Source organism: Mesoplodon mirus (assembly GCF_964341445.2).
Source record: "Mesoplodon mirus genome assembly, chromosome: X".
Taxonomy (NCBI): Eukaryota; Metazoa; Chordata; class Mammalia; order Artiodactyla; family Ziphiidae; genus Mesoplodon; species Mesoplodon mirus.
In genome coordinates this window covers 91,580,418-91,652,506 of record NC_138981.1, presented here as the reverse complement: position 1 = coordinate 91,652,506, position 72,089 = coordinate 91,580,418, and the positions used below count along the sequence as shown (strand labels likewise).

Here is a 72,089-nt window from a genome sequence, read left to right as displayed (position 1 = left end):
AGTTTTGCTCTTGCAGTGGTGGAATGAAAAGGAAGGGATTCCTGTGCACTCACAGAGGCTGAGGGTGAGCTGGGCCTTTAAGGCCTCCAGGGAAACTGAAGACCTTGATCACTCATTGGACGGTGGTGCTGTCAATCCTTGGCTGCTGGCAAATGAGCTTAGAGTCGGCGCTGGAGGAAGTGGCCCCTCGTTGGCCCTTCTAAGTTTCGTGTCCCGTCACCAGCCAATCAAGCTCTTTCCCGCCCTGTGCGCAGCGGCCTCGGCCCAGTCTCGCCGGGGCACTCAGCGGGCAGGCCGTCTGCTCTTCCCGTAGCGGGGCTCCCAGAGGCATTTTCTCTGACTCTGGTGCCCTGGGCAGGCGGCTTCTCTGCAGCCCCCACCCCGTCCCGGAGACCCCGCTGCCAACAGCGTCCCCTCCCTCAGCGACACCCAGCCCGGTGGCCGCCATCTTCCCCGCGGTGGTCACTGCAGCCCGATCCGTGTCTGGCGTGTCCCTCCTGCCATGTCTGCCACCGAGGAGCGTGGGCCGATCCCAGGTGGCCAGGATGGAGATGGAGGCGGGGCGGGTGGCAACCCCAGTCCCCTCGGGGTCCGTGCCTCCCCTTCGGGAGGGATGGATGGAGTCGAGGGGGACGCGGCCCTTCTGGCGTCCCTGGGGCTCTCCAGAGCCCTTCACGGGGAGGATGGTGGGCAGGAGGCCGCCCAGGCCGCAGTGGAAGAAGACTGGGATGCAGAGCTGGTGGAGGAGGAGGAGGAGGAGGAAGAGCTTGAATTAGACATCGAGGACCAGGAGGAGGCTGAGTACCAGTCAGAAGAGGGGCAGGAAACTGAGGAAGAGGTCGAGGAGGAGGAAGAGACAGAAGAGGAGGACGAGCATGGGCAGGGAGGCGCGGGAGTGGTCGCGGGCCATGGGGCACCCGCGGCGCAGTTTCAGTCCCTGTGCCGGGATGTGGCCCATTGCCTTGTGCCCCAGGACCACTACCACGTCCGTGTCGTGGCCGGGCCCCACGGCGAATTCGTGATGGTCAGTCACTGCTCGCGACGGCCCTCAGACCCTGCAGAGGATGCCGCACCTCCTCAGGGTCAGGAAGCCCTGGGAGAGACAGGTGAGATCTGGGGGGGCGAGTACCAGGCAGAGGGCCCCCCGCCCTGGGAGCTGCGGGAACCTGCAGAGGGGGCGGCATCCCAGAAAGCAGAGGAACCTGCGACGGCGGTATTGGGGGCCGAGTTCTGGGCGTGCGAGGTCCTGGCTGATGCCTCCGAGTCCTGGGAGGCTGGGGCGTGTGGACCCGACGACGGGGCCGAGGCTGGCGAGGGGCGGCCCAGTCCCCTGTCCCTTGCAGCCCCTGACTGGGCATCGGCCTCAAAGGCAGGGTGCACTCAGCGCTGGCCTCTGGCGGTTAAGCAGCGGGTCAAAGCTCTCAGAAACCTTACAGGCACGATATGCACACGTAGAAGCCCAATTCTCTAAAGAACTTTAGGATCTTGAGAAAAAGTATGCTGCCTTCTACGAACTGAAGGGCAAACGAATGGCATACCTCACTTTTGGTTGACGGGCTTCTAAAAATGTTAAGATTCTTAGTAGGATGACCTGAGAAAATGATGAAATGGCACAGGGGCACTTTTCAGTGGTTGAGGAATCAGTGAGGTTCGCGGTAGAATTTGTCTTGAAATGGGGTGAACATTTTCCAGTGACGTTCTGGCAGAAACATACAAAATTGCTCTCAGGATCAAATGATTTCGATCCCTTCTCCAAAGGGCCAGAAATAATCAGCAGCACAGTGTGTGTGAGATCTCCTGGAAAGAGGGGGAAAATGTTGTGAAAACTGTCAAGCAGCAGAAGTGTGAGGGCCAAGGAAGTGCTGTATCAACCAGTGGGAACATGACCAGCTAGTCTTCTTATTTATTTATTTATTTTCTGACATATTTCTCTTCTCCAGATCCTCCTGAGAGCAGAGAACTAGATTCTGCTGCTGATTTTAAATCGGGAAATGTTTCCCACCACCTTGGGATGCCAAAGTCCGTATCATTCGACACTAAAGAAGAGAGTGACTATCATTATGAAAATGCTGAGGAAGAGAAAGAGGATGGAAATGAAAAAGCAGAAGAAGGACCGAAGCTGGATATGGTCTCAGCAGAGGGCAGCTCTGGAGAATACAAGGTATTATGGTATAGTGCAACCGGTCCTGACATATACCTGTTACTGACAGCTTTATGTTTTGTTTTGTTTACATCCTTAATCTATGTTTTGTTTATCTTTTTAACATCTTTATGGGAGTATAATTGCTTTACAGGGGTGTGTTAGTTTCTGCTTTATAACAAAGTGAATGACCTATAGTATACCTATATCCCCATTTCTCTTCCCACTTGCGTCTCCCTCCCACCCTCCCTATCCCACCCGTCTAGGTGGTCACAGAGCTCCGAGCTTATCTCCCTGTGCTACGCAGTTGCTTCCCACTAGCTATCTATCATGTTTTTAATTTTTTTTGTAAAGTAAATAAGAAAAAATTGTTGAAATTTAGTTTTGGAAAAACAGTTTAATGTTAATAATGTGCTTGTATTCTAGATGGTATGGAAAGAAGTGTGTTCTGAAATGTATTTCATTTACAGCCACAAGTCCATTGTCCTGGAGCTTTAAGTCTACTGAAGATGGGAAATTTATCAGACCTGGAAATAGAGACCTATATTTTTTAGAGGTCTAAAATATAGAGACCTATATTTTTTTAGAGGTCTAAAATATAGAGACCTATATTTTTAGAGACTGGTCACCAGGAGAAGCAGCTAAAGCGACTAAGCTGTGCACTAGCTATACCTTCATCACCTGGCCACAGAAATGAAGTCTCTTGGAATAGCAATGCCTTTGAGACGGTGACTCCTTACAAAGTAGTAAAAAGTTAAGGATTTCAAATAAGACTGCATTTCATGAGTAATTCACAAATATTAGTTCAATTTAGATGTTTTATTCAAAAGGAAAGAAAATTAGCCACAGTATTATTATTGGCTCTCACTGAGTTGGTAATTCAATCCTAGTTTCTCTTCCCGCTACCCATTCATCTTTTCCTTTCTCTCTCTCATCTCTCTCTCTCTCTCTCAGTATCACACTCTTTCTTTCTCCCTTTCTTAATTTTCACACCTGTGGATGTTTGATAACAGCCTCCTTCTCATTATACAGATACGGAAACTGAAGGTCTGGGATTATAAGGGATTTATGATTTGGTAAGGAGCATAGGCTCTTAAGGTGGAAAGACATTTAAATCACAGAGTGGCCTTTCAAGAAAAAAAACTAACATATATAGTGGTTGGCAAGAGAGAGATGTGGTTGGTGTGATGAAATGATGTGCACCCTGACAACCAAGGGTCTGGGTTACAAGAAGAAAACATTTTGTTTTCTCCTTGGAGAGCCAGGAGATGTACATAGTATTGACTCATATTTAGAAAGTCCCTGGTGCATGTTATTGGTGTACAATTGTTAATTGACTCTTATCCCATCCTACAGTTGGAAGACATAAAAAGAAGTGGACAGCGAAAGAAAAGAAGAATGTGTCCTTCACGGAGATTCTAGTTTTCATTAGCCCACAACACAGATTTTGTTTCAAAGTTCAACATCCCAAAATGATATTAACTGCTATCTGACTTTATTCTTACCTTTTACATATAAATTTGACAGTATTGTTCACATTGAAAATAAAAGCTTGTTTGACACGAATAAGCTGCAGATTTTTTTTTAACATAAATAACACTGACTCCAATGTATCTTTGTTCTATTTATTTCGGCCCACCTTACTGTCATTGAAAGGGATTTCTTTCAAGTATTTGGTAAGCCTGTTTGACATCCTTTTATAGCAGCCTCAAATAAATTAAAATATTAGATTATAAACAACTTGTGTGATGATAGAGATGGTGGCCCAGCCTCTAGTATATGTTATTGAAAGAAACTGATGGATGACCTAGCTTGACTGGGGACCAGATGGTGCTATTGGCCTGCCATGGAGCAGCAGCATCAGCATCAGCATCAGCATCAGCTGGGAACTTGTTTGAAATGCAAATTCTCAGACCCTGCCCCAGACCTACTGGATTGGATATTCTGAAGGTAGGCTGCTAGCCATCAGGTTTTTACAAGTCCTCCAAGTGCTACTGAAGCACACTAAAGTTTGAGAACCACTGCTTTAGAGCAGTGGGGGAAACGTTTAACTACACCTACAGTAGAACCAGCCTTAATTCACTGACTTGGTACTATTGCAGGTAAACTGAACAGGATGGTAAGATCTGGACTGAGGAAGGTACTAGAATTCTCAGGGGCCTGAGACACAAAGACCTCCCGGAGGGAGGTGTTAGTTTCCTAGGTTGACCGTAACAAATTACCACAAAGCAGGTGGCTTAAAACAACCGAAATTTATTCTCTCACAGTTCTGGAGGCTAGGAAGCCCAAAGTCAGGGTGCCAGCATGGTGGAGTTCTTGGTGAGGGCCCTCGTTTTGGCTTGAAGATAGCCGCCTTCTTCCTGTGGCTTCACGTTGGGGTGGTGGGAGGAGAGTACCAGCTATGGTCTCTTCCTGTGAGGGCAATAATCCCAATGTGTGGACCCCAGCCTCCTGACCTTACCAAAACTGAATGACCTACCAAAGACCCAGTCTCCAAATACCATCTCCTGGGGGTGGGGTGGGGCTGAAAACGGGCTTCTCGTATGAATTTGGGAGGCAAGGGGTGTGCACAATCCAGTGCAGAGCAGGTGCTCAGCCCAGTCTTTAAAAGAAATTCTCTCTCTCTCTCTCTCTCTCTCTCTCTCTCTCTCTCTCACTCTGTGTGTTTGTGTGTGTGTGTGTGTGTGTGTCTCTTCCCTCTCTCTCTCTGTCTTCATTTCTTGGAGGCTGCAACGGAATTGGGGAGCCCTGATGAAACACTCTCCAGCTCCTGTCTTTACTGCTTCTTCCACTCTCCATTCTCACTGCATCCATATCGACTCTGTATGTCCTTTTCTAAGGAGCCTTAACAGCATTAAAACCTCCAAATTCTCTTGCTGTCTCCTGTGGGAGGTTTTAAGCGTTGCTGAGATTTGATCTATACACCTTCTCTCTCTCTCTCGTTTTTGAACTAAGTGTGTCTGTATCAGCGTGAGCTGCCCCAGGGTGGCAATTGGGGAACACATGCAGGTTCCCATACCCCAGGGCGCCGCCCTTTAGGCGCACTGTAGTTTTGCTCTTGTAGTGGTGGAATGAAAAGGAAGGGATTCCTGTGCACTCACAGAGGCTGAGGGTGAGCTGGGCCTTTAAGGCCTCCAGGGAAACTGAAGACCTTGATCACTCATTGGACGGTGGTGCTGTCAATCCTTGGCTGCTGGCAAATGAGCTTAGAGTCGGCGCTGGAGGAAGTGGCCCCTCACTGGCCCTTCTAAGTTTCGCCTCCCGTCACCAGCCAATGAAGCTCTTTCCCGCCCTGTGCGCAGCGGCCTCGGCCCAGTCTCGCCGGGGCGCTCGGTGGGCAGGCCGTCTGCTCTTCCCGTAGCGGGGCTCCCCGAGGCATTTTCTCCGACTCTGGTGCCCTGGGCAGGCGGCTTCTCTGCAGCCCCCACCCCGTCCCGGAGGCCCCGCTGCCAACAGCGTCCCCTCCCTCAGCGACACCCAGCCCGGTGGCCGCCATCTTCCCCGCGGTCATCACTGCAGCCCGATCCGTGTTTGGCGTGTCCCTCCTGCCATGTCTGCCACCGAGGAGCGTGGGCCGATCCCAGGTGGCCAGGACGGAGCTGGAGGCGGGGCGGGTGGCGACCCCAGTCCCCTCGGGGTCCGTGCCTCCCCTTCGGGAGGGATGGATGGAGTCGAGGGGGACGCGGCCCTTCTGGCTTCCCTGGGGCTCTCCAGAGCCCTTCACGGGGAGGATGGTGGGCAGGAGGCCGCCCAGGCCGCAGTGGAAGAAGACTGGGATGCAGAGCTGGTGGAGGAGGAGGAGGAGGAGGAGGAGGAAGAGCTTGAATTAGACATCGAGGACCAGGAGGAGGCTGAGTACCAGTCAGAAGAGGGGGAGGAAACTGAGGAAGAGGTCGAAGAGGAGGAAGAGACAGAAGAGGAGGACGAGCATGGGCAGGGAGGCGCGGGAGTGGTCGCGGGCCATGGGGCGCCCGCGGCGCAGTTTCAGTCCCTGCGCCGGGATGTGGCCCATTGCCTTGTGCCCCACGGCCACTACCGCGTCCGTGTCGTGGCCAGGCCCCACGGCGAATTTGTGATGGTCAGCCGCTGCTCACGACGGCCCTCGGACCCTGCAGAGGATGCCGCGCCTCCTCAGGGTCAGGAAGCCCTGGGAGAGACAGGTGAGGTCTGGGGGGGGCGAGTACCAGGCAGAGGGGCCCCCGCCCTGGGAGCTGCGGGAACCTGCAGAGGGGGCGGCATCCCAGAAGGCAGAGGAACCTGCGGCGGTGGTAGTGGAGGCCGAGATCTGGGCGTGCGAGATCCTGGCTGATGCCTCCGTGTCCTGGGAGGCTGGGACGTGTGGACCCGACGACGGGGCCGAGGCTGATGAGGGGCGGCCCAGTCCCCTGTCCCTTGCAGCCCCTGACTGGGCATCGGCCTCAAAGGCAGGGTGCACTCAGCGCTGGCCTCTGGCGGTTAAGCAGCGGGTCAAAGCTCTCAAAAACCTTCAGGCACGATATGCACAAGTAGAAGCCCAATTCTCTAAAGAACTTTAGGATCTTGAGAAAAAGTATGCTGCCTTCTACGAACTGAAGGGCAAACGAATGGCATACCTCACTTTTGGTTGACGGGCTTCTAGAAATGTTAAGATTCTTAGTAGGATGACCTGAGAAGATGATGAAATGGCACAGGGGCACTCTTCAGTGGTTGAGGAATCAATGAGGCTCACGGTAGAATTTGTCTTGAAATGGGGTGAACATTTTCCAGTGACGTTCTGGCAGAAACATACAAAATTGCTCTCAGGATCAAATGATTTCGATCCCTTCTCCAAAGGGCCAGAAATAATCAGCAGCACAGTGTGTGTGCGATCTCCTGGAAAGAGGGGGAAGATGTTGTGAAAACTGTCAAGCAGCAGAAGTGTGAGGGCCAAGGAAGTGCTGTATCAACCAGTAGGAACATGGCCAGCTAGTCTTCTTATTTATTTATTTATTTTCTGACATATTTCTCTTCTCCAGATCCTCCTGAGAGCAGAGAACTAGATTCTGCTGCTGATTTTAAATCGGGAAATGTTTCCCACCACCTTGGGATGCCAAAGTCCGTATCATTCGACACTAAAGAAGAGAGTGACTATCATTATGAAAATGCTGAGAAAGAGAAAGAGGATGGAAATGAAAAAGCAGAAGAAGGACCGAAGCTGGATATGGTCTCAGCAGAGGGCAGCTCTGGAGAATACAAGGTATTATGGTATAGTGCAACCGGTCCTGACATATACCTGTTACTGACAGCTTTATGTTTTGTTTTGTTTACATCCTTAATCTATTTTATGTTTATCTTTTTAACATCTTTATGGGAGTATAATTGCTTTACAGGGGTGTGTTAGTTTCTGCTTTATAACAAAGTGAATCACCTATAGTATACCAATATCCCCATTTCTCTTCCCACTTGCGTCTCCCTCCCACCCTCCCCATCCCACCCGTCTAGGTGGTCACAGAGCTCCGAGCTGATCTCCCTGTGCTACGCAGCTGCTTCCCACTAGCTATCTATCATGTTTTTAATGTTGTTTGTAAAGTAAATAAGAAAAAATTGTTGAAATTTAGTTTTGGAAGAACAGTTTAATGTTAATAATGCACTTGTATTCTAGATGGTATGGAAAGAAGTGTGTTCTGAAATGTATTTCATTTACAGCCACAAGTCCATTGTCCTGGAGCTTTAAGTCTACTGCAGATGGGAAATTTATCAGACCTGGAAATAGAGACCTATATTTTTTTAGAGGTCTAAAATATAGAGACCTATAGTGTTAGAGACTGGTCACCAGGAGAAGCAGCTAAAGCGACTAAGCTGTGCACTAGCTGTACCTTCATCACCTGGCCACAGAAATGAAGTCTCTTGGAATAGCAATGCCTTTGAGACGGTGACTCCTTACAAAGTAGTAAAAAGTTAAGGATTTCAAATAAGACTGCATTTCATGAGTAATTCACAAATATTAGTTCAATTTAGATGTTTTATTCAAAAGGAAAGAAAATTAGCCACAGTATTATTATTGGCTCTCACTGAGTTGGTAATTCAATCCTAGTTTCTCTTCCCGCTACCCATTCATCTTTTCCTTTCTCTCTCTCATCTCTCTCTCTCTCTCAGTATCACACTCTTTCTTTCTCCCTTTCTTAATTTTCACACCTGTGGATGTTTGATAACAGCCTCCTTCTCATTATACAGATACGGAAACTGAAGGTCTGGGATTATAAGGGATTTATGATTTGGTAAGGAGCATAGGCTCTTAAGGTGGAAAGACATTTAAATCACAGAGTGGCCTTTCAAGAAAAAAAACTAACATATATAGTGGTTGGCAAGAGAGAGATGTGGTTGGTGTGATGAAATGATGTGCACCCTGACAACCAAGGGTCTGGGTTACAAGAAGAAAACATTTTGTTTTCTCCTTGGAGAGCCAGGAGATGTACATAGTATTGACTCATATTTAGAAAGTCCCTGGTGCATGTTATTGGTGTACAATTGTTAATTGACTCTTATCCCATCCTACAGTTGGAAGACATAAAAAGAAGTGGAAAGCGAAAGAAAAGAAGAATGTGTCCTTCACGGAGATTCTAGTTTTCATTAGCCCACAACACAGATTTTGTTTCAAAGTTCAACATCCCAAAATGATATTAACTGCTATCTGACTTTATTCTTACCTTTTACATATAAATTTGACAGTATTGTTCACATTGAAAATAAAAGCTTGTTTGACATGAGTAAGCTGCAGAGGGTTTTATTTTTAACATAAATAACACTGACTCCAATGTATCTTTGTTCTATTTATTTTGGCCCACCTTACTGTCATTGAAAGGGATTTCTTTCAAGTATTTGGTAAGCCTGTTTGACATCCTTTTATAGCAGCCTCAAATAAATTAAAATATTAGATTATAAACAACTTGTGTGATGATAGAGATGGTGGCCCAGCCTCTAGTATATGTTATTGAAAGAAACTGATGGATGACCTAGCTTGCCTGGGGACCAGATGGTGCTATTGGCCTGCCATGGAGCAGCAGCATCAGCATCAGCATCAGCATCAGCTGGGAACTTGTTTGAAATGCAAATTCTCAGACCCTGCCCTAGACCTACTGGATTGGATATTCCGAAGGTAGGCTGCTAGCCATCAGGTTTTTACAAGTCCTCCAAGTGCTACTGAAGCACACTAAAGTTTGAGAACCACTGCTTTAGAGCAGTGGGGGAAACGTTTAAGTACACCTACAGTAGAACCAGCCTTAATTCACTGACTTGGTACTATTGCAGGTAAACTGAACAGTATGGTAAGATCTGGACTGAGGAAGGTACTAGAATTCTCAGGGGCCTGAGACACAAAGACCTCCCGGAGGGAGGTGTTAGTTTCCTAGGTTGACCGTAACAAATTACCACAAAGCAGGTGGCTTAAAACAACCGAAATTTATTCTCTCACAGTTCTGGAGACCAGAAGTCTGAAGTTAAAGTGTCGGCAGGACTGGTTCCTTCTGGAGGCTTAGAGGAAGCATCCGTTCCATGCCTCTCTCCTAGTTTCTGGTGGTTGCTGTGAATCCTTGGCATCACTCGGCTTGTACATGCAGATTTCCAGTGTCGTTCTTCATCTTTACATAGTGTTTTCCCCTGTCTCTGTTTCTGTGTTCTTTTTCTTCTTATAAGGACACCAGTCATATTGGATGAAGGGCCCACCCTAATCCAGTATGACCTCATCTGATCTTTATTACACCTGCAAATACCCTATTTCCAAATAAGGTCACATTTACAGGTTCCGGGGGTCAAGGCTTCACCATATCTTTTGCGGGTATACAATTCAGCTTATAACAAGGGGCAAAGATTCAGTAGTGGAAGGGACAAATAGATAAAGGAAGAACCTAGTTCCAACACGATAAAAGCATTATGATACCATGCACATATGAAGTTTAAAGGCATTCAAAATTATTAGATTGATTATACATACATCTATTTGTAGTAAAAGGCATACATAGGAGTAATGCATGCATATTTAGAATGCAGAAAGGTGTGTATGAGAACAATAAACTTATTTAAGACAGTGGTTAAATGTATGGAAAGAGAGGGAGAATTCAGTTGGGGAGGGGAATAGTGGGTTTCAATTTTATTTGTAAGCTTACGTTTCTTAAGACGGCTGATGGTTGCATGGGTGTAGCATTCTCTGTACCTTTGTCGAGGTCTGAAATATGTCCTAATTTAAAGAAAATTAAAAGAGGAAACGGGCGTAGTATCTGGAACTTATTTAAGGGAAAAGAGTGAAGTGGTCCTTGAGCAGAGCAGACGATCAGAGAAGGGGAGGACCAGGGGTTTGAGGGTACAAAGCCTTATTTCTACATTTAGTTAAGGCTGCTTGACAGCTTCCTGGTTAGCATCAATACATTTTCTGTTTTCCATGCTAGTTCCTCTCGTATCCTAGAGTAGATTAACATTATTTATGTGTGTATCGCCCCAGCTCCCTAAAATGTGAGCTTCTGACTTGTTCAGAACGTAAAGGCTTTTATTGATTTCTCTCTTCTAAAGCACTGTGTTTTCTTCTTCATAGATGCTTGATAAAGTTCTGTTAAAGTGAAGTGAGTGTAATGTATCCACAACCCTTTCCCCTGTCAGTGGGGTTGACATTTAAAAATGCATTGTCATGTAGTAACACAGAGTATTCCTCATGGCTAGAACAACAACAACAAAAGGCACGAGGCCTTTTGTCACCATTGTTTAATGAAAGAACAGTCCAAGTAGAAATTTATCCATGTACGGTCCCTCGAAAGACCTCAAATTGGTTTGGTTCCATATGGTTCATGCCATGCCAGCAGGGTGTGTGTGTGTGTGTGTATTTCTGTGTTATATAGTTAGTGTATTAACTATCGTTAATATTAAAGGCCTTTACCTGCGCTTAAAAATTTTCGGAGGTTCACTTTATTTATATATTTATTGGTTTATTTGTTTATTTATTTATATTTTTGGCCATGTCATGTGGCATGCAGGATATCAGATCACCGACCAGGTTTCGAACCCGTGCCCCCTGCATTGGGAGCACAGAGTCTTAACCACTGGACTGCCAGGGAAGTCCCGGGAGTTTCAGTTTAAACAAACGCATGCATACCTCTTTTTGAGATAAGCCTTTTTTGGTGCATGCTCGGAGTCCTTATCCCTGCCCCTTACCGAGCTCCAGTTACCTAGGGCCCTGAATTTACTCCCCAGGTGGCCCCATGTCCCAAGCCCCAAGGGGCATGTGTGTTCCTCTTCACTGGGTCTGTGCTTCTGTGGGGTGAGTTGCACTGTCAGTGTTATACTCTCAGGACTGAGAGGTATCTACGAGGTGATGGCCACGTATACAGGTAACAGGAAAAGTGGGCTACGTTATCCACATGTATGCACCTGAAGCCTCTCATGTTGAGGGAGGAAGCTCAGGCTTGCTGCTCTGAGGGTTTGCTGTAGGTCTAACATATCAGGCTTCTCTGAGTCTCTGAGAGACGGTCCCTAAATCAGGTCAGGGACAAATCCTGTGTTTCCTATCTCTCTGGGTGTTTGTGGATTTGTCTGTATCCACATGTATAAAATGTGTTTTCAGTGAGTCCTTCAGCCTTGAAAACTCTGTGCTTTTTCTAGGAAGAGACCTGTCTTGTCCCTCCCTGCCTGGTCCAGGAAAGGTTAGGATGTTCTGATATTTTCCTTGGTTATGGCTCCGTCTTCTGAAAGGATTTGATCCAAAAGTTCTCCTGTTATTCCACTACCTGAGAGGTGACCATTGGGAGAAAAGCAGAGGGGTAGGGTGGGTGCCGAAGTTGGAAACAGTTTTCTGTACCAGTTAGGTGTATGCTAATGACACTAAAGTTAGTGATGAAGAATCACTTTTACTCTTAAGCCACCTATTTTCAGATGCTTATAACTCCAAGGAATACAAATGGGTACAGGTTTACAAGTCTAACAGGGCAGGATTCTCAGACAATGGTGTTTTGTGAAATGTAGTATTATCCAGTCCTGTGAATCACGTCATATAGTAGGATCCGTGTTGAGGCATAAAATGTACATTTCGTAGAAGTCTGAGCAATGAATTATGTGTGTTTATAGATAAGGAATTGATTTCATCCCCAATTCTATGAAGAAAATGAATTTAAAATGATTCAAAGAGGCACCTAAAGGTTGGCTCCTCCCTCTCTCTCTCTGTCTGTCTCTGTCTCTCATCCAATTAGTTATTTACACTGTTGCCTTTCTCTCCGTTTTCCTGCATTATTTTAGACCGCGTCACTTCCTGACAAATTTTATGAACTGTTTCATGTATACAGAAGATAATACAGAATATATGTAAGGTATATCTTAATAATATGTAAACCTGTGTACTCACCACCAAGCTTGAGAACTAGAACACGGCTAATGCCTTGGAAGCCCCCGCTGTGCCCTTCCTGATTCACCCCCTCATTCCTTCCCAGAGGTAACCATGATCCTGAACTGGGATAATAATTCACATTTTTATACATTCACTGCAGAGGAATGTTCCCTTAAATAATGTTATTTCTTTTCCATTTTGGAGTTTATGTAAATCTAACTATACTAGATGTATTACTTGTCTTGCTCTTTCTCTACCCCCGCAATTTTGTGTTTGTGGTATTTATCCATGCTGATGTGTGCAACTGTAGTCATCATTATTCACTGCTCTATAGTTATCCATCATATGAAAATTCCACAATATGTCTATTTCCTGTTGATGGACATGTGGCTTGTTTCCAGCTTTAGGCTTTTGCAAATTATTTTGCGATGAACTTTCTCATTCATATCCCACTGTGCCCTTATACAACAGCTTCTTTAGTTTCTCAGTTGAGAGCAATTCTCCGCACTTCCCCATCCGCCCCAGCCAGGGTGATATTTGATAACGTCTGGAAGCATTTTGGGTGACATAATTGAGGGTGTGCTACTGGCATCTAGTGGGTGGAGGCCAAGGATACTGCTAAACGTCCTACAATGCACAGGACAGTCCTCTACAACCCAGAATTATCTTTCCAACATGTCAGCAGTTGAGAAATCCTGATCTACAGTATAGGCCTAGACATGAAATTTCTGGGTCTTAGGTTCTGTCCAAGTTCAGTTTACTAGGTAACACCAATTATCTTTCAAAACGGTTGTACTAGTTCATATTCCCAAGAGCAGAGGATGAGATTTCTATTTGCTCCACATTCTTGCCAACTCTTAGTATCATTACCTTCATTACTTCTTGCCTGAACTTTGCCCTAGACTCCTAACCTTCTCCTACCTCCCTGTCTTTCCCCACAGATACATGCTTCATATACTTGCTAAGTTAACCTTCCTAAAACCCAACTCTGGCCATGCCAAATTCCTGTAAGAAAAATTTGATGACTCTACTGCATACACAATAAACTTGGCATTTAAGACGCACACAAAAGGGCCCACTAGCTCTGTAGTGCTAGTAATACCAACTTATTAGGTGGTTTTCAAATAAGCCCTGCCCTTTCTCTTCCCTCTGCAGCATGTGTGTTGTTGAAGACTTACCCTTTCTTAAGTCTGTTCTACCTTCATTTCTATGTCCGTTAATTCAGCCAGTTATTAATTCTTTTTAATTTACTGAGTATTTGTCTTTCTCTGTCTCACTCATTTCTCTTAACATAATACCCTCCAAGTCCATCCATGTTGCTGCCAATGGCAAAATTCTTTTTTTATGGCTGATTAGTATTTCTTTGTATATATACCTGACATCTTCTTTGTCCATTCATCTGTTGAAAGACACAGATTGCTTCCATACACTGGCAATTGTAAATGACACTGCTATGAACATTGGGATGCATGCATCTTTTTGAATTCGTGTTTTTGTGTTTTACAGATGGATGCCCAGCAGTGGAATTGTTGGGTCGTATGGTAGTTCTATTTTTAGTTTTCTGAGAAATATCCATACTGTTTTCCACAGTGGCTGCAACAGTTTACACTCCCGCGAAACTGTGTAGGATGGTTCCCTTTTCTCCACATCCTCGCCAAAATTTGTTACGTGTGTCCTTTTGTGAGGTGGTGTCTCATTGTGGTTTTGGTTTGCATTTCCCTGATGATTAGTGATGTTGAACATGTATGCATGTGCCTGTTGGCCATCTGCATTTCCCCAGAGACAGCAGTGGAGACTTCATTCTTAAGGCTACAAGAAGCCATCAAGGGGCTCTACTTTGGGAAATAATTTGTGTTTTAGAAATGTCACTCTGAAAGCAATGTGAAGAAAGGATCAGAGAGGAGCAAGAATGGAGTGCTCATTGTAGCAGTGATTTATGTGAGAGATGCTGAAGTCCTAGACTAAGGTAGGGGTATTGAAAGCACATGAAGAAGTGTATAGAACTGAAAGTCAACAGTGATTGGCTATGGGTGATAACTGGATGTGGAGATACAGAAGGTGTTATAAGCGTAGAAGAATAAGTGGTGGTAGATGTATTGAGAACTTAGTATACCTGAGTGGGAGCAGGAAAAGAAGGAAAAGAGGAGAAACGCCAGGGAATCGCTGGCGGTCCAGTGGTTCGGACTCGGCAGTGGCTGGGGACCAGGGTTCGATCCTGGGTCGGGGAACTAAGATCCCAGCAAGCTGCGCGGCACGGCCAGAAAAAAAAATAGGGAGAACCCCAAACCAAATCAATAGTGACTGGAGGGAGAGACAGAAGAGGGAGAGTGCAGATGGGCAGAAAATAGAGAGGCCAAGGAATAGGAGGGCTCAGTGAGATAAAAGAACACGTGTAGATAGAGTGGAAGAATGAGAGAGCAGCATGGCCAGGGGCTTGCGGTCCAACACTGGGATATTTTCCTTTTAGATGTGAGAGGTAGAGTAGTTTAGGGTGAAGAATAAACCAGAGTGTCTCTGTGAGAGGGGTTGGCTAGTATGTTGTAAAGATGTTCATTGGAAATGAGAGCGTCAAATTGTTGAGTGATTGATGTGGAAGTTGGAGTCATGTAGAAAGTGGTAGGATGGGGCAGAGAGCAGTGGATGGCTAGGGTCAGTGGATGATAGCGTGAGGGAGTTATAGAAGGTGGCATAGCAGGATAGCTTAAACCTCAATGATAAATTTTAGGACTGTAGGGACTGATAGATACGTTAACAATGAGAGCTGGAGATTTTAACCCACCACTCTTAGAACATGAACGTCCAAGCAAACAGAAATAAGCAGTGATATCAAAGGCCTAAGCAATAATACATTTGAGCTATTAGATACTATAAAACTTTATACCCAACAAGCAGAGAACATAAATTCTGTTGAGCATATTGACCGTTTACAGAAATAGACCTTACTAAGAAAAAGGAAGCCTCAATAAACTGCAAAGGATCACTGGCATGAAATCTAGGCTCTCTGAAGATAATGCTTAACGCAGTGGGTAATAACACAGAGATAGCTTTAAAACACCCAAATGTTTGGAAACAAAATAGCATACTACTAACTAATCCTTGGATTGGAGGAAATCAAGAAATATGCAGAACTGAATAACGGGAATATTCAGTATCCCTCAAAGTTTAAGATATATTTACCCTGGACCCACTAATACTACCACTAGGCGCTTCGCCTAGAGAACCCCATGCCCATGCAAAGCAGATGACAAGGCCAAGGATGCACAGAGCTGCATTGTTTGTAATTGTCCAGAACTGGACACAACCCAAATTCAAATACTAGTTGGGTAGGTATATGAAGTGATATATGCATCAGTGGAATGTCATACAGCAAAGAAAATGAACAATCTTGGCTACATACAAGTTAGATGAATCTTATGAATCAAGATATCAAGCCAGAAAAAGAAAAAGAACACACACACACACAAGAAAACATTCTATAGGAGGCCATTTTTACAAAGTACTAAAACAGGCATGCATAAATAAATCACAAGAGCCTACAAAATACCTGGGTGTATGAGGGAAAAGCACAAGAGACTTTTGCACGGGGGCGGTGGTGGTCATGTTTGTTTTAACTCAAGTAGTAGTTATAATTTCCAGAATTGTTTTCTTGAATAATACCCCAGAACTGGGACAATCAGGAGGGTGGAAAGTGAAGAAGACATTGGACCACTCTGTTTCTGCTGAGAGCATCACAAATTTTGGCTTTGAGACCACATTGCCTCCTCCTCCATCTATACAAAGTTGATGTCCCATGCCTTGCCTTTTGATACCCACAAAACTAGGAACTGTACCCTGGGACCTCTATTATTACTGCTGCAGGAGAAGCAACAGTTTCTGAGCCCATGCTCACTAAGAGAAATCAGAAACCACAGAAGAAGCAGCATAGACTCCACCTTCCTGCTCCCACCAAGTCTCATGGGGGTTTATTATCTGCTTGGCAGAGGCTAAGCTATGTGTGGAATCCAGGCCATAAGGGCGGGAGTTCAGGAAATGTAGACTTGGTCTGCAACCTCGACCAAGCCTTACCTGCTGTGATTGGGATTGTAATGGAGTCAAGTGAGCTAACCTACGATATTTGCCACAGGATACAAAACTGGAAGTGGGGAAGCCAATTAGGAGGCTATTGGAGTAGTCCACCTGAGAGACGATGGGAGCTTGGACCAGAGTGACAAAAGCAAGGCGTTAGAAAGTGGTTGGATTTATATTTTACTCAGAAAATAGGACTTGTCTATAAATTATGGCAGGGTTGAGGGAAAGACATAAAAGTGTGAAGATTAATACTTCCTTTCACTCCTGCCCCAGACATCCAGTTTTCTCTGCAAACCCTCAAGCCTGGTTCAGGAGCCCCTCTTATGTATATCACTGCACCATGTGTTTTGAAATTCCTTGGCTCATCATCTATATTTCTACTAAAGAGTTGTTTCCCTGGGGGCAGACCGTGTGTGTGGCTGTGCATGGCACAAGACCTGGCATATGGCTCTCTCTCAGTAAATACTGCTATCATGAGGAATGGAGGAATACCACATGACCTTGAGTTCACCAACTCAGTGACCTGGGGAATTCCTCTGTATTAAGGGGCCCTATGACTCCTTGCTTATTTCCAGTGTTGCCAGATGGGGCTACATCTTCTAGTGTGCATTGTGAACACATTTGGGTAGTCAGAAACTGGAATCCAGCCCCAAGGGAGGGGCACGGGACTGAGGCTTACTCAAGTCAACACACATTATGTTCCACTAAATTTCCCCTTTGCTCTCCATGGGAGTGATTGCCCTAAGCACACTTATCCCTCATTATAGTAAGTCAGAAACACAAAAACATTCTGCATTTTGCCCTGGGCTCCATTGTGAACAAGGCTGTATCCACATGAATATCTGAGACAAAGCTGCTGACAGAAAGGTATAAATGCTGAAGCTGCTCTAGGAACTACTTGAGAGTCTTAACTGAAAAGTAAAGGGGAAGGTAGTTTGATATGGACTAAGGGCTTTGAACAAAGTAATAGTTGAAACCATTTACCTTCTGTGATGACAACGGAACACGAAATCCAGCCATTAGAAATTATAAGGTAAGGTGATAAGGTGGTTGCGTGTCACTCAGGGGTTTGACATCCGTACTGGGTAAGCCAGAAACTGCTTCAGGTCTCCCAAAGAAAAACTATGATGAACAATCAGTTGCTTCATACATTGCCACTTGTAAATTAAGAAGGTAAACTAGTACTTTTAAAGTGAATTTATTGTGATTCATTGAGCTTAGTAATTTGTATATTCCTTGGGGTTCTAAACGCTTCCTGGAGCCTGTGGGGGAAAGGGCCTTCTCTCATCTCCGGGATTCCAGGAGCTTCTGGCTGGGCAGACACATTTGGGACATATCTTAGGCACTGGCTCCCCATGGAGTGCCTTCTCCAACCCTTGTAGACACCTCCCACTGCCCCCAGTCAGGGTCACACAGCTCATTTCAGGAACTATGGATAATAAGGCCAGGCTGCTCCCATGACCCATGTTTCTTCTTCTAGTCGGCTTCAGTGATGCATATTTTTGCTTCTCATTCGTGCTATTAAGTGGCCACAAAAAAATGGCCTCGTAACTCTAGAACAAGTAGATTTTCCATATTTTGAGCACTGATTGTATGATTGGCCATAATAATTTAGGTGCCTTCCATGAATTAACTCATTGCAGCCTCTAAAGAAGCCCTATTATTATCTTACTCTAGAGATGAGGAAACTGAGGCACAGAGAAGCTATGTAACTTGCTTAAGATTCCACGGCTAGTGGGTAGCACAGGTGAAATTGCAACCCAGGCAGTCTGGCTTCAGAGTCTAACCTCTGACATCTACTATATCATCTCCCCTCCTGGCTGGAAAATGGGAAGAATAATACCTACCTTACAGAGCTGAAGTGCGGATTAAATGATTATTATTCGTCCTCTGGAGCAGGGTGGCCATTTTCTGATCAGTGGGATGGGGTAGAGAGTACATTTTGTCAATTAAGGTCCACACATAATCCTCAAGGTGAAATAAGCGTTTCCATTTATTTTTAATAAATTCAAAGTGAAGTTCTGTATAAGCAAGTTGCCATAATAATGCATTTCAGTGTAAAGATGCTCTCTTAATATGTTTGCCTTAAATGGAACACAAGAAAGGTCACTCTGACTTCATTTCCATAGCTCACTCCTAAATAGGATCTGCAGATCCACACAGAAGCTTTTCCAGACCTAATAGCTCCTGGAATAGGTTTATGCACTTGAAATTCTTCCTTAGCCCAATCAAGGTGACACATAAAATTAACCGTCATAATTCCTATGGAGAATACTCACCCCTTTCATAGCCCGTGAGATGACATACTTATAAGATGACGACCTTTCATGTATGACTAAGAAAATTTGAACAGCTCCTAGGTGTCAGGTTGCTCTAACAAATAGATTTGTTAGCAAATGTATTTTATTAATGAAGAATGAAATGGAGAATGTTTATAAAATAGTCGTTCATGGTAAGTCTGAGCAAAAGGTATTCTAAAGGCAAGCGTGTAGAGGCCCATCCCCTTGTCTTTATTTCTTCTGCTCCTGCCCAAGGTCAAGATTCATTATCTCTAACTTGGATCATTAATATAGCCTTCATTCTTTCTGATTTCCTGCACTTTCATTATGATGTGTCTAGGAGTGAATATCTGTTTTTTATCCTGCTGAGAATTCACTGGGCTTCTAGAATCTGTGGATTGGTGCATTTCATCTGCTCTGGAAAATTTCTGGCCATCATCTTCTTTCCCATTTCTCACTTCTGTCCTTCCAGGATTTAAATTAAATGTATATTAGACTTCTTCACTCTATTCATTGTGTCTCTTATCCTACATTTTTTTCATATAATTCATTTCTCCAGGCAAAATTCTGGATGATTTCTTTGGTCTATCTTCGAATTCAGTAATTCTCTCTTAGGTTTATTTCTCTTCATTGCATTTATCATCATCTAATGATTATGTATAGCCTTCTGTTAAACTCATCCATTAAACCCTCAATCGTTATATTGTTTAGTCCTAGATGTCCTGTTTGATTCTTTTTCAAATTGGCTATGCCACATTTTAGGATTTTCTGTTCCCTGAAAATATTTTAAAGCATTTTTAAAAATTTTTTGAACTATAGTAGGCCATAGTGACTATCGTCTGTGTCTCATAATTCGGATATCTGAAATATTTGTGAATTTGTTTTCATTGCCTAGTTTTTCTTTCAGCTGTCACTTACAATGTGTTTTGTTGCTTATGTGTCCACTTATCTTTGACTATGTGCCAATATATTATTGAAAAATTATTTATCAGACTGATTTCAGGCATAGGAAGACAGAACCTTCCTGCAGAGAGCATTTTTACTTGCTGCTGCGAAATGCCTGGGGTCACTACCTGTCCAAGACCACTTTAATCCAAGTTCAGGGCTTGAAGTTCCTTGGGTCACTCTGGTGATGGATATCTAGACTCCAGTTCCATGCCAGGGCTTGTTGCTTCTGGTTCACCACTAACCCAAAGGGGTAGTCACTTATTTTAGAGTGGCTGGAGGGCTTATCAGATCTACTCACTTGGGATGAGAACTTCAACTTTTCATCTCTTTTCCATGAGGCCACCAAAACCACAGCTCAGTGTCACAATTCTTTCTTCTGGATTTGCTAATGCCCTCAGGCAAAAGTGGCTTTGAGTGCTGGGCTTTCCTATTTGGGTTTTTGCTTTCTTCTAGATTTTAGCCTCAGAGTTTCTTAGCGCTTAATGAAGATAATTTCTTTTTCACATTTCACCCAGTATTTTTTAGTTGTCCTCATTGGGATGGTGAGTACAAATGACTTAGCCTGCCATGACTGGAAGCAGAGGTGTGCACCACCCTCCTAACTTCTCTCCTTGTCCCCAGTCTCTCTTTCTTCTAGTTCTTCCTCCAGAAAGTAACTGGTAGTTTCTTCCTGATGATGCCATTTTCCTGCACAAATCCTCCAAAAGCTTACTGTTGAATGTAAGATGAAATTCAAATTCCTTTGTTTGGACAATCAGATCTAAAACTCTCTTTCTGAGAAACTAGTATATAGCACAGGGAACTCTACTCAGTACTCTGTGGTGACCTAAATGCTAAGGAAATCTGAAAAAGAGGTGATATACATATACATAAAAGTGATTCACTTTGCTTTAAAGCAGAAACTAAAACAACATTGTAAAGCAACTATACTTCAATAAAAATTAACTTAAAGGAAAAATAGAGGGCTTCCCTGGTGGCGCAGTGTTTGAGAGTCCGCCTGCCGATGCAGGGGACTCGGGTCCGTGCCCCGGTCCGGGAAGATCCCACATGCCGTGGAGCAGCTATGCCCCTTAGCCATGGCCGCTGAGCCTGCGCATCCGGAGCCTGTGCTCTGCAGCGGGAGAGGCCACAACAGTGAGAGGCCTGCGTACCACAAAAAAAAAAAGAAAGAAAGAAAGAAAGCAAACAAAAAACAAAAATAGAATAGATGCAGATGAAAAATGCAGTACGTGGAATAGGTTATGGAGAGAAAGGTTGAAGAAGAAAAGTTCTCTGCCAGTCAATCAGAAGACTTTGGACTTTTTAAAGCAAGAAAATGATGTGATTTTATTTGGGTTTCGACATGGCACTTTGTGGGCAGTGTGGAAATTGGGTAGGTATCCTAAATAGAATGTTTGCATTTCCCCCAAATCTATGTGTTGAAATCCTAAACCCCAAAATAACGGTATTAGAAGGTGGTGTCTCTGGGAGGTGGCTAGGTCATAAGGGTGGAGCCCTCATGAATGAGATTAGGGCCTTATTTAAGGGGGTCCAGAGAGATACTTTGACCCTTCCACCAGTGAGTACATAGTGAAAAGTTGCCACCTATGATCCAGGAAGTGGCCTTCACCAGACACCAAAGCTGCTGGTACCTTGATCTTGGACTAACCAGCTTCTAGGACTGTGGAAAATAACTGTTAGCTGTTTATAAGTAAAAAAATAAAATAAAATAAAATTCTCTTTCTTAGCTTCACATATTCACTGAGTAGTTATTTTCTGTGCACTGAATGTGCGGCCCTCACTAGGCCAGGTACTACCTATTCTTTTTCTTCTTACGTGTTTTACCTCTTGCCTTACCTCCCAACCCACCTCATACTCTAGACAAAGTGGAATACTCGCAGTCATGGGTCAGAGCTGGGTCAGAACACAGATGGGCTAACTCCTAGGTCAGTGCTATGTCCTCTACACCATGATCCCATATTCAGGTTTAAGTGCATTCAATCTGGATATTGATGTACATTCTAATAAATGAACTAGACAAAAACTCAACAAGTATAAATTATACTGGCTTTTTCATATTCCTTGCTGCCTTCTCAGCTCTTTGTCATGTGAGTGTGGGACGTAAGCTCTGGAAGTAAATTCATCCTTGCCATCAAGTTTTTGGCCGTATCCATAGTCACAAGGATGCCTAGGAGAAAACCTTGAGGCTTGCTTTTCCTGTCGGTTGAGACACTGATTGAAGAATTTGATTCCAGGAATAGGAATAACCTGCTTCCAAACAAAACAATTCCCACATGCCTGTGGCTGCCTGAAATAGCAGTCAAAGCTGAGTTTCACTGGAAAAACACACTTTTCTAGAAGTAGGCCAACCTGGAAATAGGGTTCTAGTTTCGCTCTTTGCCACTGTGTAACCTTGGGCCCATCGACCCTCCTTCTCTAGGCAGTCCCCACACCTCCTCGCCCATATACAATTCAGATGCTCGGACAAACTGATCTGAAATGACCTTTTCATTTTTAACCAGCAAGCATTGTCTGTTCGAGGATGCCTGGGTGACCAGAGACAAGGGGTGCAGGATTAAGAGCAGTAGGGCTGGGCTCAACTGACCCACTGCTGTTGTGATGGTTCGTCATAGAGGGATCCCCCACCTAAGTAAGTGGGTTAGTTCTATGCGGACCTGCCCCGTAAGTGAGAAGAGAGCACTTACTGCAATAGAAGGAAAAAGAGGGGGAAAGGAGAGGGAAAACGAATGTGTGAAGATGCTCTGCTGGTGAAGAGAAGGAAGGAAATTAAGAGACACATTTTAAACATGTGTGATTCTAAAATCGTTTAAAAAAAAGACAGAAGAAGAAAGAGGGTGCTTGAGAAGAGGTCGAGGTGGGGTAAAGAGTTAAATTTTTAGCTGTACAAAACACTCAGCCACCCCAGAGAGTTCCATGCAAATAAAGCTGTGCAATATGCTGGGCACAAGCAGTCCCAACTATTTTCACCAAATACTGAAGGAAAGGGGAAGGGGGGGGAATGTTTGTTTTGAATATTCTAGTTGAACAAGAGTGAACCTGAAATCCATTTTGATTTCAACACTTTTACATGGCATGCCTCACGAGGTCCAGCGCTGGTGAATATGACTGAGGTCTATCTGTTCATTGCCCATGTGGCTTATGTGCTCGGAAGAAGCCTCTTTCTGACCTTGCTTCATCAAGGTACCTGAGATGGGAAGGATGAAGGGTAGTGAATGAGTGGAAGCATTTCCTCTTTCTCTGAGATATTTCTACTCTATGTGGCAATGTTCAGGGTAGCGGAAAGAAGAGAAGCCCTCTAGCAAAAATGTAAGGCTTTTTTTTCCCCACATGCGGGGCCAGAATGCTGGAGCATTAGAGTGGCCTGCTCTCCGGGGGCTCACTGCCTTGAAGATCCGATACACTGACCGTTGCCTTCTTTTCCCCTTCCATGCTGTCAGCCAAGAACCCTCACTTCAACTGTGCATCCCTTAGCTATGGGAGGGGGGCTCCTGGAGCCCAATTTCGGTCCTGATGATGGGCCAGAACCGTGTCACAAAACGCACTGGTTGAACCTCCTCTATGCCTTCCAGAGGACAGGCAGTCTGGTTCACTGGAGGCCCGAGGGTCAGGGAATGACCACCAGTCAACTAGGTCCTGATTCCTCAAAGGTGTCCAGTATTTTCAAAACGCAGATTGAGCCTGGGTGGTCAAATTACTACTTTCACCACAAAAAGCAAACTCTTGGGCATACGCTGTTCCAAGTGAAAAGCACATTTTGCGTTTTTGCAGAGGGGAGGTGCAGGGCGGGGTGCCCTACGCCGCTGACCCCCGGCCCAGCTCTCCAGCTGCCAGGGAGCTGGAACTGCGGCTGACCCGGGAATGACTGCAGACGCCAGAAGGAGCAGAGGGCTGGGCGGCACACAGGCTGCGGTAGGAGGCGGGACCATGCATCTCGTTGAAAGGCTCCCGGCGCCTGCCTGATTGGCGAAGCTCGCTTGCCATCGGGGTGGGCGGAGCCAGTTGTGCGCCGGGCCTCAGGCCCGCCCAGCGGCTGCCAGAAGTGCGTCAGACCCCGCGCTGTGTGCAGCGGCTGGGTTCGTGGTCGGGGTGCTGCGTGGAGTGAAGTTGCTGGGCTGCTGCTCTTCTTGCCGCTCCCTGGCTCAGGGCCGCTGGTCGACCCGCACCCTCCGCGCTCCCCTTGGCCTCGATGTTGTCACCTTACAGGCGGCTCTTTGCAGAAGCACGACCTCCTCGCCCCGCTCCTCTTGGTTATCCCGCGCCCCCCCCTCGTCTATCGGCCTCCCGCTCTGCAGCGGTCTCCAGGGTTCTCGGATGTTCGGAGCTATGGCGTCCCGACATGCGGCGGGCCCCTGTGCGCCTACTCCTCATCAGGACCCGGCCCTTGGCGGGCGACGACCCCAATCCCAGGTGGAAATTGCACTTTGGCTTCTGACCTCTCCTCGCCTGATGTTCCTGACGTCGTTCTAGACTTCTTTGATTGGTGAGCGGGGTCGCCAGGCTGCCATGAGCTGGGCGGGCAGAGGGTGAGTGGGCGACCTCTTAGAAGGAGACGGCTGGAGCAGACGTGGGTCTGGGCTTTTGAACCACTGCCCACGCGCGCTGCCTGCTGGCCAGTCCGTAGAGGAGTTGGTGGTGGGGCTGGGCACGTGCAGCTGCGATGGAGCCCCCTTGTTTCAGCCCCTGTGTTGCTGTGGTACCTAATAGCGCTGAAATGGCGGGGGTCGGGGAGCTACCGCCCCAGGGTCCACCCCTCCATCTCCAGGGACTGAGTTCTCCTCAGCCAGGTATACTGGCCCCTGTGTGTGTGTGTGCGCGGGGGGAGGGGGTGATGGTGCGGTGAGGGCTAAAGTTAGTATTCCGTGCTGAGTTGACGGCTGGTAAAACTGGGAGGGCCTCGAACGGCCTAATCCCAGATTCCGCTCCCCACTCTGCTCCGCCAGATAGGGTCCTCTAGCAACAACCCTTCTTATTAAATGCACCGGATGCTTTCCTGCTTCTTACCCCTGAATAGACCAGGGTTCAAACCCGTGTCCCCTCCATTGGCAGGCGGATTCTTTTTTTTTTTTTTTTTCGGATCGCGGGCCTCTCACTATTGTGGCCTCTCCCGTTGCGGAGCACAGGCTCCGGACGTGCAGGCTCAGCGGCCATGGCTCACGGACCCAGCCGCTCTGTGGCATGTGGGATCTTCCCGGACTTGGGCACAAAGCTGTGTCCCCTGCATCGGCAGGCGGACTCTCAACCACTGGGCCACCAGGGAAGCCCAGGACATTCTTGCAGGTTGCCATTGCCACAGTGCTGTCACAACATACTCATTACATTTATATGCAAACAATCACACATTCACTTACCCATATTGTCACAAACAGGAATGAACTCACGTAGGCACGTCAAAACAAACATGCTCACACCTCCCAAGAAGCTCACAAGTTATCTCAAACTCAGAAAAAAGTACACTCACACACATACTTCCATACATTCCCTTATACATGTATACTTACATTCACATATCACACAAAAACACACGTACACAATCATTACATAGGAATATGCTGACATGCACTCAGATGCTCACCAATTCACTCATACAGATGAGTACACACAAAATATTCACTTAAACATACAGACTCCTTCACAATAAGGCACTCTCAGCCGTGGAAAGGCTTGCATATACCCAGTAACGTACACTCACCTAGTAACAAGACGCTTTCACACATGAACTCCTAAGAACATGCTGATGAATTCCCTCATACGTAAACACTCTCAGATGCACACATACACACATTCACTGCACATAAACCTACTCAAGCAGAACTGACACATTCACTGCACATAAACCTACTCAAGCAGTCATTCAACCACATGAGCATGCTGACAGTTTCATGCACATAGAGACCTATATTCATTTCCCAACACACTCATTCACTTTTCATGCACCTGAACATGCTCACAATCAGGAACCTACATATACACTTGCACATAAACATGATCACATTCGTCACGAAGCCCCAGCATTCACTCACATAAACTCACAAACATACTCCCATGCTCACATTCCACTCATACAGTGTACTCACACTTTAACAAGCTCACATAAATAAACACAATAAACCCTCACACCTACATGAATATGCTATCATTCATGAACATGCTCACAAATTCACATGCACACACAAATGCTTTTTCAATAAATTCAAACATTTCAAATATAATCACACTTGAAGACGTGTAAAAGTTCATATACTCATGCTCACAATGTGCATGCTCACCTATAGACACACAATTGCGTTAACACACGTAGTGTTGACTCATCCAAATGTACATACTGACTAAAAACTCAATACTACTCATTCACATTCGCACCATATGCTCGCACGTTTACTCAGGTATGCTCACAACTTCACTCATTTCCATGAGTGTGGTCAGACATTGACTCCCTCACTTGAACATGCTCACAATTTCACTGATGTACATACTCAGAGCTGCTCATACAAACACACTGATACATTCACTCCATAAAAATGAGCTGACACCTTCACTCAGTCGCATACCATGATTACCGTTTCTCTCACAGGGATACCCAAAAATATACTCTCCAGTGCTCCCATTTAGCTACCCACATTAACATGCTCACCATCAGGAACATGCTCACGTACGCCCTTGCACACAAATATGCTCGTGCTCACCACAAAGCTCACGCATTCATTAATCCATACGCTCACATGAACTCAAGTCGTGCGCTCACATTTCACCCACACAGTATACATGCATGAATATGAGCATAAAATACATTCATACACGCCCGTGAACATGCTTTCATCCAAGCATACAGTCACAAGGTAATGCATACACATGAACACCAAGAAACCTTTACTTGACCACTCAAATATTCTTCCGTGAGCATACTCCAAGACACGTACAAATTCACATAATCACTTTCAAAAATGTGCATCCTCACATATACGCACAGGATCACACACTGACTGACCAACATTAAGATGAGTATAGTTCACTTCTTGCAGTGAACATCCTGACGAGTTCCTCACATATGTAAACATGCATACATTCGCACTCACACACACAATTCCCTTCACTCACACAATCATGCCGACAACTCAGTGAGTCACAGAAGTATTACCACACATTCACACAGATGAATATGATGAAAAATTCATTCATACGCCATACATATTAGGTTTAGAGTTCCACAATCACACATTCACTTTCAATTTTATGCAAATTCTCATTGTCTCAAACGGAAACATGCTTATACATTCACTTGCACAGAAATCTTCTTACAGTCACCAAGAATCTCACAAATTCTTACAACACGTAAAACACTTTCCCTTACAACACACTTTCACACATGACCTTACTCAGATGTACTCCCACATAAACAAGATAAAAAAGAAACCCACCATATAGTCACTACACAGAAACATGCTAATGTGTCTGTACATGCTCACCATCCATACATACAATGAGTGCAATGAAACATCACTTGAAAAATGCTTGCTCACAATGAAGGGGCATGAGCAGGCTCACACATACACTTACACAGAGACATACATATATACACACACTCACACATTCATCACTCAGCAAAAAGTTTAAGCATTCAAGCATCGAAATATGCCCACAGAGTCACTCATATTTAAAGACATGCATTCACACACGCGGACTGACACATTCAGTCACACAACGTGGTGACATTCACTCAGCCACATGACCATGCCCACATTCATTCACACAGAGGCTCCCACTGAGACATTCACTTACACATGCAGATTAACATTGAGAAGATCAGGATCATGCTTGTAAGAACCCTCACACAAAAACATGCTCACATCCACTATGAAACATACAGTTTAAAACACACATATGTCAAATTTCCAATGCCATCCTAACACACTGTCACATGTATAAGTTTACACATTCATTCTCACGAGTGTACATGCTTACATATGTTCACACGCTCAAACATTCCCTCAGTCCTGTTAACATGCTTATAGTTCACTCACTCAAATGCACATACAAACTGGCTCACACACATACCCATACTAACATATGCACACTCAGATCCTCAAACATTCCCACAAAGTAGCTCGTACCACACTCGCATAAGCATAATCACATACTCACTTATACACACGAAAGTGATTACAAATTCCCTCACATTCTAGACACATTCATTGCATGTATATGCACACACTCACACATTCACTTTTCCACGCAAATTATCATTGTCACAAACACAGCATGCTTACAGACTCACTTGCTCAAGAACATACACTAAGAATCTCACCCATTCGCTCAGTTACATAAAATCACATTCACTCACACATGCTCTCAGAGTAGGTTATTCAAATATAGTTGTACGTTATCAAGATCACATGAGAACCACCTGCTCATACCTGCTAATATGCTAATAGGATTGCACATGCTAACAAATGGACGCGTAGAGATGGGAACACAAATATTCACTTTGTAAACACAAATTTACACTTAAGAACACAATCACCCATGAGCAGGCTCTCACTTAAACCGTCATAGAAGACATGCTTGCGTACATAAACATGCTCACACAGTCACTCACAAAACACACTCAAATACTCATTCAAATATGCCCACAAAGTTGCTCACATTCAAAGACATAGAAACATTCATGCATACCGACACATTCACTCCTTCGCACAAACCTACTCAAACGGTCACTCAATCACATGAGCGTACCCACAAATTCATTCACACGGGGACTCAAAGATACATACTAAGATGCTCCCACTAACACATTCACTTATACATGCTCATTAATATTGTGAAAATCAGGAACATGCTCCCATGGACACTTACACATAAGTGTGCTCACTTCTAGGTGAAGGTCCAGTAGTCACTCACAGAAGAAAATACACTCACATGCACTTACACTCATGTTTGTATTTCACTCGCAGAAATACACTGAACGATTCAAGTCACGGTAATAAACTATACATATTCACTAACTCAGAGAAACATGATAACAGCTGTACACATGGTCACAAATTTAAACATACAGTTGAACACACAAACATGTCAGCATACACAGATGTACAGGTTCACATATTCACTCTAAAGAAGATAAATGCTCGCATAGAAGCACGTGGTTACACATTCACTCACATTACCTCATGCATTCACTATGCAAATGCATATAGTGACAACTTGCCCACATCCATACACATGGTAACTAACGTGCATTCACACCCAAATGTTCATACTTTCACACACTCACAAAAAGTATCCCACACCTCACTCACTTTCATGAGCTGAATTACGTATTCATTCACTCATGAAAGTGATTACAAATTAACTCACTTGCAGATATGCTCATTGCAGTTATAAACACCCATTCACGCATGCACATTATTATTGTCACTAAGAGTAACAAGCTCATATATTCACTTGCACACAAATATGGTCACACCAAGCTCACAAATTCACTCAATTACACTACTTAAGAATAGTTGCATTCACCCACTCACATGCTCACAAATTACTTTATTCAAATATATTCACTCATTTATGAGATCACTTGAAAAACAAACTCACTGACTGAGAACTCAGCATTACACTAACCTACATTCACATGCTTATAAATTTATTTATACAGATGAGCACACATACATGTTCACTGTAAGTGTGCAGATTTACAGCCAGGAAATTACTCTTGCCCCTAAACCGTCTCACACATAGACTGTTGCACACAGATATCCTGACTTACATAGAGGTACACATTCACTCAGAAAGCACACCAAATATTCTCAAACTCAAACTCAAAAATAGACTCACATTCAAAAACACATGCATTTACACTCACACACTGACACATTCACTCTTTCACACAAACATGCTCCAACGTGCATTCAATCAAACGACCATGCTCACACATTCTCTCGAACTGGGATACGAATATATATAGTCAGATGCTCCCACTCACACCTTCACTTACACATGTCATTCACAGTCTTAACCTCCAAAATATGCTCACATGGATGCACGAACACAAACATGCTCACATCCACCTTGGAGCTCAAACATTTGCTCACAGAAGAAAATACACTCACATGTCCTTCCATGTACACACCCATAATTTACACGAATGCTCACACTACCTTAACTAGCTGAAAACAGTGAATCTGATACTTATTCCCTAACGTGCTAACATCCATACACATGGTCACAAATTAAAAGATGCACTTTAACACGCACAAACATGTACATCAACACAAATATTGTCTCAGATCTACATGTTCATATATTCAGTGTTGTGAGTGGACCAGCTCAGATATACGCATACTTTCAAACATTCATTCACTAATATTATCATGCTTAAAATTCACTACTCAGACACGTGAAGTGACAAATTTACTTACACATATACACATATACACATATATACCCCTTCAGACACTCAGGCATTCATATACCTACCCAAAATTTCCCACATCACCCTTGTGAGCAAATGCACACATTCACTTATACACACAAGAGTGATTACAAATTCACACACATTCCAGACATGCTCATTGTGTGTATATGCACAGTCCTACACATTCATTTACTCATGCAAATTTTTGGTCATAAATATTAACATAGTCACAAATATAATTGCACACAAACATGCTCACACTGACTTAGAAGCTCACAAATTCACTCATTTATATAAAAACGCTTACATTGACTCACACATATGGGCATGAATGACCTCATTCGAATATACAGCTGACCCTTGAACAACAAGAGTGTCACCTGTGTGGGTCCACTTATATGCGGATTTTTTTCAATAAATATACGGCTAGCCCTCTGTGTCAATGGGTTTTGCTTTCACAGATTTAACCAGCTGCATATCACATGCTATGTTTATGATCCACAGTCGGTTGAGTCCGCGAATGCAGACTACGGGGATAGAGAGGGCTGACTATGGGACTTGGACACTCTCAGATTTTGGTATCCTTGGTGGGTGCTGGAATGAGTCCCCCGTGAATAGTCTGCAACTACTGTAGTCACATATTAACAAGGTCACAAGAAAACATACTTGCTCATCCACTATACGTGAATATGCTTACATGATTCGCAGGCTTACAAGTTCATTTATACAGATGAGCATACAAAAGTGTTCACTTTAAGCGTGCCAATGTAGATGCAAGAGATCACTCTCACCCACGAACAGGCTCACCTACACACTGTCACAGACAGATGGGCTCACATACATACACTCACACATTCACTCACTGACAAAACACTTAAACACTCAGACATTCTCAAACTTGCCCACCAATTCACTCCCACTCACAGACACACATACATTTACACGTACATACTGACATTCACTCCTTCAGACGAACGTGCTCAAACACTCAATCACATGACCATGCCAAGAGATTCATTCACACAGGGACACAAATGCATACATCCAGGAGCTCCCACTCACACATTCACTTACACACGCACATGTTCACTCTTAAAATCAGGAACATGTTCACATAGGTATTCACATACAAACACGCTCACATCCTCCATGAAGCTCAGAATATCCACTCAGAGAAGCAAATACACTCACATGCACTTCCACTCATGTTTATTCAGGTTTCACTTACACAAATATACTCACCTGTGAACTAGCTCACCACAGTGAACCTGACACACGTTCACTTACTCATACAAACATGCTAACCCCCATGCATATGGCTGCAAAGTCAAGGGTACGCTTGAACATACATTTACAGCAGTCCTCAGAGACTGAAATACTAGCACACTTTGAGATTACAAGGCCGCACATTTACTCTCACAAATGCACAAGCTCATGTACATGCTCATTTGTTCACTCACATTATCATGCTTACAGATCACTCACTCAAACACATATACTGGCACATGTACTCACACATACTAACATACATTCACACTTGGTGTCTCACAGTTCACACTCACACAGTAGCCCCACCTCATTCAGATTATCATCATCAATCATGCACTTAAAACATAAACTTGGTTACAAGTTCACTCACACTCCAGGTACACTCATTTCATTTACACATGCACACACCCATTCCCTTACCCATATAAAATATCCTTGTCACCAACAGTAACATGCTTACATATTGAGTTGCACAGGAACACGCTCACAGTCAGCAAGAAGCTCATGATTTCATTCATTCACTTAAAAAAACATTACATGCATTCCCATATACATGCTCCCTTTTTCAAATATATTCACACATAAACAAGAACACACAAAAAACACATTTACCCCCAACGACTCAGAATTATGCTAATCTGCCTTCACGTGCTTACAAATTCATTCGTACAAGTGAACACACTTAAATACTAATTTTAAACACAAATTTGCACCTACGAAAACACTCACCCATGGACATGTTCACACTTATGTCACACAGAGATATGCTTACATACAGTCACATGTTTGCACACTCCCTAAACATGCTCAGAATTGCCTACAAATTGAAATTTAAAAACACGTACATTCACATGCATCCACTTACGCTTTCACGGCTTCACATAAACATGCTGATATATTCAGTTAATTTCATGACCATACTCATAAGTTTACTCACATGGGGACCCGAGTATAAACACTCAGGTGCTTCCCAATGCTGTTACTCACACTTTCACTTGCACATGCACATTCTTGAAATCAGGAACATGCTTACGTATAGATGTACACACAGATATGCTCACATCCACCGTATAGCTCCAACATAAGCTCACAGAAGAAATGCGCTCATATGGACTCACATTCTCACATTCTCTCACATGAATATGCAGACACAGTACCTAGCTCAGCAATGATCCGGACACATTCTCTCACTCACAGGAACATAGTAACATCAGCATTGTCAATAAAAAAGTATGCCATATGGAGTTTAAGGCATGGAAGGCTTTTTTCAGGACCATTGTAATAGGGGCCAGGGACTATTGCCATAGGGAAAATAAACTCAACTCCACATACAAGACAGACAGATGACAGTTTATGGCCAACAGGGAGGGTGAGGGAGTTAGTGAACGGCAGATTACTGAGGGGAACTTAGGTATTGTGTTGGTTAATTTTAGGGGTCTATTTGATTTGAGTAAAAGATGCCCAGATTGTTGGTGAAACATTTCTTGGTGTGTCTGTGAGCAGGATTCCGGAAGAGATTAGCATGTGAACTGGCAGACTTAGTAAAGAAAATTGCCTTCATCAATGCAAGTGGGCATTATCACAATCTCTTGAGGGCCTGAATAGAACTAAAAGGCAGTGGAAGGATGAGTTTTCTCTTTGCTTGAGCTGGGACATCCATATTATTCTGCTCTTAGACATCACTACTCCTAGTCTGGGACCTTTGGACTTGGACCAGGATTTGCAGCATCAGTCCCCTGATTTTTGGGCCTTCAGTCTTGATCTGGGACTTTCCTGTTTGTCAGGCCTTCAGACTTAGAGTGGTTTATACCACTGGCTTTCTTGGTTTCCCAGCTTACAGACAGCAGATTGTAGGACTTCTCAGCCTCCATAATCTCATGAGCCAATTACTATAATAAATCTCCTCATCTATATCTATATCTATATCAACATCTATATCTCTATACAACAGAGAAATAGCATTAATATAAAGATATATCTATAAATATACAGATATTAGATATCTGACATAGCTATCTAGATATATATACCTACCATTGATATTGATCTGTAGATATAGATAGATAAGCTATCTATATGCCTATCTGTTTCTTACTGGTCCTGTTTCTATGGAGAACCCTGACTAACACAAGGATGAAGGGAGGCTGGGGGGGTGGAACTTGATTAGACCTCAAGAGGAGGGATGAAGAACTTAGATACAAAGGAGGGGGGGATTCTTGCTAAACTGGCCTAGGAGGATTTTTGCTAAAACTGGGCTTGGCAGGCCAAAGATAGGATCAAGCTTGAGGCCTAGTGAAGAAGAGGACTCAGAATGGCCTCAAGTTTGGTTAAGAAGGGAGTTACTTTGAGTTCCCCTTCTTGTGCAAGGCAAGAAGAGGCATTCTTTTTTCCTGTGAACAATATAAGTCCATTTCTCATTCAGTCACCTTTTGTTCATTAAGGAACAACTGAGCCATCTGCTGATGTTTGGTAGTAGAGGATATTTGCTGGATCATGCCAGGAATGAGGCATTTAATGAGGAGGATTTCTAAGAAAAGGAAAAGAAAGATTAATGTTTGTAGTGGACTATTTGAAGCCAGCTTCTGAGTCCAGAAGGACAGCCCATTGAAGATGCTGGGCTTGAAGCATGTTTAGATGGTGGAGTGAGGATGGCAGTGGCAATCTGATGGATTTCCTAGTTTGCAGTGGATGTTTTCTGATGGCCTAGACATCAGTTAGGTTTGGGTAAGATCATCCACAGTCATGATTATTTCGTGGAGCAGAGCATGGGAGATAAAGTGAATTTCCCGAGTGGCCCACACGGCAGCAGTTCCAGGCATGAGGATCATACATGATCTGCTGCAGGGAAGAGTCCTTTGAAGTTTACATCAAGTTGTCCAACTTCAGCTCACAGGGCTTCTTTAGATCCTGTGAAACAAAGCCAGTTAGAAGAAAACCTAAGGATCCAGTAAGAATCTGGGTGGTCAGCTTTGAGTTCTCTGCGATGTCAAATCAGGAGGGTTGGAGAAAAATTGGAAACATTAGTTTGAAGAGTTGTAGCCAGATGTTGAAGGAAATTGGAAGAATTGAGAATTTGGTAAGGACTGACAAAATGTGTGAGATAGCAGGAGCTAGTCCAATTTACATGTAGGTAACACAACCACGTAGTTTACAAAGAAGTGCAAATTAGCTGAAAGATAATGAACGGGACCAGAATCTCATCCCTCACGAGGGTGTGTTTTGTATTGAAATATAAAATTTCACTCAACCGTCACTTCCTTTTTTTTTTTTTTTTCTTTTGCGGTACGTGGGCCTCTCACTGTTGTGGCCTCTGCTGTTGCGGAGCACAGGCTCCGGGCCACTCCGCGGCATGTGGGTTCCTCCCGGACCAGGGCACGAACCCGTGTCCCCTGCATCAGCAGGCAGACTCTCAATCACTGCACCACCAGGGAAGCCCCGTCACCTCCCTTTTGATCAAAGATAATCAAAGTAAGATTATTCTTGCTTATAGAGTGTCTGGTCTTATTAGATTTGGCTTGCTTATTTGCACAATTGCAGCAAGAATGATAATTGACCACATAGGCCATTTTTAGTTTACTCTGCTGGAACTTTTCATAAGGAGTCTCACTCCGATTGGACTTTTAAAAGCCTCTCAAAGCTAGGAATCCAAGCCCAAATCTCACCACCACAATTCCCCTGCAGTACCTATAGATCTGGGTAAATTAATCTCTTCTTGAAGGCCCCCAAAATATCCTAAGTTTCCTAGGCCTGCCATGAGGTGACCTCTCCCACTCACCTATAAGGCTGAGAAAGCTGTGAACCAGGTGCCAGGCCCATTTTCCCAAGAAGACTTCGTAAGCATTGGCTCCATAAAGTCACCTTTAGTTCCTTAAAACTATCTGGTCATATCTGATTATATATATTGTTCTCAACTATGAGAGTCTGGGACTTCCCTGGTGGTCCAGTGGCTAAGACTGTGTGCTCTGAATGCAGGGGGCCCGGGTTTGATCCCTGGTCAGGGAACTAGATCCCACATGCCACAACTACGAGTTTGCATGCCACAACTAAGGATCCCACATGCCGCGACTAAAAGACCCCACATGCCACAGCTGAAGTTCCCGCATGCCGCAACGAAGATCCCTCGTGCCGCACCTAAGACCTGGTGCAGCCAAGTCAATCAATCCATCACTATTTTTAAAAATACTGTATTCTTTCAAAACATGATAGTCCACTCAGAGCTTTGGTCATATTGTCAAATCAATTATGTTCTGTTCCCAGGAGGAAGGATTCTTATTGAACCTAAGCAGTTCATTGTATTACTGTGAAAATAAGAATACTTAGTAAGAATATTCAAATTCTAGAGTGATCAGGCAGGCAAAAAAAGATAAATACTTCATTTCTGCTTACAGAAGTATGATCTACTAAACTGTTATGAATTGTAGATAGCTGAAGTTAGAAAAGTAGGCAGTTCTTTATATCCAGAAAACAGAACATTAAAGCATCAGCAGTAGTCCAAGCAAAAGCCATAATCGTCCTTGACCAATTCATTCAGCCCTATGTAATTCTTGTTCTGCTTGATCTTGGGTTAGCCATCTCATGAACTTATCAGCTTCTCCAGGAGAATTGTGGAAATCCTGACTCAGGCCGGTGGTACGGTCTCAAAGTTATTTAAGCAATGCCATTAGGAGTTTTGTGCCTCACGACTACCTGGCATAGTCCTTTCTGTGGGACTCTCATTATGTTGAAGATATTTACTGTGGCCTGTAGCTGATTGCAAGAGCTTTCAGGGAGGTATCAAACTAAAACAAGTGTGGATGACAAAAGAGTGAAAATGGCCATGGTAAAAGACGTGATGAAAGTTCATTATAAAAATGATGCAATTGCCAAGGACATTTGGTTGTTTCTGTGGCATACAACATTTTAAGACACTAACTGGCATGACAGCTGATAACATTATGCTGATGTTGTCTAATTCTAAGGCAAAGCAGCACCAAGATACGTCATGGACAGCAAGGGCACTGACATTTATAGGAATTAATACCATTTCTGAAGTATTTGTATTAATAACATTTTACACATAGAAATATAAACTAGAGAAGGTTAAGCATCCCTTCATATTTGGCAGTGTTTCCTGTGCAACTCAACTTATCAAATAAACCTACTTATTGTAACATCTCTCATTTACAAGGTGAAAGAACAAACTCTGGATTTTCCGCAGGCCCTCTGGGAAATATCAGTGTCAGTATGAGATCAAGCAGATTTCATTTAGGATTTGAATTTGGAAAGACCAAATATCACTAGTTGTGAGAAATGGCAAAAGATTTGTACACTTGGCTAAATAGAATCATGGGTCACTAAGAAACTATTTGGCCACCTATTTAACCAGAGTACTAATATAAGATTTCAAAAGTAGATATTGGAAGTAATGTGATTAAAAAGAGCCTTCTCTCTTTTAGAAGTAAGAAGACTCATTTATCTTACAAATAAAGGACATGATAAATCAACAAGAAGCACAGGAAATTATTCTGATAAGACACAGAATCTCTGCTTTCTATGGAGATTACTTAGAAGGTAAGGAAAAACCTATTATCATCTCTTATTAAGAGCAAACCTAAGAGGGTTTTGTCTTAGCAACTTTCAAATATACAATATAGTAGTATTAACTGTAGTCATCACGCTGTACATTACATCCCCATGACATTTATTTTATAACTAAGAGTTTGTACCTTTTTTATGGCTTCATAGCTGCGTTTCATTTTTTAATATATTTTTATTGAAGTGCAGTTGATTTACAATGTTATGTTAGTTTCTGGTGTACAGCAAAGGGATTCAGTTATATATATAAATATATATACACATATATACATATATATATGTACACAAAGACACACATTCTTTTGCATATTCTTTTCCATTGTGGTTAACAACAGGATATTGAATATAGCTTCCTGTGCTATGCAGTAGGACCTTGTTGTTTACATATTTTATGTATAGTAGTTTATATCTGCAAATCCCAAACTCCTAATTTATCCCTTCCCCACCCCCTTTCCCCTTTGGTAACCATATGTTTGTTTTCTATGTCTGTGAGTCTGTTTCTGTTTTGTAAATATCAATAAGTTCATTTGTATCATTTTGTATTAGATTCCACATGTAAGTGATATCATATGATACTTGTCTTTCTCTGTCTGACATACTTCACTTAGTATAATAATCTCTAGGTCCAACGATGTTGCTGCAAATGGCATTATTTCATTATTCTTTATGGCTGAGTGGTATTCCATTGTATATATGTACCACGTTTTCTTTATCCATTCATCTGTCGATAGACATTTAGGTTTCTTCCGTGTCTTGGCTGTCGTAAATAGTGCTGCTGTGAACATTGCAGTGCATTTATCTTTTTGAATTAGAGTTTTCTCTGGATATATGCCCAGGAGTGGAATTGCTGGATCATATGGCAACTCTAGTTTTAGGTTTTGAAGGAACCTCCACACTGTTTTCCATAGTGGCTGCACCAATTTAATTTCCCACCAACAGCGTAGAAGGGTTCCTTTTGCTCCTCACTTTCTCCAGCATTTAGTGTTCATAAACGTTTTTTTAAATTTTATTTTATTTTCTTTCTTTATTTGGCTGTGCTGGTTCTTAGTTGGGGCACGTGGGATCTTTGTTGCCCCGTGCAGGATCTTCATTGCACGTGGGATCTTTTAGTTGTTGCATGCAGGATCTTTAGTCGTGGCATGTGGGATCTTTGGTTGTGACATGTGGGATCTTTTAGTTGTGGCATGTGGGCTCTAACTTGTGGCATGCGGGGTCCTTTAGTTGTGGCATGTGGGATCTAGTTCCTCGATGAGGGTTTGAACCTGGGCTCCCTGCATTGGGAGTGTGGAGTCTAAACCATTGGACCACCAAGGGAAGTCCCTGTTTGTAAACTTTTTGATGATGGCCATTCTGACCGGTGTGAGGTGAGACCTCATTATAGTTTTGATTTGCATTTCTCTAATAATTAGTGATGTTGAGCATTGAAGAAGATGTCTTCTAATCCTAGTTTTTTTGAGAGCTTTTATCATGGAAGTTTCTTGAATTATGCTAAAGGCTTTATAAATGTCTCTTAAGATGATCATGAGGATTTTTCTGGTATTCTGTTAGATGTAGTACACTTTGAGTACTTTTTTTAATATAAATTTATTTATTTTTATTTTTCTCTGCGTTGGGTCTTCATTGCTGTGCGTGGGCTTTCTCTAGTTGCGCTGAGCGGGGGCTATTCTTCATTGCAGTACGCGGGCTTCTCCTTGCAGTGGCTTCTCTTGTTGCAGAGCACAGGCTCTAGGCGTGCCGGCTTCAGTAGTTGTGGCACGTTGGCTCAGTATTTGTGGCTCAAGGACTCTAGAGCGCAGGCTCAGTAGTTGTGACACACGGGCTTAGTTGCTCCGGGGCATGTGGGATCTTCCCGGACCAGGGCTCGGACCCGTGTACCCTGCATTGGCGGGTGGATTGTTAACCACTTCTCCAGCAGGGAAGGCCCTACACTGTGATTTCTTTTCTTTCTTTCTTTCTTTCTTTCTTTCTTTCTTTATTTATTTATTTATTTATTTTTTGCTGCTGTTGCATCTTCGTTGCTGCATGCGGGCTTTCTCTAGTTGCAGTGACTGCAGGGTACTCTTCGTTGTGGTGTGCGGTCTTCTCATTGCGGTGGCCTCTCTTGTTGCGAAGCATGGGCTCTAGGCACGCAGGCTTCAGTAGTTGTGGCACATGGGCTCTAGAGCGCAGGCTCAGTATTTGTGGCACATGGGCTTAGTTGCTCCGTGGCATGTGGGATCTTCCCAGACCAGGGCTCGAACCTGTGCCCCCTTCATTTTTGGGTGGATTCTTAACCACTGCTCCACCAGGGAAGTCCCTACACTGTGATTTCTTAATGTTAAATCAACATTATATTCCTGGGATACAAATCCAAATCAACATTATATTCCTGGGATAAAAATCCTTTGGTCAGGGCATACAATCTTTGTGTATGTTCTTGGACTGCTACAGGCATTATACCCAAGGAGTCTAGGTCGTTTACAGGGAGAGTCCAAAACGGGTTCCAAACAGGCAAGTACAAACAGGCAAGAAACTCATACAATATGGAAGATTCTCTTCTATCATTATACACAATCATGCATGAAGTGAATCTTTTTTTAGAATGAGAAAAAGTTCATAATGAAAAAAGATAATAACTACCATGAACAAAAATTACAAAATATCACACACACACACACACACAAACACACAATGCCACATATGGCATGATTCCATTTCTATGAAATGTCCAGATTAGGCAAATCCATAGTGGCAGAAAGGAGATTAGTGGTTGCCAGTGTTTGAGGATAGGAGGGAATGGGGTATGACCGCTTCCTGGGTATAGGGTTTCTTTTTGAGTTGATGAAGATGCTCTGAAACTAGATAGGGGTGATGGTTGCACAGCATCGTGAATGTACTAAAAGAACTGATTTGTACATTTTATTTTTAAAACTTTTTATTTGATTTGTCCATTTTACAGTGACTAAAATCATTAATTTTATGTTATTTTATTTTCACTTTAGTTTAAAAATAATAAAGGAAGAAATGTGCAACCCCGTCTTAACAGAGAAGAGGCTTCTTGTAAAAAAAAAAAAAAAAAAAAGCCTGAGTTGGGACGTTAAGGATGATTAGGGCTTAGAAAGTCAGTTTGGGCCAAAGCTATGCATAAGGTCTAGTTAGAGGAATGAAGATGGGCAAAGATCCATTAGAAGAAAGAGAACATAGTATATTTGAAGGAGTAAAAGATGATCTGTGCAGCTACAGCAGTGAGCATGGAATGTGTTCATTTTGTGATGTATGCAGACATTAATTTGCACTTACTCTGTGCCAAGCTCGACATCAAGTAGGCCCTTGTAAAGTATTAGCTCATTAAATCTGTACAGCAATCCGGTGAGGTTGGGACTATTTTTCACCTCATTTACTGATGGAGAAATTGAGAATTATTATAGAAGACAGGATTTGAGATATTAACTCCTGAGCCCAAGATCTCACAGCCTGTAAGTGAACTGGAACTTTTATCCAGGCAGTCTGGTTTGAGAGCTCACACCCTTTAAGTGCCACAGCTGCCCAAAGACACCAGGTCCTGCCTCTGCAGGGCAGCTCATCTCATGAGTTTAAAGACACAGGGGATTGGAAAGTGTTTCTGTGTAGAGTTTATGTTTACAGTTTGCCTAAAGTTCAACTGAAATAATCTTTACCCATACACTCACACACACCCACTCAACCCTCCCGATACATTTCTGAGTCATACAAGGTTTTTGCTTTTACATAGTGTTTGCACAGATTTTACCTTTAGACCTCCCAATTCTTCCCAAATCTTAAGGGTATTTTGAAATCCTTCAGGTAGAAACACTGCCTCACCTGAGAGTGGTGTTCCATCAGGGGCGCAGGCAGAGGTGTTGAGTATATCTGAGGCTAGGATATTAAACCAACATATGGGGAAGGAAGCTTTTTTCCTAATCTCTGAGTTTCCTAGGTGGCCATGGGAGAAAGAAGAGAAGTCATTATGTGAAATTTTCTACATCAAAATTAATGATATATGTAAATTTCATTAAAATCTGTCAGTGGTTCCCTATTTACTATCTAAACATGAGTACACTTCCTAACAAAGGTCTTAAATTTTGTTTTTGTGTTTTTGGAAGTGGGTGTTACTGATGTTATAGTCACTTCTGTGTTTATTTTGTGTCAGAAGGCACACTGTTTGCATTCTTTGTCAGGATGTATAAGAGGAAGTAGATGCGAGGTAAGTAAAATTTGTTTAATATCTGAGCTCAAAATTCTATAACCTGTTCTAAGTTTCTGGGTCTCTGTCAACCCTATTTTGCCTTTCCAGCTGGCTCACTATTAAGCTGTGCCTGTAGAGATTTCCTGAGAGAGACAAGACTTCTGAAGGAAGGAGAATCTACCATGTCTTGTCTCTGTTCCTGTTCCTCTCTGTATCACCCCCAAAGACAAGAATAGTCTTGCAAATGAACTTTTATTACTTTATTTATTTTGTTTTTATTTATTTATTATTTTTGGCCGTGTCAGGTCTTCGTTGCTGCGCATGGGCTTTCTCTAGGTGCGGCGAGCGGGGACTACTCTTCGTTGTGATGTGCGGGCTTCTCATTACGGTGGCTTCTCTTGTGCAGCACGGCCTCTAGACTTGTGGGCTTCAGTAGTTGTAGCACGCGGGCTCAGAAGTTGCAGCTCACAGGCTCTAGAGCACAGGCTCAGTAGTTGTGGCTCACAGGCTAAGTTGCTCCGCAGCGTGTGGGATCTTCGCGGACCAGGGCTTGAACCCATGTTCACTGCGTTGGCAGGTGGATTCTTAATCACTGTGCCACAGGGAGGCCCTCTGATGAATTTTTAAGAAGAATTCTTTGATATGTCTTTTATATAATTGTGATATGTTCTTTATCCTTTCATCTGCCCAGAACACTTAGCTTGTCTCCATTCCTTGGCTCTTGTGAATAATGCTGCAGTGAGCATAAGGGAGCAGAGCAGAAATCACCTCCTTTGGATCTGTTTTCAGGAGTGGGATTGCTGGCTGATCTGATAGTTCTACTTTCAGTCTTTTGAGGAACCTCCATGCAGTTGTCCACAGTGGCTGCACCATTTTACTTTCCCACCAACAGGGCACGAGGGTTCCCTTTTTACCACACTCTTGCCAACACATGCTGTCTCTTGTCCTTTTGATAATAGCCATCCTAATAGGTGTGATGTCTTAATTGCAGCTTTGATTTGCATTTCCCTGATGGTTAGTGATGTTGAACACCTCTTCATATACCTATTTGCCAGGTGTATGTCTTCTTTGAGAAAATGTTTATTCGAACCGTGTGCCCTTTTATTAATTATTGGTTGATGGGTTTTTTTTATTTTTTATTTTTTTTGCTGTTGAGTTGATTGAATTCCTTTTATATTTTGCATATTATCCCCTCAACAGATAACATGATTTGCAAATATTTTCTTCTGCTTCATAGGTCAGTTGCCTTTTCTTTTTGTTGATTGTTTCCTTTGCTGTGCAGAAGCTTTTGAGTTTGATGTAGTCCACTTGTTTATTTTTGATTTTGTTGCCTTTGTTTTGGTGTCATTTCAAAAAAATATCATTGCCATAACCTATGTCAGGGAGCTTACCCCTGTGTCTTCCTCTAGGAGTTTCACAGATTCAGGCCTTACGTTTAAGTCTTTAATCCATTTTGAGTTCATTTTGGGGTATGGTGTAAGATAAGGCTCCAGTATAGTATCTTTGCACGTGGATATGCAGTGTTCCCAGCAGCATTTATTGAAGAGACTATCCTGTCCTCATTGTGTGTTCTTGGAGTTCTTGTCAAATAGTTGAACATATATGTGTGGGTTTATTTCTGGGCTCTATATTTTGATCCATTGGTCTATATATATATATATATATATATCTGTTCTTATGCCACTACCATACTGTTTTCATTACTATACCTTTGTCATATAATGAAATCAGGAACCATGATGCCTCCAGGTTTGTTATTTGTGGGGTGGTTCATCAAAGGGTACAAATGATCAGTTATAAGATGAATACATTCTAGGGATCTAATGCACAGCATGCAGATTTAATTTAAGATATTGTATGGTATGCTGGAGACTTGCTGAGAGAGTAGATCTTAGTTTTATCCCACGCACCACCCCAAAAAACCTTTAGCTATGTGAGGTTATAGATGCATAAATTAGTTTGACTGTGGTAATCATTTAACAATGTGTACGTACATCAAGCATCACATTGTTCCCCTTCAATATACAAATTTTATTTGTAAATTATACTTCCATATAGTTGGAGGGGATGGGAGGAATGTGTATCCTGTTCACATGGAAACAATTAATTACTATAAACTGTCAGAGGTGAAGCACAGTATTTGGGTTACTAGAAAAATACACTTTTAGTCAGCTGTCTTCAATAAACTCAATGAGCGAAAGGAAACAGTGATCAAAGAACTAGGAAACAATGAGAAAGATGTATCCCAAAGAGATAGAAATTATAAATAGGGACAAAGTAAAAGCTCTTCAGCTGAAAAGCACAGTAAGTGAAATGAAAAATTAATAAAAGATGTCCAACAGCAAATTTGAACAGGAGAAAAAGAATCAGCAAAGTTTAAAAGGTTAGTTGAAATATCCAGTCTCTGGAAAGGAAAAGAGGAGCAGAAAAAGCAAAGAATGAAGAATAATGAGCAAATCCTATGAGACTTATATGCATCAGCAAGCTTATCAATGTACACATAATGACAGTGGCAGAGGCAGAGGAGAGAGAGAAAGGGGCAGGAAATCTTTAAAGAAATGATGCCTGAAAACCTCCAAACTCGGAGGAAAGACATGAATCTACACACCCAGTAAGTTCTACAAACTCCAAGCAGGATAAAATCAGAGATCCCCACCTAGGCACATCATGATCAAATTATCAAAAGTCAAAGACAAAGAGTGAACCTTGAAAACAGCAATAGAAACAACTCCTCATATACAAGTAATCGTCGGTAAGATTTGTGCCCATTCCTCTACAGAAACCACAGAGGACAGGTGGCATTGGAATGGCATATTAAAAGCGTAGAACAAATGAACAAAAATACCCTTTCAACCAAGAATTCTATATGTGGGGGAAATGAAGGGGAGTTAAAGACATTCCAAGACCAACAATAACTGAGAGAGTACATAGCTAGTAAGCTTGCCCTATGGAAAGTACTGAAAGGAGTCCTTCAGGCTGAATTGAAACAATGCTGGGCACGTATTGGAAGCAATATGAAGAAATAAACCACAAAGGCCAAGGTAACTACACAGGTAAACGCAGAAGCCAGTATTGCTGCACTTTTGGTTTATGTCTCCTCTTTTTGTTCTCATATATGATTTAAAATACAAATGTATAAAGCATTAACTATAAATCTCTGTTTATGGGCACCAAATATACAAACATGCCGTGTGTCACCATAATTAAATAAAGAAATGTGGCAGAGCTAGGGAAAAGCAGAGGTTTTGAATACTATGGCAACTATCTCCGTATTAATACAAACTTGATTATTATAAAGCTAAGATACTAATTGTAACTCCCAGTGTAACCACCGACACTACCCCACAAAAAGCTCCAGCACTAAAAAAAAACTTAAAAAGTACAGCAAAAGGAGTGATAAAGGATCACTTTGTACACTATAAAAAGTAATTAATAACAGAAAGTAGAGTAATTGAGGAGTGAAGGAACAAAAAAGACTGACATGTGGAAAATAAATAGGAAAATGTCAGGAAAACTCTTTCCTTGTCAGTAATCAATACAATAACCATAGATAAAACTGTTCAACGAAAAGACAGCACCAGTGAGTGAACTTCAGGCAGTCACCTTAGCGCTGGATGCTCTGGCCAACAGTTAGCACCATCTGCACATTTTCATAGACAATCAGGCCGTTGTCGTCGGTCTGGCTGTCTGGTCCGGCCCATGGCGGCAGCGATGTTTCCTTGTGTAAAACTGTCCCCTTTGGGGTAAAGAGCCTTGGGAATCTCTTGGCCCACAGACTCCCAAATTATAAATCCAGGTCACACGTGTCTCTACATATACTAAAACCACTACGCAGGGCTTCGCCAAGACCCTCCTTATGGGATTTGGTGTTCCGGGCCTTATTGATGGTGACCGAGGCATGCATTTTACTTCACAGGATACACCACGCTGGGCTCTTGAACAGCCTTCAGTGGACCTTATGCCTCCCTACCTGGCCTTAGGCTGCAGGACTCAAGAGTTCCAGAGTGGCTTACTTCCACAAGTTCAGATTCCATTACACGAAAATGGCACGTTTCTGTCGCTTGCAACACGCCAGAGGTGAATTATAGTATAGGGTCTGACTGCATCCTTTGGTGTTTGACTGCTGAGGGCTTTTAAACGTCAACCCTCCCTCTTCCTCATTGCCCCACCCTCCACTCTCTCCTTTGGCACGGTTGTAGGGTGGAGGGCAGGAGGAGTGGGCATCAAACGACACTAGCTACTGCCAGCACAAGGGAACTGTCATGCTGGCCCCATCCACTAATCACAGTAGAACTCCCAAAGCAATTTCTTCCATTCCTGACTCTCTGAAGTCTATTTTGGAGCAGCTTGAAAAGGCTGCCCTGCTCTCCCCCCAGAAGCCTCCTCACGTAAGGAATACACTTTGCATCGCGTCTCGGTTGTGTGTGTGTGTGTGTGTGTGTGTGTGTGTGTGTGTGTGGTGTCACCAGTCTTGACTGACCGTTGAACCCAACTTGGGATAGGAGGAGTCCATAGTGACTCAGGGTGGCAACAACAGCTCTTCTCCTCAGCCTTCCCAGGAGCGCACTGCAGAATGTGTGCTTCCCATCTGTGAAGCGTTAGGATGTGTCAAATTAGATGTCCTGGATCCCAAGGCAGTGTGCTTACTGGAAGTAAGGGACATAGCTTATGTTCTCCTGAACGTGAAGTTACAGCTGACACCCAGTCTAGCTTCTATGCCCATCAACAGTAGTAACTGGGATTAGCATAAAATAGTTGTTGATTTCTTCCTCGTTTTCAGCATTCGTTACCCTTGACCACTCGGCTAAGTGGGGCTGAGTACAACAAAAAGTCTCGGACTGTTGACCGAGAAATGACTCTAGGAAGCCTGTGCTGTTAAGGTCTGCCATGCTGTATTAGTCTGCTCAGGCTGCCCTAATAAAATGCCATAGGTTGGGCGGCTTAAACAAGACAGTTACTTATTTCCTAGAGTTCTGGAGGCTAGGAAGCCCAAAGTCAGGGTGTCAGGATGGTGGAGTTCTTGGTGAGGGCCCTCGTTTTGGCTTGAAGATAGCCACCTTCTTCCTGTGGCTTCACGTTGGGATGGTGGGAGGAGAGTACCATCTATGGTCTCTTCCTGTAAGGGCAATAATCCCAATGTGTGGACCCCAGCCTCCTGACCTTACCAAAACTGAATGACCTACCAAAGACCCAGTCTCCAAATACCATCTCCTGGGGGTGGGCTGGGGCTGGGGATGGGCTTCTCGTATGAATTTGGGAGGCAAGGGGTGTGCACAATCCAGTGCAGAGCAGGTGCTCAGCCCAGTCTTTAAAAGAAATATCTCTCTCTCTTTCTCTCTCTCTCTCTCTCTCTCTCTCTCTCTCTCTCTCTCTCTGTCTCTCTTCCCTCTCTCTCTCTGTCTTCATTTCTTGGAGGCTGCAACGGAATTGGGGAGCCCTGATGAAACACTCTCCAGCTCCTGTCTTTACTGCTTCTTCCACTCTCCATTCTCACTGCATCCATATCGACTCTGTATGTCCTTTTCTAAGGAGCCTTAACAGCGTTAAAACCTCCAAATTCGCTTGCTGTCTCCTGTGGGAGGTTTTAAGCGTTGCTTAGATTTGATCTATACAACTTCTCTCTCTCTCTCGGTTTTGAACTAAGTGTGTCTGTATCAGCGTGAGCTGCCCCAGGGTGGCAATTGGGGAAAACATGCAGGTTCCCATACCCCAGGGCGCCGCCTTTAGGGGTATTGTAGTTTTGCTCTTGCAGATGTGGAATGAAAAGAAGGGATTCCTGTGCGCTCACAGAGGCTGAGGCTGAGCTGGCCCTTTAAGGCCTCCAGGGAAAGTGAAGACCTTGATCACTCATTGGACGGTGGTGCTGTCAATCCTTGGCTGCTGGCAAATGAGCTTAGAGTCGGCGCTGGAGGAAGTGGCCCTTCGTTGACCCTTGTAAGGTCCGCCTCCCATCACCAGCCAATCAAGCTCTTTCCCGCCTTGTGCGCAGCAGCCGCGGCCCAGTCTCGGTGGGGCGCTCGGCGGGCAGGCCGTCTGCACTTCCCGTAGCGGGGCTCGCAGAGGAATCTTCTCCGACTCTGGTGCCCTGGGCAGGCGGCTTCTCCGCAGCCCCCACCCCGTCCCGGTGGCCCAGCTGCCAACAGCGTCCCCTCCCTCAGCGGCACTCAGCGCAGCGGCCGCCATCTTACCCACGGTCGTCACTGCAGCCCGATCCGTGTCTGGCGTGTCCCTCCAGCCATGTCTGCCACCGAGGAGCGTGGGCCGATCCCAGGTGGCCAGGATAGAGCTGGTGGCAGGGCGGGTGGTGACCCCAGTCCCCTCGGGGTCCGTGCCTCCCCTTCTGGAGGGATGGATGGAGTCGAGGGGGCCGCGGCCCTTCTGGCTTCCCTGGGGCTCTCCAGAGCCCTTCACGGGGAGGATGGTGGGCAGGAGGCCGCCCAGGCCGCAGTGGCAGAAGACTGGGATGCAGAGATGGTGGAGGAGGAGGCGGAAGAGTTTGAATTAGACACCGAGGACCGGGAGGAGGCTGAGTACCAGTCAGAAGAGGGGGAGGAAACTGAGGAAGAGGTCGAGGAGGAGGAAGAGACAGAAGAGGAGGACGAGCATGGGCAGCTAGGCGCGGGAGTGGTCGCAGGCCACGGGGCGCCCGCGGTGCAGTTTCATTCCCTGCTCCGGGATGTGGCCCATTGTCTTCTGCACCGCAGCCACTACAAGGACCGTGTCCTGGTCGGGCCCCACGCCAGCCACATGATGGTCAGGCGCCGCTCCCGACGGCCCTCGGACCCTGCAGAGGCTGCCGCGCTTCCTCACGGGCAGGAAGACCTGGGAGAGGCAGGTGAGGTCTGGGGGGGGCGAGTACCAGGCAGAGGGCCCCCCGCCCTGGGAGCCGCGGGAGCCTGCGGAGGGGGTGGCATCCCAGAAGGCAGAGGAACCGGTGGCGGGGGCAGGGGAGGCTGAGTTCTGGGCGGGCGAGGTCCTGGCTGATGCCTCCGAGTCCTGGGTGGCTGGGACTTGTGGACCCGTCGAAGGGGCCGAGGCTGGCGAGGCGCGGCCCAGTCCCCTGTCCCTTGCAGCCCCTGACTGGGCATCGGCCTCAAAGGCAGGGTGCACTCAGCGCTGGCCTCTGGCGGTTAAGTAGCGGGTCAAAGCTCTCAAAAAACCTCAGGCACGATATGCACAAGTAGAAGCCCAATTCAATAAAGACCTTTAGGATCTTGAGAAAAAGTATGCTGCCTTCTACCAACCTAGGGGCAAACAAATGGCATACCTCACTTTTGGCTGACGGGCTTTGAAAAATGTAAAGATTCTCAGTACGATGACCTGAGAAAATGATGAAATGGCACAGGGGCACATTTCAGTGGCGGAGGAATCAATGAGATTCGCGGTAGAATTTGTCTTGAAAGCGGGTGAACACTTTCCAGTGAGGTTCTGGCAGAAACATATAAAAATCCGCTCAGAATCAAATGATTTCGATCCCTTCTCCAAAGGGCCAGAAATAATCAGCAGCACAGTGTGTGAGATCTACTGGAAACGGGGATAATATTGTGAAAACTCTGAAGCAGCAAAAGTGTGAGGGCCAAGGAAGTGCTGTATCAACCAGTAGGAACATGACCAGTTCTTCTTCTTCTTTATTTATTTATTTTCTGACATATTTCTCTTCTCCAGATCCTCCTGAGAGCAGAGAACTAGATTCTGCTGCTGATTTTAAATCGGGAAATGTTTCCCACCACCTTGGGATGCCAAAGCCCGTATCACTCGACACTAAAGAAGAGAGTGAATATCATTATGAAAGTGCTGAGGAAGAGAAAGAGGATGGAGATGAAAAAGCAGAAGAAGGACCGAAGCTGGATATGGTCTCAGCAGAGGGCAGCTCTGGAGAACACAAGGTATTATTGTATATTGCAACCGGTCCTGACATATACCTGTTACTGACAGCTTTATGTTTTGTTTTGTTTACATCCTTAATCTATTTTATGTTTATCTTTTTAACATCTTTATGGGAGTATAATTGCTTTACAGGGGTGTGTTAGTTTCTGCTTTATAACAAAGTGAATCACCTATAGTATACCAATATCCCCATTTCTCTTCCCACTTGCGTCTCCCTCCCACCCTCCCCATCCCACCCGTCTAGGTGGTCACAGAGCTCCGAGCTGATCTCCCTGTGCTACGCAGCTGCTTCCCACTAGCTATCTATCATGTTTTTAATGTTGTTTGTAAAGTAAATAAGAAAAAATTGTTGAAATTTAGTTTTGGAAGAACAGTTTAATGTTAATAATGTACTTGTATTCTAGATGGTATGGAAAGAAGTGTGTTCTGAAATGTATTTCATTTACAGCCACAAGTCCATTGTCCTGGAGCTTTAAGTCTACTGCAGATGGGAAATTTATCAGACCTGGAAATAGAGACCTATATTTTTTTAGAGGTCTAAAATATAGAGACCTATAGTGTTAGAGACTGGTCACCAGGAGAAGCAGCTAAAGCGACTAAGCTGTGCACTAGCTGTACCTTCATCACCTGGCCACAGAAATGAAGTCTCTTGGAATAGCAATGCCTTTGAGACGGTGACTCCTTACAAAGTAGTAAAAAGTTAAGGATTTCAAATAAGACTGCATTTCATGAGTAATTCACAAATATTGGTTCAATTTAGATGTTTTATTCAAAAGGAAAGAAAATTAGCCACAGTATTATTATTGGCTCTCACTGAGTTGGTAATTCAATCCTAGTTTCTCTTCCCGCTACCCATTCATCTTTTCCTTTCTCTCTCTCATCTCTCTCTCTCTCTCTCAGTATCACACTCTTTCTTTCTCCCTTTCTTAATTTTCACACCTGTGGATGTTTGATAACAGCCACATTCTCACTTTATAGATATGGAAACTGAAGGTCAGGGCTCATAAGGGATTTATGATCTGTGTAAGGAGCATAGGCTCTTAAGTTGGAAAGACATTTAAATCACAGAGTGGCCTTTCAAGAAAAAAAAACTAACATATATAGTGGTTGGCAAGAGAGAGATGTGGTTGGTGTGATGAAATGATGTGCACCCTGACAACCAAGGGTCTGGGTTGCAAGAAGAAAACATTTTGTTTTCTCCTTGGAGAGCCAGGAGGTGTACATAGTATTGACTCATATTTAGAAAGTTCCTGGTGCATGTTATTGGTGTACAATTGTTAATTGACTCTTATCCCATCCTACAGTTGGAAGACATAAAAAGAAGTGGAAAGCGAAAGAAAAGAAGAATGTGTCCTTCACGGAGATTCTAGTTTTCATTACCCACAACACAGATTTTGTTTCAAAGTTCAACATCCCAAAATGATATTAACTGCTATCTGACTTTATTCTTACGTTTTACATATAAATTTGACAGTATTGTTCACATTGAAAATAAAAGCTTGTTTGACATGAATAAGCTGCAGACGTTTTTTTTTAACATAAATAACACTGACTCCAATATATCTTTGTTCTATTTATTTCGGCCCACCTTACTGTCATTGAAAGGGATTTCTTTCAAGTATTTGGTAAGCCTGCTTGACATCCTTTTATAGCAGCCTCAAATAAATTAAAATATTAGATTATAAACAACTTGTGTGATGATAGAGATGGTGGCCCAGCCTCTAGTATATGTTATTGAAAGAAACTGATGGATGACCTAGCTTGCCTGGGGACCAGATGGTGCTATTGGCCTGCCATGGAGCAGCAGCATCAGCATCAGCATCAGCATCAACTGGGAACTTGTTTGAAATGCAAATTCTCAGACCCTGCCCCAGACCTACTGGATTGGATATTCTGAAGGTAGGCTGCTAGCCATCAGGTTTTTACAAGTCCTCCAAGTGCTACTGAAGCACACTAAAGTTTGAGAACCACTGCTTTAGAGCAGTGGGGGAAACGTTTAACTACACCTACAGTAGAACCAGCCTTAATTCACTGACTTGGTACTATTGCAGGTAAACTGAACAGGATGGTAAGATCTGGACTGAGGAAGGTACTAGAATTCTCAGGGGCCTGAGACACAAAGACCTCCCGGAGGGAGGTGTTAGTTTCCTAGGTTGACCGTAACAAATTACCACAAAGCAGGTGGCTTAAAACAACCGAAATTTATTCTCTCACAGTTCTGGAGGCTAGGAAGCCCAAAGTCAGGGTGCCAGCATGGTGGAGTTCTTGGTGAGGGCCCTCGTTTTGGCTTGAAGATAGCCGCCTTCTTCCTGTGGCTTCACGTTGGGGTGGTGGGAGGAGAGTACCAGCTATGGTCTCTTCCTCTGAGGGCAATAATCCCAATGTGTGGACCCCAGCCTCCTGACCTTACCAAAACTGAATGACCTACCAAAGACCCAGTCTCCAAATACCATCTCCTGGGGGTGGGGTGGGGCTGAAAACGGGCTTCTCGTATGAATTTGGGAGGCAAGGGGTGTGCACAATCCAGTGCAGAGCAGGTGCTCAGCCCAGTCTTTAAAAGAAATTCTCTCTCTCTCTCTGTGTGTGTGTGTGTGTGTGTGTGTCTCTCTTCCCTCTCTCTCTCTGTCTTCATTTCTTGGAGGCTGCAACGGAATTGGGGAGCCCTGATGAAACACTCTCCAGCTCCTGTCTTTACTGCTTCTTCCACTCTCCATTCTCACTGCATCCATATCGACTCTGTATGTCCTTTTCTAAGGAGCCTTAACAGCATTAAAACCTCCAAATTCTCTTGCTGTCTCCTGTGGGAGGTTGTAAGCGTTGCTGAGATTTGATCTATACACCTTCTCTCTCTCACTCGTTTTTGAACGAAGTGTGTCTGTATCAGCGTGAGCTGCCCCAGGGTGGCAATTGGGGAACACATGCAGGTTCCCATACCCCAGGGCGCCGCCCTTTAGGCGCACTGTAGTTTTGCTCTTGCAGTGGTGGGATGAAAAGGAAGGGATTCCTGTGCGCTCACAGAGGCTGAGGGTGAGCTGGGCCTTTAAGGCCTCCAGGGAAACTGAAGACCTTGATCACTCATTGGACGGTGGTGCTGTCAATCCTTGGCTGCTGGCAAATGAGCTTAGAGTCGGCGCTGGAGGAAGTGGCCCCTCACTGGCCCTTCTAAGTTTCGCCTCCCGTCACCAGCCAATGAAGCTCTTTCCCGCCCTGTGCGCAGCGGCCTCGGCCCAGTCTTGCCGGGGCGCTCGGCGGGCAGGCCGTCTGCTCTTCCCGTAGCGGGGCTCCCCGAGGCATTTTCTCCGACTCTGGTGCCCTGGGCAGCCGGCTTCTCTGCAGCCCCCACCCCGTCCCTGAGGCCCCGCTGCCAACAGCGTCCCCTCCCTCAGCGACACCCAGCCCGGTGGCCGCCATCTTCCCCGCGGTCATCACTGCAGCCCGATCCGTGTTTGGCGTGTCCCTCCTGCCATGTCTGCCACCGAGGAGCGTGGGCCGATCCCAGGTGGCCAGGACGGAGCTGGAGGCGGGGCAGGTGGCGACCCCAGTCCCCTCGGGGTCCGTGCCTCCCCTGCGGGAGGGATGGATGGAGTCGAGGGGGACGCGGCCCTTCTGGCTTCCCTGGGGCTCTCCAGAGCCCTTCACGGGGAGGATGGTGGGCAGGAGGCCGCCCAGGCCGCAGTGGAAGAAGACTGGGATGCAGAGCTGGTGGAGGAGGAGGAGGAGGAGGAGGAGGAAGAGCTTGAATTAGACATCGAGGACCAGGAGGAGGCTGAGTACCAGTCAGAAGAGGGGGAGGAAACTGAGGAAGAGGTCGAGGAGGAGGAAGAGACAGAAGAGGAGGACGAGCATGGGCAGGGAGGCGCGGGAGTGGTCGCGGGCCATGGGGCGCCCGCGGCGCAGTTTCAGTCCCTGTGCCGGGATGTGGCCCATTGCCTTGTGCCCCAGGACCACTACCACGTCCGTTTCGTGGCCGGGCCCCACGGCGAATTCGTGATGGTCAGTCGCTGCTCGCGACGGCCCTCAGACCCTGCAGAGGATGCCGCGCCTGCTCAGGGTCAGGAAGCCCTGGGAGAGACAGGTGAGATCTGGGGGGGCGAGTACCAGGCAGAGGGCCCCCCGCCCTGGGAGCTGCGGGAACCTGCAGAGGGGGCGGCATCCCAGAAGGCAGAGGAACCTGCGGCGGCGGTAGTGGGGGCCGAGTTCTGGGCGAGCGAGGTCCTGGCTGATGCCTCCGAGTCCTGGGAGGCTGGGGCGTGTGGACCCGACGACGGGGCCGAGGCTGGCGAGGGGCGGCCCAGTCCCCTGTCCCTTGCATCCCCTGACTGGGCATCGGCCTCAAAGGCAGGGTGCACTCAGCGCTGGCCTCTGGCGGTTAAGCAGCGGGTCAAAGCTCTCAGAAACCTTCAGGCACGATATGCACAAGTAGAAGCCCAATTCTCTAAAGAACTTTAGGATCTTGAGAAAAAGTATGCTGCCTTCTACAAACTGAAGGGCAAACGAATGGCATACCTCACTTTTGGTTGACGGGCTTCTAGAAATGTTAAGCTTCTTAGTAGGATGACCTGAGAAAATGATGAAATGGCACAGGGGCACTTTTCAGTGGTTGAGGAATCAATGAGGTTCGCGGTAGAATTTGTCTTGAAATGGGGTGAACATTTTCCAGTGACGTTCTGGCAGAAACATACAAAATTGCTCTCAGGATCAAATGATTTCGATCCCTTCTCCAAAGGGCCAGAAATAATCAGCAGCACAGTGTGTGTGAGATCTCCTGGAAAGAGGGGGAAAATGTTGTGAAAACTGTCAAGCAGCAGAAGTGTGAGGGCCAAGGAAGTGCTGTATCAACCAGTGGGAACATGACCAGCTAGTCTTCTTATTTATTTATTTATTTTATGACATATTTCTCTTCTCCAGATCCTTCTGAGAGCAGAGAACTAGATTCTGCTGCTGATTTTAAATCGGGAAATGTTTCCCACCACCTTGGGATGCCAAAGTCCGTATCATTCGACACTAAAGAAGAGAGTGAATATCATTATGCAAATGCTGAGGAAGAGAAAGAGGATGCAAATGAAAAAGCAGAAGAAGGACTGAAGCTGGATATGGTCTCAGCAGAGGGCAGCTCTGGAGAATACAAGGTATTATTGTATAGTGCAACCGGTCCTGACATATACCTGTTACTGACAGCTTTATGTTTTGTTTTGTTTACATCCTTAATCTATGTTTTGTTTATCTTTTTAACATCTTTCTGGGAGTATAATTGCTTTACAGGGGTGTGTTAGTTTCTGCTTTATAACAAAGTGAATGACCTATAGTATACCTATATCCCCATTTCTCTTCCCACTTGCGTCTCCCTCCCACCCTCCCCATCCCACCCGTCTAGGTGGTCACAGAGCTCCGAGCTGATCTCCCTGTGCTATGCAGCTGCTTCCCTTTAGCCATCTATCATGTTTTTAATTGTTTTTGTAAAATAATAAGAAAAAATTGTTGAAATTTAGTTTTGGAGAAACAGTTTAATGATAATAATGTACTTGTATTCTAGATGGTTTAGAAGGAAGTGTGTTCTGAAATGTATTTCATTTACAGCCACAAGTCCATTGTCCTGGAGCTTTACGTCTACTGCAGATGGGAAATTTATCAGACCTGGAAATAGAGACCTATATTTTTTTAGAGGTCTAAAATATAGAGACCTATAGTTTTAGAGACTGGTCACCAGGAGAAGCAGCTAAAGCGACTAAGCTGTGCACTAGCTATACCTTCATCACCTGGCCACAGAAATGAAGTCTCTTGGAATAGCAATGCCTTTGAGACGGTGACTCCTTACAAAGTAGTAAAAAGTTAAGGATTTCAAATAAGACTGCATTTCATGAGTAATTCACAAATATTAGTTCAATTTAGATGTTTTATTCAAAAGGAAAGAAAATTAGCCACAGTATTATTATTGGCTCTCACTGAGTTGGTAATTCAATCCTAGTTTCTCTTTCCGCTACCCATTCATCTTTTCCTTTCCCTCTCTCATCTCTCTCTCTCTCTCAGTATCACACTCTTTCTTTCTCCCTTTCTTAATTTTCACACCTGTGGATGTTTGATAACAGCCTCCTTCTCATTATACAGATACGGAAACTGAAGGTCTGGGATTATAAGGGATTTATGATTTGGTAAGGAGCATAGGCTCTTAAGGTGGAAAGACATTTAAATCACAGAGTGGCCTTTCAAGAAAAAAAACTAACATATATAGTGGTTGGCAAGAGAGAGATGTGGTTGGTGTGATGAAATGATGTGCACCCTGACAACCAAGGGTCTGGGTTGCAAGAAGAAAACATTTTGTTTTCTCCTTGGAGAGCCAGGAGATGTACATAGTATTGACTCATATTTAGAAAGTCCCTGGTGCATGTTATTGGTGTACAATTGTTAATTGACTCATCGCATCCTACAGTTGGAAGACATAAAAAGAAGTGGACAGTGAAAGAAAAGAAGAATTTGTTCTTCACGGAGATTCTAGTTTTCATTAGCCCACAACACAGATTTTGTTTCAAAGTTCAACATCCCAAAATGATATTAACTGCTATCTGACTTTATTCTTACGTTTTACATATAAATTTGACAGTATTGTTCACATTGAAAATAAAAGCTTGTTTGACATGAGTAAGCTGCAGAGGTTTTTTTTTAACATAAATAACACTGACTCCAATATATCTTTGTTCTATTTATTTCGGCCCACCTTACTGTCATTGAAAGGGATTTCTTTCAAGTATTTGGTAAGCCTGCTTGACATCCTTTTATAGCAGCCTCAAATAAATTAAAATATTAGATTATAAACAACTTGTGTGATGATAGAGATGGTGGCCCAGCCTCTAGTATATGTTATTGAAAGAAACTGATGGATGACCTAGCTTGCCTGGGGACCAGATGGTGCTATTGGCCTGCCATGGAGCAGCAGCATCAGCATCAGCATCAGCATCAGCTGGGAACTTGTTTGAAATGCAAATTCTCAGACCCTGCCCCAGACCTACTGGATTGGATATTCTGAAGGTAGGCTGCTAGCCATCAGGTTTTTACAAGTCCTCCAAGTGCTACTGAAGCACACTAAAGTTTGAGAACCACTGCTTTAGAGCAGTGGGGGAAACGTTTAACTACACCTACAGTAGAACCAGCCTTAATTCACTGACTTGGTACTATTGCAGGTAAACTGAACAGGATGGTAAGATCTGGACTGAGGAAGGTACTAGAATTCTCAGGGGCCTGAGACACAAAGACCTCCCGGAGGGAGGTGTTAGTTTCCTAGGTTGACCGTAACAAATTACCACAAAGCAGGTGGCTTAAAACAACCGAAATTTATTCTCTCACAGTTCTGGAGGCTAGGAAGCCCAAAGTCAGGGTGCCAGCATGGTGGAGTTCTTGGTGAGGGCCCTCGTTTTGGCTTGAATATAGCCGCCTTCTTCCTGTGGCTTCACATTGGGGTGGTGGGAGTAGAGTACCATCTATGGTCTCTTTCTGTAAGGGCAATTATCCCAAGGTGTGGACCCCAGCCTCCTGACCTTACCAAAACTGAATGACCTACCAAAGACCCAGTCTCCAAATACCATCTCCTGGGGGTGGGGTGGGGCTGGGGATGGGCTTCTCGTATGAATTTGGGAGGCAAGGGGTGTGCACAATCCAGTGCAGAGCAGCTGCTCAGCCCAGTCTTTAAAAGAAATATCTCTCTCTCTTTCTCTCTCTCTCTCTCTCTCTCTCTCTCTCTCTCTCTCTCTGTCTCTCTTCCCTCTCTCTCTCTGTCTTCATTTCTTGGAGGCTGCAACGGAATTGGGGAGCCCTGATGAAACACTCTCCAGCTCCTGTCTTACTGCTTCTTCCACTCTCCATTCTCACTGCATCCATATCGACTCTGTATGTCCTTTTCTAAGGAGCCTTAACAGCATTAAAACCTCCAAATTCTCTTGCTGTCTCCTGTGGGAGGTTTTAAGCGTTGCTGAGATTTGATCTACACACCTTCTCTCTCTCTCTCGTTTTTGAACTAAGTGTGTCTGTATCAGTGTGAGCTGCCCCAGGGTGGCAATTGGGGAACACATGCAGGTTCCCATACCCCAGGGCGCCGCCCTTTAGGCGCATTGTAGTTTTGCTCTTGCAGTGGTGGAATGAAAAGGAAGGGATTCCTGTGCACTCACAGAGGCTGAGGGTGAGCTGGGCCTTTAAGGCCTCCAGGGAAACTGAAGACCTTGATCACTCATTGGACGGTGGTGCTGTCAATCCTTGGCTGCTGGCAAATGAGCTTAGAGTCGGCGCTGGAGGAAGTGGCCCCTCGTTGGCCCTTCTAAGTTTCACGTCCCGTCACCAGCCAATCAAGCTCTTTCCCGCCCTGTGCGCAGCGGCCTCGGCCCAGTCTCGCCGGGGCACTCAGCGGGCAGGCCGTCTGCTCTTCCCGTAGCGGGGCTCCCAGAGGCATTTTCTCTGACTCTGGTGCCCTGGGCAGGCGGCTTCTCTGCAGCCCCCACCCCGTCCCGGAGACCCCGCTGCCAACAGCGTCCCCTCCCTCAGCGACACCCAGCCCGGTGGCCGCCATCTTCCCCGCGGTGGTCACTGCAGCCCGATCCGTGTCTGGCGTGTCCCTCCTGCCATGTCTGCCACCGAGGAGCGTGGGCCGATCCCAGGTGGCCAGGATGGAGATGGAGGCGGGGCGGGTGGCAACCCCAGTCCCCTCAGGGTACGTGCCTCCCCTTCGGGAGGGATGGATGGAGTCGAGGGGGACGCGGCCCTTCTGGCGTCCCTGGGGCTCTCCAGAGCCCTTCACGGGGAGGATGGTGGGCAGGAGGCCGCCCAGGCCGCAGTGGAAGAAGACTGGGATGCAGAGCTGGTGGAGGAGGAGGAGGAGGAGGAAGAGCTTGAATTAGACATCGAGGACCAGGAGGAGGCTGAGTACCAGTCAGAAGAGGGGCAGGAAACTGAGGAAGAGGTCGAGGAGGAGGAAGAGACAGAAGAGGAGGACGAGCAAGGGCAGGGAGGCGCGGGAGTGGTCGCGGGCCATGGGGCACCCGCGGCGCAGTTTCAGTCCCTGTGCCGGGATGTGGCCCATTGCCTTGTGCCCCAGGACCACTACCACGTCCGTGTCGTGGCCGGGCCCCACGGCGAATTCGTCATGGTCAGTCACTGCTCGCGACGGCCCTCAGACCCTGCAGAGGATGCCGCGCCTCCTCAGGGTCAGGAAGCCCTGGGAGAGACAGGTGAGATCTGGGGGGGCGAGTACCAGGCAGAGGGCCCCCCGCCCTGGGAGCTGCGGGAACCTGCAGAGGGGGCGGCATCCCAGAAGGCAGAGGAACCTGCGGCGGCGGTAGTGGGGGCCGAGTTCTGGGCGTGCGAGGTCCTGGCTGATGCCTCCGAGTCCTGGGAGGCTGGGGCGTGTGGACCCGACGACGGGGCCGAGGCTGGCGAGGGGCGGCCCAGTCCCCTGTCCCTTGCAGCCCCTGACTGGGCATCGGCCTCAAAGGCAGGGTGCACTCAGCGCTGGCCTCTGGCGGTTAAGCAGCGGGTCAAAGCTCTCAGAAACCTTACAGGCACGATATGCACACGTAGAAGCCCAATTCTCTAAAGAACTTTAGGATCTTGAGAAAAAGTATGCTGCCTTCTACGAACTGAAGGGCAAACGAATGGCATACCTCACTTTTGGTTGACGGGCTTCTAAAAATGTTAAGATTCTTAGTAGGATGACCTGAGAAAATGATGAAATGGCACAGGGGCACTTTTCAGTGGTTGAGGAATCAGTGAGGTTCGCGGTAGAATTTGTCTTGAAATGGGGTGAACATTTTCCAGTGACGTTCTGGCAGAAACATACAAAATTGCTCTCAGGATCAAATGATTTCGATCCCTTCTCCAAAGGGCCAGAAATAATCAGCAGCACAGTGTGTGTGAGATCTCCTGGAAAGAGGGGGAAAATGTTGTGAAAACTGTCAAGCAGCAGAAGTGTGAGGGCCAAGGAAGTGCTGTATCAACCAGTGGGAACATGACCAGCTAGTCTTCTTATTTATTTATTTATTTTCTGACATATTTCTCTTCTCCAGATCCTCCTGAGAGCAGAGAACTAGATTCTGCTGCTGATTTTAAATCGGGAAATGTTTCCCACCACCTTGGGATGCCAAAGTCCGTATCATTCGACACTAATGAAGAGAGTGACTATCATTATGAAAATGCTGAGGAAGAGAAAGAGGATGCAAATGAAACAGCAGAAGAAGGACCGAAGCTGGATATGGTCTCAGCAGAGGGCAGCTCTGGAGAATAGAAGGTATTATTGTATAGTGCAACCGGTCCTGACATATACCTGTTACTGACAGCTTTATGTTTTGTTTTGTTTACATCCTTAATCTATGTTTTGTTTATCTTTTTAACATCTTTATGGGAGTATAATTGCTTTACAGGGGTGTGTTAGTTTCTGCTTTATAACAAAGTGAATGACCTATAGTATACCTATATCCCCATTTCTCTTCCCACTTGCGTCTCCCTCCCACCCTCCCTATCCCACCCGTCTAGGTGGTCACAGAGCTCCGAGCTGATCTCCCTGTGCTACGCAGTTGCTTCCCACTAGCTATCTATCATGTTTTTAATTTTTTTTGTAAAGTAAATAAGAAAAAATTGTTGAAATTTAGTTTTGGAAAAACAGTTTAATGTTAATAATGTGCTTGTATTCTAGATGGTATGGAAAGAAGTGTGTTCTGAAATGTATTTCATTTACAGCCACAAGTCCATTGTCCTGGAGCTTTAAGTCTACTGAAGATGGGAAATTTATCAGACCTGGAAATAGAGACCTATATTTTTTAGAGGTCTAAAATATAGAGACCTATATTTTTTTAGAGGTCTAAAATATAGAGACCTATATTTTTAGAGACTGGTCACCAGGAGAAGCAGCTAAAGCGACTAAGCTGTGCACTAGCTATACCTTCATCACCTGGCCACAGAAATGAAGTCTCTTGGAATAGCAATGCCTTTGAGACGGTGACTCCTTACAAAGTAGTAAAAAGTTAAGGATTTCAAATAAGACTGCATTTCCTGAGTAATTCACAAATATTAGTTAAATTTAGATGTTTTATTCAAAAGGAAAGAAAATTAGCCATAGTATTATTATTGGCTCTCACTGAGTTGGTAATTCAATCCTAGTTTCTCTTTCTGCTACCCATTCATCTTTTCCTTTCCCTCTCTCATCTCTCTCTCTCTCTCAGTATCACACTCTTTCTTTCTCCCTTTCTTAATTTTCACACCTGTGGATGTTTGATAACAGCCTCCTTCTCATTATACAGATACAGAAACTGAAGGTCGGGGATTATAAGGGATTTATGATTTGGTAAGGAGCATAGGCTCTTAAGGTGGAAAGACATTTAAATCACAGAGTGGCCTTTCAAGAAAAAAAACTAACATATATAGTGGTTGGCAAGAGAGAGATGTGGTTGGTGTGATGAAATGATGTGCACCCTGACAACCAAGGGTCTGGGTTGCAAGAAGAAAACATTTTGTTTTCTCCTTGGAGAGCCAGGAGGTGTACATAGTATTGACTCATATTTAGAAAGTCCCTGGTGCATGTTATTGGTGTACAATTGTTAATTGACTCTTATCCCATCCTACAGTTGGAAGACATAAAAAGAAGTGGACAGTGAAAGAAAAGAAGAATTTGTTCTTCACGGAGATTCTAGTTTTCATTAGCCCACAACACAGATTTTGTTTCAATGTTCAACATCCCAAAATGATATTAACTGCTATCTGACTTTATTCTTACCTTTTACATATAAATTTGACAGTATTGTTCACATTGAAAATAAAAGCTTGTTTGACATGAATAAGCTGCAGAGGTTTTTTTTTAACATAAATAACACTGACTCCAATATATCTTTGTTCTATTTATTTCGGCCCACCTTACTGTCATTGAAAGGGATTTCTTTCAAGTATTTGGTAAGCCTGCTTGACATCCTTTTATAGCAGCCTCAAATAAATTAAAATAATAGATTATAAACAACTTGTGTGATGATAGAGATGGTGGCCCAGCCTCTAGTATATGTTATTGAAAGAAACTGATGGATGACCTAGCTTGCCTGGGGACCAGATGGTGCTATTGGCCTGCCATGGAGCAGCAGCATCAGCATCAGCATCAGCATCAGCTGGGAGCTTGTTTGAAATGCAAATTCTCAGACCCTGCCCCAGACCTACTGGATTGGATATTCTGAAGGTAGGCTGCTAGCCATCAGGTTTTTACAAGTCCTCCAAGTGCTACTGAAGCACACTAAAGTTTGAGAACCACTGCTTTAGAGCAGTGGGGGAAACGTTTAACTACACCTACAGTAGAACCAGCCTTAATTCACTGACTTGGTACTATTGCAGGTAAACTGAACAGGATGGTAAGATCTGGACTGAGGAAGGTACTAGAATTCTCAGGGGCCTGAGACACAAAGACCTCCCGGAGGGAGGTGTTAGTTTCCTAGGTTGACCGTAACAAATTACCACAAAGCAGGTGGCTTAAAACAACCGAAATTTATTCTCTCACAGTTCTGGAGGCTAGGAAGCCCAAAGTCAGGGTGCCAGCATGGTGGAGTTCTTGGTGAGGGCCCTCGTTTTGGCTTGAAGATAGCCGCCTTCTTCCTGTGGCTTCACATTGGGGTGGTGGGAGGAGAGTACCATCTATGGTCTCTTCCTGTAAGGGCAATAATCCCAATGTGTGGACCCCAGCCTCCTGACCTTAGCAAAACTGAATGACCTACCAAAGACCCAGTCTCCAAATACCATCTCCTGGGGGTGGGGTGGGGCTAGGGATGGGCTTCTCGTATGAATTTGGGAGGCAAGGGGTGTGCACAATCCAGTGCAGAGCAGGTGCTCAGCCCAGTCTTTAAAAGAAATATCTCTCTCTCTTTCTCTCTCTCTCTCTCTCTCTCTCTCTCTCTCTCTGTCTCTCTTCCCTCTCTCTCTCTGTCTTCATTTCTTGGAGGCTGCAACGGAATTGGGGAGCCCTGATGAAACACTCTCCAGCTCCTGTCTTACTGCTTCTTCCACTCTCCATTCTCACTGCATCCATATCGACTCTGTATGTCCTTTTCTAAGGAGCCTTAACAGCATTAAAACCTCCAAATTCTCTTGCTGTCTCCTGTGGGAGGTTTTAAGCGTTGCTGAGATTTGATCTACACACCTTCTCTCTCTCTCTCGTTTTTGAACTAAGTGTGTCTGTATCAGTGTGAGCTGCCCCAGGGTGGCAATTGGGGAACACATGCAGGTTCCCATACCCCAGGGCGCCGCCCTTTAGGCGCATTGTAGCTTTGCTCTTGCAGTGGTGGAATGAAAAGGAAGGGATTCCTGTGCACTCACAGAGGCTGAGGGTGAGCTGGGCCTTTAAGGCCTCCAGGGAAACTGAAGACCTTGATCACTCATTGGACGGTGGTGCTGTCAATCCTTGGCTGCTGGCAAATGAGCTTAGAGTCGGCGCTGGAGGAAGTGGCCCCTCGTTGGCCCTTCTAAGTTTCGTGTCCCGTCACCAGCCAATCAAGCTCTTTCCCGCCCTGTGCGCAGCGGCCTTGGCCCAGTCTCGCCGGGGCGCTCAGCGGGCAGGCTGTCTGCCCTTCTCGTAGCGGGGCTCCCAGAGGCATTTTCTCTGACTCTGGTGCCCTGGGCAGGCGGCTTCTCTGCAGCCCCCACCCCGTCCCGGAGACCCCGCTGCCAACAGTGTCCCCTCCCTCAGCGACACCCAGCCCGGTGGCCGCCATCTTCCCCGCGGTGGTCACTGCAGCCCGATCCGTGTCTGGCGTGTCCCTCCTGCCATGTCTGCCACCGAGGAGCGTGGGCCGATCCCAGGTGGCCAGGATGGAGATGGAGGCGGGGCGGGTGGCAACCCCAGTCCCCTCGGGGTCCGTGCCTCCCCTTCGGGAGGGATGGATGGAGTCGAGGGGGACGCGGCCCTTCTGGCGTCCCTGGGGCTCTCCAGAGCCCTTCACGGGGAGGATGGTGGGCAGGAGGCCGCCCAGGCCGCAGTGGAAGAAGACTGGGATGCAGAGCTGGTGGAGGAGGAGGAGGAGGAGGAAGAGCTTGAATTAGACATTGAGGACCAGGAGGAGGCTGAGTACCAGTCAGAAGAGGGGCAGGAAACTGAGGAAGAGGTCGAGGAGGAGGAAGAGACAGAAGAGGAGGACGAGCATGGGCAGGGAGGCGCGGGAGTGGTCGCAGGCCATGGGGCGCCCGCGGCGCAGTTTCAGTCCCTGTGCCGGGATGTGGCCCATTGCCTTGTGCCCCCGGACCACTACCACGTCTGTGTCGTGGCCGGGCCCCACGGCGAATTCGTGATGGTCAGTCGCTGCTCGCGACGGCCCTCGGACCCTGCAGAGGATGCCGCGCCTCCTCAGGGTCAGGAAGCCCTGGGAGAGACAGGTGAGGTCTGGGGGGGCGAGTACCAGGCAGAGGGCCCCCCACCCTGGGAGCTGCGGGAACCTGCAGAGGGGGCGGCATCCCAGAAGGCAGAGGAACCTGCGGCGGCGGTAGTGGGGGCCGAGTTCTGGGCGTGCGAGGTCCTGGCTGATGCCTCCGAGTCCTGGGAGGCTGGGGCGTGTGGACCCGACGACGGGGCCGAGGCTGGCGAGGGGCGGCCCAGTCCCCTGTCCCTTGCAGCCCCTGACTGGGCATCGGCCTCAAAGGCAGGGTGCACTCAGCGCTGGCCTCTGGCGGTTAAGCAGCGGGTCAAAGCTCTCAGAAACCTTCAGGCACGATATGCACAAGTAGAAGCCCAATTCTCTAAAGAACTTTAGGATCTTGAGAAAAAGTATGCTGCCTTCTACGAACTGAAGGGCAAACGAATGGCATACCTCACTTTTGGTTGACGGGCTTCTAAAAATGTTAAGATTCTTAGTAGGATGACCTGAGAAAATGATGAAATGGCACAGGGGCGCTTTTCAGTGGTTGAGGAATCAATGAGGTTCGCGGTAGAATTTGTCTTGAAATGGGGTGAACATTTTCCAGTGACGTTCTGGCAGAAACATACAAAATTGCTCTCAGGATCAAATGATTTCGATCCCTTCTCCAAAGGGCCAGAAATAATCAGCAGCACAGTGTGTGTGCGATCTCCTGGAAAGAGGGGGAAAATGTTGTGAAAACTGTCAAGCAGCAGAAGTGTGAGGGCCAAGGAAGTGCTGTATCAACCAGTGGGAACATGACCAGCTAGTCTTCTTATTTATTTATTTATTTTCTGACATATTTCTCTTCTCCAGATCCTCCTGAGAGCAGAGAACTAGATTCTGCTGCTGATTTTAAATCGGGAAATGTTTCCCACCACCTTGGGATGCCAAAGTCCGTATCATTCGACACTAAAGAAGAGAGTGAATATCATTATGAAAATGCTGAGGAAGAGAAAGAGGATGGAAATGAAAGAGCAGAAGAAGGACCGAAGCTGGATATGGTCTCAGCAGAGGGCAGCTCTGGAGAATACAAGGTATTATGGTATAGTGCAACCGGTCCTGACATATACCTGTTACTGACAGCTTTATGTTTTGTTTTGTTTACATCCTTAATCTATTTTATGTTTATCTTTCTAACATCTTTATGGGAGTATAATTGCTTTACAGGGGTGTGTTAATTTCTGCTTTATAACAAAGTGAATCACCTATAGTATACCAATATCCCCATTTCTCTTCCCACTTGCGTCTCCCTCCCACCCTCCCTATCCCACCCGTCTAGGTGGTCACAGAGCTCCGAGCTGATCTCCCTGTGCTACGCAGCTGCTTCCCACTAGCTATCTATCATGTTTTTAATGTTGTTTGTAAAGTAAATAAGAAAAAAATGTTGAAATTTAGTTTTGGAAGAACAGTTTAATGTTAATAATGTACTTGTAATCTAGATGGTATGGAAAGAAGTGTGTTCTGAAATGTATTTCATTTACAGCCACAAGTCCATTGTCCTGGAGCTTTAAGTCTACTGCAGATGGGAAATTTATCAGACCTGGAAATAGAGACCTATATTTTTTTAGAGGTCTAAAATATAGAGACCTATAGTGTTAGAGACTGGTCACCAGGAGAAGCAGCTAAAGCGACTAAGCTGTGCACTAGCTGTACCTTCATCACCTGGCCACAGAAATGAAGTCTCTTGGAATAGCAATGCCTTTGAGACGGTGACTCCTTACAAAGTAGTAAAAAGTTAAGGATTTCAAATAAGACTGCATTTCATGAGTAATTCACAAATATTAGTTCAATTTAGATGTTTTATTCAAAAGGAAAGAAAATTAGCCACAGTATTATTATTGGCTCTCACTGAGTTGGTAATTCAATCCTAGTTTCTCTTCCCGCTACCCATTCATCTTTTCCTTTCCCTCTCTCATCTCTCTCTCTCTCTCAGTATCACACTCTTTCTTTCTCCCTTTCTTAATTTTCACACCTGTGGATGTTTGATAACAGCCTCCTTCTCATTATACAGATACGGAAACTGAAGGTCTGGGATTATAAGGGATTTATGATTTGGTAAGGAGCATAGGCTCTTAAGGTGGAAAGACATTTAAATCACAGAGTGGCCTTTCAAGAAAAAAAACTAACATATATAGTGGTTGGCAAGAGAGAGATGTGGTTGGTGTGATGAAATGATGTGCACCCTGACAACCAAGGGTCTGGGTTGCAAGAAGAAAACATTTTGTTTTCTCCTTGGAGAGCCAGGAGGTGTACATAGTATTGACTCATATTTAGAAAGTCCCTGGTGCATGTTATTGGTGTACAATTGTTAATTGACTCTTATCCCATCCTACAGTTGGAAGACATAAAAAGAAGTGGACAGTGAAAGAAAAGAAGAATTTGTTCTTCACGGAGATTCTAGTTTTCATTAGCCCACAACACAGATTTTGTTTCAAAGTTCAACATCCCAAAATGATATTAACTGCTATCTGACTTTATTCTTACGTTTTACATATAAATTTGACAGTATTGTTCACATTGAAAATAAAAGCTTGTTTGACATGAATAAGCTGCAGAGGTTTTTTTTTTAACATAAATAACACTGACTCCAATATATCTTTGTTCTATTTATTTCGGCCCACCTTACTGTCATTGAAAGGGATTTCTTTCAAGTATTTGGTAAGCCTGCTTGACATCCTTTTATAGCAGCCTCAAATAAATTAAAATATTAGATTATAAACAACTTGTGTGATGATAGAGATGGTGGCCCAGCCTCTAGTATATGTTATTGAAAGAAACTGATGGATGACCTAGCTTGCCTGGGGACCAGATGGTGCTATTGGCCTGCCATGGAGCAGCAGCATCAGCATCAGCATCAGCATCAGCTGGGAACTTGTTTGAAATGCAAATTCTCAGACCCTGCCCCAGACCTACTGGATTGGATATTCTGAAGGTAGGCTGCTAGCCATCAGGTTTTTACAAGTCCTCCAAGTGCTACTGAAGCACACTAAAGTTTGAGAACCACTGCTTTAGAGCAGTGGGGGAAACGTTTAACTACACCTACAGTAGAACCAGCCTTAATTCACTGACTTGGTACTATTGCAGGTAAACTGAACAGGATGGTAAGATCTGGACTGAGGAAGGTACTAGAATTCTCAGGGGCCTGAGACACAAAGACCTCCCGGAGGGAGGTGTTAGTTTCCTAGGTTGACCGTAACAAATTACCACAAAGCAGGTGGCTTAAAACAACCGAAATTTATTCTCTCACAGTTCTGGAGGCTAGGAAGCCCAAAGTCAGGGTGCCAGCATGGTGGAGTTCTTGGTGAGGGCCCTCGTTTTGGCTTGAAGATAGCCGCCTTCTTCCTGTGGCTTCACATTGGGGTGGTGGGAGGAGAGTACCATCTATGGTCTCTTCCTGTAAGGGCAATAATCCCAATGTGTGGACCCCAGCCTCCTGACCTTAGCAAAACTGAATGACCTACCAAAGACCCAGTCTCCAAATACCATCTCCTGGGGGTGGGGTGGGGCTGGGGATGGGCTTCTCGTATGAATTTGGGAGGCAAGGGGTGTGCACAATCCAGTGCAGAGCAGGTGCTCAGCCCAGTCTTTAAAAGAAATCTCTCTCTCTCTGTCTCTCTCTCTCTCTCTCTCTCTCTCTCTCTGTCTCTCTTCCCTCTCTCTCTCTGTCTTCATTTCTTGGAGGCTGCAACGGAATTGGGGAGCCCTGATGAAACACTCTCCAGCTCCTGTCTTACTGCTTCTTCCACTCTCCATTCTCACTGCATCCATATCGACTCTGTATGTCCTTTTCTAAGGAGCCTTAACAGCATTAAAACCTCCAAATTCTCTTGCTGTCTCCTGTGGGAGGTTTTAAGCGTTGCTGAGATTTGATCTACACACCTTCTCTCTCTCTCTCGTTTTTGAACTAAGTGTGTCTGTATCAGTGTGAGCTGCCCCAGGGTGGCAATTGGGGAACACATGCAGGTTCCCATACCCCAGGGCGCCGCCCTTTAGGCGCATTGTAGTTTTGCTCTTGCAGTGGTGGAATGAAAAGGAAGGGATTCCTGTGCACTCACAGAGGCTGAGGGTGAGCTGGGCCTTTAAGGCCTCCAGGGAAACTGAAGACCTTGATCACTCATTGGACGGTGGTGCTGTCAATCCTTGGCTGCTGGCAAATGAGCTTAGAGTCGGCGCTGGAGGAAGTGGCCCCTCGTTGGCCCTTCTAAGTTTCACGTCCCGTCACCAGCCAATCAAGCTCTTTCCCGCCCTGTGCGCAGCGGCCTCGGCCCAGTCTCGCCGGGGCACTCAGCGGGCAGGCCGTCTGCTCTTCCCGTAGCGGGGCTCCCAGAGGCATTTTCTCTGACTCTGGTGCCCTGGGCAGGCGGCTTCTCTGCAGCCCCCACCCCGTCCCGGAGACCCCGCTGCCAACAGCGTCCCCTCCCTCAGCGACACCCAGCCCGGTGGCCGCCATCTTCCCCGCGGTGGTCACTGCAGCCCGATCCGTGTCTGGCGTGTCCCTCCTGCCATGTCTGCCACCGAGGAGCGTGGGCCGATCCCAGGTGGCCAGGATGGAGATGGAGGCGGGGCGGGTGGCAACCCCAGTCCCCTCGGGGTCCGTGCCTCCCCTTTGGGAGGGATGGATGGAGTTGAGGGGGACGCGGCCCTTCTGGCGTCCCTGGGGCTCTCCAGAGCCCTTCACGGGGAGGATGGTGGGCAGGAGGCCGCCCAGGCCGCAGTGGAAGAAGACTGGGATGCAGAGCTGGTGGAGGAGGAGGAGGAGGAGGAGGAGGAAGAGCTTGAATTAGACATCGAGGACCAGGAGGAGGCTGAGTACCAGTCAGAAGAGGGGCAGGAAACTGAGGAAGAGGTCGAGGAGGAGGAAGAGACAGAAGAGGAGGACGAGCATGGGCAGGGAGGCGCAGGAGTGGTCGCGGGCCATGGGGCACCCGCGGCGCAGTTTCAGTCCCTGTGCCGGGATGTGGCCCATTGCCTTGTGCCCCAGGACCACTACCACGTCCGTTTCGTGGCCGGGCCCCACGGCGAATTCGTGATGGTCAGTCGCTGCTCGCGACGGCCCTCAGACCCTGCAGAGGATGCCGCGCCTGCTCAGGGTCAGGAAGCCCTGGGAGAGACAGGTGAGATCTGGGGGGGGGAGTACCAGGCAGAGGGCCCCCCGCCCTGGGAGCTGCGGGAACCTGCAGAGGGGGCGGCATCCCAGAAGGCAGAGGAACCTGCGGCGGCGGTAGTGGGGGCCGAGTTCTGGGCGTGCGAGGTCCTGGCTGATGCCTCCGAGTCCTGGGAGGCTGGGGCGTGTGGACCCGACGACGGGGCCGAGGCTGGCGAGGGGCGGCCCAGTCCCCTGTCCCTTGCAGCCCCTGACTGGGCATCGGCCTCAAAGGCAGGGTGCACTCAGCGCTGGCCTCTGGCGGTTAAGCAGCGGGTCAAAGCTCTCAGAAACCTTCAGGCACGATATGCACACGTAGAAGCCCAATTCTCTAAAGAACTTTAGGATCTTGAGAAAAAGTATGCTGCCTTCTACGAACTGAAGGGCAAACGAATGGCATACCTCACTTTTGGTTGACGGGCTTCTAAAAATGTTAAGATTCTTAGTAGGATGACCTGAGAAAATGATGAAATGGCACAGGGGCACATTTCAGCGGTTGATGAATCAATGAGGTTCGCGGTAGAATTTGTCTTGAAATGGGGTGAACATTTTCCAGTGACGTTCTGGCAGAAACATACAAAATTGCTCTCAGGATCAAATGATTTCGATCCCTTCTCCAAAGGGCCAGAAATAATCAGCAGCACAGTGTGTGTGAGATCTCCTGGAAAGAGGGGGAAAATGTTGTGAAAACTGTCAAGCAGCAGAAGTGTGAGGGCCAAGGAAGTGCTGTATCAACCAGTGGGAACATGACCAGCTAGTCTTCTTATTTATTTATTTATTTTCTGACATATTTCTCTTCTCCAGATCCTCCTGAGAGCAGAGAACTAGATTCTGCTGCTGATTTTAAATCGGGAAATGTTTCCCACCACCTTGGGATGCCAAAGTCCTATCATTGGACAGTAAAGAAGAGAGTGAATATCATTATGAAAATGCTGAGGAAGAGAAAGAGGATGCAGATGAAAAAGCAGAAGAAGGACCGAAGCTGGATATGGTCTCAGCAGAGGGCAGCTCTGGAGAATACAAGGTATTATTGTATAGTGCAACCGGTCCTGACATATACCTGTTACTGACAGCTTTATGTTTTGTTTTGTTTACATCCTTAATCTATGTTTTGTTTATCTTTTTAACATCTTTATGGGAGTATAATTGCTTTACAGGGGTGTGTTAGTTTCTGCTTTATAACAAAGTGAATGACCTATAGTATACCTATATCCCCATTTCTCTTCCCACTTGCGTCTCCCTCCCACCCTCCCTATCCCACCCGTCTAGGTGGTCACAGAGCTCCGAGCTGATCTCCCTGTGCTACGCAGTTGCTTCCCACTAGCTATCTATCATGTTTTTAATTTTTTTTGTAAAGTAAATAAGAAAAAATTGTTGAAATTTAGTTTTGGAAAAACAGTTTAATGCTAATAATGTGCTTGTATTCTAGATGGTATGGAAAGAAGTGTGTTCTGAAATGTATTTCATTTACAGCCACAAGTCCATTGTCCTGGAGCTTTAAGTCTACTGCAGATGGGAAATTTATCAGACCTGGAAATAGAGACCTATATTTTTTTAGAGGTCTAAAATATAGAGACCTATAGTGTTAGAGACTGGTCACCAGGAGAAGCAGCTAAAGCGACTAAGCTGTGCACTAGCTATACCTTCATCACCTGGCCACAGAAATGAAGTCTCTTGGAATAGCAATGCCTTTGAGACGGTGACTCCTTACAAAGTAGTAAAAAGTTAAGGATTTCAAATAAGACTGCATTTCATGAGTAATTCACAAATATTAGTTCAATTTAGATGTTTTATTCAAAAGGAAAGAAAATTAGCCACAGTATTATTATTGGCTCTCACTGAGTTGGTAATTCAATCCTAGTTTCTCTTTCCGCTACCCATTCATCTTTTCCTTTCCCTCTCTCATCTCTCTCTCTCTCTCAGTATCACACTCTTTCTTTCTCCCTTTCTTAATTTTCACACCTGTGGATGTTTGATAACAGCCTCCTTCTCATTATACAGATACGGAAACTGAAGGTCGGGGATTATAAGGGATTTATGATTTGGTAAGGAGCATAGGCTCTTAAGGTGGAAAGACATTTAAATCACAGAGTGGCCTTTCAAGAAAAAATACTAACATATATAGTGGTTGGCAAGAGAGAGATGTGGTTGGTGTGATGAAATGATGTGCACCCTGACAACCAAGGGTCTGGGTTGCAAGAAGAAAACATTTTGTTTTCTCCTTGGAGAGCCAGGAGGTGTACATAGTATTGACTCATATTTAGAAAGTCCCTGGTGCATGTTATTGGTGTACAATTGTTAATTGACTCTTATCCCATCCTACAGTTGGAAGACATAAAAAGAAGTGGACAGTGAAAGAAAAGAAGAATTTGTTCTTCACGGAGATTCTAGTTTTCATTAGCCCACAACACAGATTTTGTTTCAATGTTCAACATCCCAAAATGATATTAACTGCTATCTGACTTTATTCTTACGTTTTACATATAAATTTGACAGTATTGTTCACATTGAAAATAAAAGCTTGTTTGACATGAATAAGCTGCAGAGGTTTTTTTTTTAACATAAATAACACTGACTCCAATATATCTTTGTTCTATTTATTTCGGCCCACCTTACTGTCATTGAAAGGGATTTCTTTCAAGTATTTGGTAAGCCTGCTTGACATCCTTTTATAGCAGCCTCAAATAAATTAAAATAATAGATTATAAACAACTTGTGTGATGATAGAGATGGTGGCCCAGCCTCTAGTATATGTTATTGAAAGAAACTGATGGATGACCTAGCTTGCCTGGGGACCAGATGGTGCTATTGGCCTGCCATGGAGCAGCAGCATCAGCATCAGCATCAGCATCAGCTGGGAACTTGTTTGAAATGCAAATTCTCAGACCCTGCCCCAGACCTACTGGATTGGATATTCTGAAGGTAGGCTGCTAGCCATCAGGTTTTTACAAGTCCTCCAAGTGCTACTGAAGCACACTAAAGTTTGAGAACCACTGCTTTAGAGCAGTGGGGGAAACGTTTAACTACACCTACAGTAGAACCAGCCTTAATTCACTGACTTGGTACTATTGCAGGTAAACTGAACAGGATGGTAAGATCTGGACTGAGGAAGGTACTAGAATTCTCAGGGGCCTGAGACACAAAGACCTCCCGGAGGGAGGTGTTAGTTTCCTAGGTTGACCGTAACAAATTACCACAAAGCAGGTGGCTTAAAACAACCGAAATTTATTCTCTCACAGTTCTGGAGGCTAGGAAGCCCAAAGTCAGGGTGCCAGCATGGTGGAGTTCTTGGTGAGGGCCCTCGTTTTGGCTTGAAGATAGCCGCCTTCTTCCTGTGGCTTCACATTGGGGTGGTGGGAGGAGAGTACCATCTATGGTCTCTTCCTGTAAGGGCAATAATCCCAATGTGTGGACCCCAGCCTCCTGACCTTAGCAAAACTGAATGACCTACCAAAGACCCAGTCTCCAAATACCATCTC

General features: G+C 45.3%; 1 protein-coding gene across 1 annotated transcript; it reads left to right on the top strand.

Annotated features, from left to right (window-relative positions):
- Nucleotides 1-23,614: 23,614 nt before the first annotated feature.
- On the top strand, nt 23,615-55,690 carry LOC309796263 (uncharacterized protein; the record flags this gene model as incomplete). Its single annotated transcript, XM_082609309.1, has 5 exons — nt 23,615-23,672; nt 23,726-24,236; nt 47,892-48,022; nt 48,853-49,073; nt 55,502-55,690. The coding sequence occupies 5 exons, from the start codon at nt 23,615-23,617 to the stop codon at nt 55,529-55,531; spliced, it is 951 nt and encodes a 316-aa protein (XP_082465435.1). The 3' UTR covers nt 55,532-55,690.
- Nucleotides 55,691-72,089: the final 16,399 nt, after the last annotated feature.